General features: G+C 51.6%; 2 protein-coding genes across 2 annotated transcripts; both read left to right on the top strand.

Annotated features, from left to right (window-relative positions):
• Window positions 1–18,265: 18,265 nt before the first annotated feature.
• Window positions 18,266–55,696, top strand: IGSF21 (immunoglobin superfamily member 21; the record flags this gene model as incomplete). The annotated part of the gene is made up of 10 exons (XM_084300403.1): window positions 18,266–18,369; window positions 41,061–41,173; window positions 48,591–48,712; window positions 52,331–52,449; window positions 53,041–53,156; window positions 53,371–53,821; window positions 54,933–55,018; window positions 55,181–55,373; window positions 55,462–55,500; window positions 55,623–55,696. Exons 1-10 carry the CDS (start codon window positions 18,306–18,308, stop codon window positions 55,694–55,696), a joined length of 1,377 nt encoding a protein of 458 aa, XP_084156529.1. The 5' UTR covers window positions 18,266–18,305.
• Window positions 55,697–60,615: 4,919 nt separating this feature from the next.
• KLHDC7A (kelch domain containing 7A) lies at window positions 60,616–62,910 on the top strand (the record flags this gene model as incomplete). The annotated part of the gene is made up of 1 exon (XM_084300141.1): window positions 60,616–62,910. One exon carries the CDS (start codon window positions 60,616–60,618, stop codon window positions 62,908–62,910), a length of 2,295 nt encoding a protein of 764 aa, XP_084156267.1.
• Between the last annotated feature and the right edge of the window lie 7,682 nt (window positions 62,911–70,592).

Here is a 70,592-nt window from a genome sequence, read left to right on the forward strand (position 1 = left end):
AAGCAGTGTCCAAATCAGAGGTGTTCTTAATTGCAAGAGGAGAAGCGATGGTGTTGCCTCAGGAGGGAGGTGCTGGTGCTCCACAGCAGGGCATTTCTCTTCGTTTTACTTTATTTTATTGTGACGCTGCAATCGAGCCCATCCACCAGCTGTTTGCAGATGTGGCCACCTCATCTGTGTGGAGATATGGCCGCAGCCTCCAGCTTCAGCCTGAATTGTCATCAAGCACGAAAATCTTGCTTTAGGTGAGGCTTAATGCATGCGAATCCTATAGGAGCACAAAACAGCTTTATTGCTGCTCCTTTCCCTGCTCCCCCACTGTTATTTCCCCTCCCAAACACTGAAATCAATTACGGAGCTAAAAAAAAAATATGCATTGAGTAGGTGTAGCCTGTCTTCAGCTTAACTACACGGATCTCTTGCTTGAGTCTGTGTGGTATTTCTAAGGCCACCTTGCTGTAGTTCTCCTCGAGGCTTTTCATTGATTTCTGTTACCGCAACATGGAGCGTCACGGCTGGGTGAGCTGGAGAAATGCAAAGTGCATGCAGTGCTTGCAGAAACACAAATTGCATGTGGTGTTTATGGGGCTGGGTGTTGCAATGCCTGTGATACATGGCTCACCCAAAGCTATTAAAAATGCTCTGGATCCATTTTGGGGTAAAACTGATGTGGAGAACTTTGGTTTTCTCCATGCTGGGGCATCATCCAACCCTTCTTTGCTTCAGCTTCTGCTTGCTTGCCATCCCCACCCGGCAGCTGGGTGCTCGGTCACCCATCACTTATCATCAACATCATCATCTTATCATTGTTACCATCACAATGTTATTGCCATCGCATCATCATCACGGAACAGGCTGCCCAGGGAGGTGCTGGAGTCACCGTCCCTGGGGGTGTTCAAGGAAAGGTTGGACGTGGTGCTTAGGGACATGGTTCACAGGGTGACATTGGTGGTAGGGTGATCTTGGAGGGCTTTTCCAACCTTAATGATTCCATGGCCAAACCCTGGTGCCATGCCAGCATGAGCCAAGAAGGCATTTTCTCCTTGTCCCAAACAATTTTAATCTTAGTGCCACTGCGCTGGGCTTTGGAGAGATCAGGACAGAAGGCAAAAGAGGGGAAGTTTCTGCTGGATGTTTTATTTTTGTTGGCAGGTCCTCCTGGCAAGGCAATCACCCAGCCCTGCCCTCTCCCCGGGGAGGAGGGAAGCAGCTCTGCAACAACGAGGAAAACAGTCTGCTTTTGTGCCCAGCCCTTTCTCTTCCTTGGCTGCCGAAGGATTTACCAATTAAACGGTTGTTTCGGGTTCTAAAACCACTAATCAGATCTGCCAAAAGCCTTAATGAGAGCTTTTCACTTCCCTTCCTCTTTGTTTTATTTTTTTTTAAAGGTTCATTAAAGATCCACAAAGGATGGAAACGAGTTTCTCAAGCCACGCTCCTTGCCCCAAAATAATTGCCCGGGCGGCTCTCGCCCAGCCTTTGCCGCCGCTCACTAACCTGCCGAGCTGGTGGGAACTGGCGAGCAGACACTTTTCCCTGGGAATTGTTCTGCTCTTCTTTTCCCTTCCTCCCTCCCCCCTTTTTTTGGTGCATTTTGGGCCTTTTTCCTCATTTTTTCTTCGTTTTTCCTATTGTGCATGCAAAGGGAAAGAGCCCTTGGACAGAGGAAGGTTGGAGCACGTTGGGTTTGACTCCATCCTTGACCTCCAAAATTCTCCGGGACATTTAGCTGCTCTTGTTATGGTTTCTCTTGCTGTTTCCAGCCTCAGAAACAAACCTCTCCCCAAAGAGCAGAGCCCTTCAAGGGTAGCAGATGGCTGATGAGGAGGAAAGTCGTGGGCAGAAGGATGCAAATGATCTTGGATGTCTTTGCAATATTCATCTCATCAAGGCCGTGCAGCTGGGGAAATGCATCATCCAACTTGGCTTGTTGCAGGCTCTTCCTCCAAGATCACCCAGGTTTTGGGTGTTTAATGAGGGTTTCACCCTATTTTAACACCATGTGGTCACTATCACACATGCTAACAAAGCACTAAAGCTCCACAAGAAGTGTTTTGTAACACAAGTGAGACTTTTCTGGAGATGCTGCTCCAAAATTGAAATTGCACCGTGTCCATGGGCAGTTCTGCAATATCATCTCCTCCAGCAGCTGGAACAAACCCGCAAATTTCAGGATGTCAGGATCGCTCCTGGAACTGAAATTCCATGTTTTGACCAACACTAATTACGGGGTGTCACTGTGTGCTGCTTGTGTGATCCGCACATGTAGGTGCTTCTAAGATCTCCAGAAAACAACAATTTCTACAGTTTAGCTTTCAAAAGTTGGGCTTACTGCAGCAAGAGGATCTGCCCACATCTTCCTAAAAGAGCGTCTTGCTCCTGGACCTGCTAGCAGCTGTTCTAAGTAGGCAAGGATGGCACGGTGCTGAGCAGATATATTTTAATATTAAAGGAAAAACCGTAATAACATATGCAGAAATGACAAGGAGTTCCTCAAAGCTACTTATCAGCTGCAAAACTTCCCCAGACCTCTTCAAAACTGCAAAACTCTGCTCTCAGATGAGCATATTGCACATTTAATTCTCTCTGCACAGATTTCCTCTGCATTGCTAGGCGGCTTAAGATACTTTAATGTGTGCAGCAAAGGCTTGTGGTGACACATGTAATTAAGTCTTGCAGAACATCCTTCAACAGTAGAGATCAAAGCAATTTGCAAAATAAATGTGTGTCATTATCTCAACTTTACAGGGAAACTGAGGCTTAGAGAGGGGAAATCTCCCAGCAGACAAAGGCTGGAGGCAGGGAAGAAAAGCAGGATTCCCAAATCCCCGTTTTGCTGACGAGGCGAAACTGTAGAGCGCTGAAATTTGTGAGGAATGTGTTTGGTACACTGCAGTGAAGGCTCCAAAGCAGGGTGTATTTCAGCTAGAAAGAAGCAACAGACTGAGATGCAGACAGATTCTCCCCTCAAAATGACGTCTTGAAAGAGAGACTTGACTTGCTGCATAGGAAGCTATTTTAAGGAGAAAAGACAGCATTTGACTGTGTTGATGCAAGGAGCCCCATCTAGCATGAACGAACTCCTTCTGTCTCCAGTTCTCATGCTATGAATTGGGGTTACCCAACCTGTTTGCAACCCGTGGCAGCTTCCCCAAAAACTTCTGCTTGCTGCCATGCTATGGCACCTCCAGAGACCACATCTCCAGGGTGACAAGGAAATGTAGGCTGCACCTACGTGCTGCCATGCTCAAGGCTCTCCATGGCCACGTTGGCCAAGTAGGAGTGGAACACACCCGAGTGGTCCCTCAGGTCCCCATTTCGTGACCCTTCATGGTGGTGATGGGCTGCAGACAAAACTTCTTGCTCTTGCTCCTCCTTGAGCTGGATCTACCACTTGCCCACCCAACGATTTGTTTCCAACAGCCCTCAGTATAGCACCCCTGTGCTTTCTTTGCCGTAATTAAATTTTGCTTTGCAATCACACACACACAAAAAAAGCCTCCTGACAACCAGTGAAAAATAATTAGCGGCACATTGTGTCATTAAACACTAGACTTTAATTAAATTGCATAGAGATAACTGCCTCTAACGACTGGAAGTCTGGAGCCTCAAGACAGCTGAGTACTCAGCAGAATGGAGTAAAACACCTCATAAAATAGACGAAAGTCGGGTCCTTTCCTCTGGTTGATAAAGCACCTGCCAAAACAGGGCATCACATTGCAACTTCCACCTGAAAATAGCTTATCATCCCTTTTCCTTCCCTGCTTTTTATCTCTGTGGAGCTAAAGGGCATTTGTCAGGGTGAGTATCACCCTGGGAGGAGGAGCTGCTCTTCTCAAGTTGGCTTCTCTGTGTTTGGCAACTTTTTTAAGCCCCCTGCCTTGGGAAAAGAGGTTTCCCCCTGGCCATGGGGTGGTTGGACCTGGACTAACCATGACAGCAGCTCTGTGGAGGTGACCCATGAAATCTGTCAGCGTCATGTGTTGGTGGAGGCTCATACTAGTGGTGGGTTGGCTTCTTGGAGCGTCTAGGGCACCATGTCTTGTTGCTTGCCCACGTCCTTAATGGCCTTGAGCTTCTCTACTTGAGATTTCCAACTGCTCCTGATCCATTTTCAAGGTCGTCTGGGGTCCCCTCACATCTCTGACCCCTTTTCTGGCCATGCACCAGCTTTGCTGCCCACCTGCAAGTCTCCCTGCTCGGGGACTGTTGGGGTGAGATGGTGCCGCTCCTCCTGCTTGCAAACTTGGCGGGGTGTCTGTGTATGTTTAGTGGGAAAAAAGGGGACAGTTGGATAACGTGGGGTGCAGAAAGTGCTCCCAGGCTTGCACTTGCTTTTTGAGCCAGAAAACATTACGTTTTTCTAGGATTTTTGCCTTGCCCTAAATACAATTGAGATCCCCCCCATTGTTGGCCCACCCTGATGTTTTATGCTGACTTCTCCAAATGCGGGCACAAAGCACAAGCCTTCTTCCGCCGTGAAAATTTAATTACTGCTTTCTCGCATGTTTCTGCCAGACCTATAAAAAGAGGCTTATCAGAAGTGATAAGCCCGGCGTCCTCGGGAACCGCACCGTAACTCAAGCACAGAGCAGAAATGCAAAGGGGCAGCTCCTTTTGTGGCCTTTTTCCAACCACCTTTTGCTGGCAGTGTTACAGCGAGGCACTTTGACAAGATGCAAATGCCCAAGATTTCCTTTTTCCCCTTTTAAATAAAGTAAATATCATTAAAATTCAACTGCTTCTCCATGGCTTTTTGCTCTATCTTCCATCCTCACCTCTTCCAGCTGGAGTAACGTATTTTCCCCCTACTCCTTTAGTTGTCAATCAAAACTTCTGTTGAGAGGTTTATTTTTAAGCGGTCCCATTGCTGGTGCAAAGGAGCTGAAAGGATCTGTGTTGGGCACTGCTGGTGGCTCTTTACTTGCTATCACGTTGTCCCTGAAAGCTGCCCCTTGCCTTCACCAGCGAGCAGATGTCTAACAAAATCTCCAAGGAGAGCAAAAATTGAATAGAGAAAGCAATAGGAAAGAGAGAGACCTCCGAGAGTGCATTTTCTGCAGATTCCTCAAGGTGTTTTTCCTCCTCGTAAAACTGCGGTTATGGACCAAGGTTGTGTCTCCGAAGCAAACAGCCGTGTGCCGGGCAGGGGTTGAGGATGTGCCCGGAATGGGGATGTCTGATAGCAGAGCGCAGCATTGGCTGTGAAACAGCTTGAAGAGGGCAAGGTCTCCTCTAAAAGGCTTGAAAACCCATCGAAAAGCAGAAATCTCTCTTGGCTATCACTTCATGCTTGAGGCAAGAGGTCGCACAGAGCAGTTCACTCCCAGCCCCTCTTGGCTTCCTCCCCGCGCTAGCTGGATCACGCTCTTTCCCTTTTGTCTCCTCCTTGTTTCATGGCAGGTTTCGGAGGCTCACTTTGATTTATTATTGCTGTTTTTTTTTCTCTCAAATGTGCCAGAAACGTGGTGCTCCTGCTCCCCACTCCTGTTTCACCGGGGCCAGCAGCAGGGTGTGAGCTCACAGCAGCACAGAATTTACTATTTATTGTTTTCCGTTTGAAACACTCCTTATGAAAAACACTTTTTTTCTTTGGCTCTGCAAAAAATACATATATGCATATATATGTATATACTGCTTGTTCCTCTGTTTGAAGCAGAGATGTGCATGTGTTGGGGTACAAGGTGGGCTCAGCAGGACCTGGCTATTCTCCTGCATCGTTTAAGGCCAGCTCTGTATGTTTTTCCTTGAAGAACTTGGCTGCTGGCGCCACAGCTTGTGCTGAAGCCGAATTGTGCATCCAGTCAGCCAAACCCCTACTGTCTTGACAGTGCAGTTGTTTCCCTCTTGTAAAATCTGTCTCTTTTTCAAGGTCATTTTTAGGCTTCTCAAAGCAACGCTTGGCTGCACAACCTTTACCCGTGAGGCTTCTCCCAAACTGCTGCAAACCAAGCAGGGTGGCTCCGATGTGCGGCTGAGTTTCTGTGCTGGTGCAAAACGGTGCTGCCTCTGCACTTTTGCTAGAAGGTGTTTTTGGAGGGATTTGCTCCTGTAGGAGCGATCTGGCATGAACGGGGCCTTGTGGATGTCCTCGAGCTCCGGCTGGGACGGGCAGCGATGAGCCATCTGGCAGGCTTTGCATGCAGGCAGGTAGCTGGCAAGGGCAGCACATGGTGCTTTCAAAGGAAGGGGAATAAAAAGGCACTTGGATCAGCCTTGCAAAGTTTGTGTTGTGTACTAGAAAGTCTTTTTTTTCTTATGCAGGGTTGGTGCAAATGCTTTCTTGCAACCCTTGCCCTGCAATCTACTGCTGCGGAGGGCAGGAGTGCCAAATGCAGGGGCTGCTTTCAGCATTGCACAGGGATAACCCCTTGAACTGGGGGTCTGGCTTTAAATCTGAGCTGCCCACCTATTTCTACCCTCTGTACCGACCTCATCGGGGAAGAGTTTTCTTTGGTTTGAGGAGATTGGGATGAAAATAGGGGAAAACTAGTGTGCTTCTGACCAGGGAGTAATAAGACAGTACACGCATTTGCCTGCCTGTGCCCATATCTATGTTTGCTCGGTGTTTTATTTACTTCATCTCACCCAAGAGGGGAAAGGTGATTTGTTCCTTGGGGGAAGCATTTATAAAGTCTTGCCTGCCTTGGAAAAACTCGTCTCTGAAGAGTGATTGCCAGGATTGGACTTATTTATCCAAGAGGAGAGCCTGGTAGAAAGGATATTATGGGTCTGTGAAATACAAAGTAGAGGAAAGATGAAAAATCAGGTGCCAGCAGTCCTGTAAGAGGAGAGGAGTGGGTGACTGAGGAACATTACAAAAACCCTCCAGGGAAAAACCTGAATTGATAAAAGAAACATTTCGTGCATCTGGTCCGTAATGAGACCACGTGCTGCCCCACTCCAGTTGTCGATGCTTCCTCTTCCAGCTCCCTTAAATCCAGGCCAGTGGGTGCTACAGTACAGCCTTGATTACAAAACCCAGAAAAGTCTATTATTGGGGAAAAAAGAAGGTGATGCAAGCCTGCTTTTAGTTGCTGCTCACTGTGAAGCAGCAAACTGCTTTGATTTGTGCCAATTTCCCCCGTTTCTGATGCTGAACCGTGTAGTAGCATCTCATATCAGATTTGGGAGCGGGTGAGGGGGCTGCCCCCTGTTTTACAATGAGAAAAGCATCCCCGCTCCCTCCCTGATGCCTCCAAATGCATTTTGTTATGCTGTTTCCATGCAAACTTCAGCGCAAGTTTATTCTGCTCTTCTCCAGGTACTTGGCAGTGAATGGATTTAATACTTAACCACAGCCTATTCGCACACCTCACCTGCCTGAGGAGACACAGGGAGCGATTTGCATATTTATTAAATATCTTTTTGCAGGATACACAAACCGCAATATTATGTCTTGCTCGCGGTGCTGGCAGGTGCAGGCTGGGGGGAGAAATGCACTGTAAAAACTATGCAGGAAGCCTTGAAGGCAAAACAGGCAGCGGTGCCCGAGCAGCCAGGGTCTTGCTTTTGCTCCCTTCTGCGCTGTGCTCAGCATCTGCCATGGGCAAGGGTTGTGGGCAGAGATGCAATTATTTTTCCTAAATTTGGCCACAATTCTCACATTCTGGTGTAGTAGTGACAAAATGTGGAATCCTCTTGGTCTTCACCAAAAAAAAAAGCTCTTTTTTTTTTTTTTTCGTGCAAAAAGCAACAAGCTGACCCGTTAGGTGTTTAGCAGATCCAGAGCAGCGTTGTTGGGTAGCTTGTTTTAAGCCGATTCTCCTGAGGAAACCCCTCTTCTGTGATTGCTGCTTGTCCCTCCTCTTGCCCCAAACCTGAAATTTGGGACCAGGCTGGTTGGTTGTCCCAAAGACCCCACTCTGAGTTTTTTTTTCAAAAAAGCATCCTTTCCCCTACCCTCACCCATCCCTTGCCACTCGGGAGGCTTGTGCTAAGGAGATGCTACAAACCCCATGTGTGGGCTCATGTTGCTCACCTGGATGTTAAGCAATCAACCTACACGTCCTCAATCCAGGCTAAAAACACACTTTTTTTGCCCTCCTGCTTGCAGGAGCACTCACGAACCCGGCTGCTGGGAGAGCTTGCATAATTCACCTTTCTTCCAAGGCACACCAAGCAGAAAGCAAATAAGTTGCTGCTGGGGTTGGGGGAAGCAAGCACACAAACAAGCAAATCCCATTTGCACCTTAGGGAAGGAGCCTCGGATGTGTGGAAATAAATGGAAAATGTGGTTGCAAACTTTACCCGAGCCTGAATTTCACCTGTTTGTGTCAGCACGCGTTGCCTGTTATCTGTATTTCTTGCAGGGTGATGGACAGGGCTTGAAGTCAGCATCTAGAGCAGAAAACAAATGCTCTCTTCCGAGATGGATGTATGCTCCCCGCTCCACAAAACATATTATGTGCCCAAGGTGATACAGACATTGTAAGAGCTCCCCTGACAATATGTAAAAATTTATAGTTGCTTCAAACCTGTTCTCTGTGCACTGCAGATTTATGGGCTGGGGAGGTAAGGCTGCATGAAAGTAAAGTGGGGAAGGGGCTGCACGAAGAGGGTGAGAAGGAGAAACATTTGGGTTTTGTAGATGGCGCAACTCTGTCCCAGTAGCGATGGTGGCTTGGCGCAGATGTGCGTATGAATTGCAGCAAAAAGAGAATTTATTTTTTTTAAAGCTATTTTTCCCATGGTGAAGGTTAGGGGCAGTTCTTTCAGGCTGTGGATTATGCGTATTGAGCTGTAGAGGGAAGCAAACTTTGTAGAATGGGATGTGGAGAGAGCTGAAGCGGCATGGATGGGACGTGAAACGCAAAGACGGAGGAGAGAGGCCTGGGCAGCACTGTTTTTGCAGGGTTGTTAACACCCAGGCCTGCACCCACTGGCATCTCTGTTGGAACAGAGCACAGCAGCTGTTTGCTCCTGTGCTGGGAAGTGCCTTGAGCTCTCCCCAAAAAGCCGCTTGCTCCGATGCAGCCCAGGCTTGTCCCAGTGACGGGAACCCCTCTGTGCCCTTTGGTGGGGATGTGCTTGCAAATACCCCTCTTAACAGCCCATGCAACCTGTGCTGTGTAAGCCCTGGCTCAGCCTCCCCAGAAATGCAAGCAAGCACCCAAAGCTTGGGCACAGCGGAGCAGGATGCTGGATGCAAAAACGACCTGACAGCCTTTTCACTTTGTGCAGCGCAGGCGAGCAACAGCAATGAGCATCGGTAAATAAATAACAGAGATCTCCGCGCCGCGGACGGCAGTGGGGCTGGATTCTGCTGACCCTGGTATTGTTGCTACCTGAAGGGAAAAGGGCTCTATAAAATATTGAAAAAAGGTAATAGAAAGCCAGACAGCATGACTAATGGCATGGAGAGGGAGGTGGCTGGGTGCTCCAAGCACGCCCAACATCGCTGCTTGCTGCATTTTGCAAAGCTCGTAAGTGTGGCTGTGCAAGGAAAAGTGCAGCAGGGGACACACTCCCAAAATATGTTGGCAGCCCAACTGCCGGTGGTTTGCAGCCATCTGCAGCTGCCCCTGAAGCGGGTGGAAGCCATGCTCAAGCTTTTAATTTTAAATTTTTATGTTTTATTTTTTGCTTCTGTGCTGCGATGTAGATAAGGCCATTAAAATGTTTCAGGAAACAAAGTGTAACAAGATGCACATTCAGGGGGGGGGAGGACTAAACAGGGAACCATGTATGGATTCGAGGCAGCTTAAAGCCCTCTAAGAAGTCCCAGAGGAAGTGGCTTTTGTTCTGTCCGCGTGTCCGTCTGTCCTGTGCTGTTGCTTGAGGTTGGAAACACATTGCACAGGCTGGGCTTGGGGTGGTGAGATGCCTGCAGGGATTTTCCCCATTGCATCGGGCAGCAGCTGGGGTCTTAGTGCAAAACTCAGAGCTTTGCACTAAAAGTTTTCTTTGTGCACGTGGCCCTGACCGCAGAGATGGGAGTTTTATTGATTTTTAACAGCTGCCAAGTTCCAGCTCTGCAGAATAGGGCTCAGGCTTTTCAACTGCAGTGCTTCAGGCTTGCTCCAGTGGCACGGACAATACCCCTCCTCTCTCCTTACACAGGTCCTGCTAATCACAGCAAATATTTTTTACCCCTTTCTTTGTGCTTTTCTGGGCACCTCCAAGATCCTTGAATGGTGGTGGTCCCCAGGGGCTCACAACTTACCCAAAAAGACCTGGGAGGCTGCAGGTTGCCTTGACTGAATGCTGGCTCCCTCCTTTACCCTCTCAATTACATGATAATGTGTATTAAAATTACAAATGTATTTATAGTCTCTATTTTCTCCCCCAACTCCACGATTTTTCTTACAGCTCATCCACTGTAACAAATTCGACTTCATAAAGTGAAGGCATGGGTTGTTATTACCTTACAGAAATAAACGGGAACCGCCGATCTTTATTCCCAGGCCTGGCATTTGTCTCCTTGAATGCTTAATGTGGTTTTGGTTGACACTTCGGATTTGTTCCAGTCACTAAAGACAGCCACAAGCTCAGCTCAGGGGGCTCAGGTTGTATTTTCTCCCTCTCCTCACTCCTTGCAATGGATATCGCTTGCAAACCCCATGTTATTTACTCTCTGGAGGGATGCCCCATTGCAAACCCAGCATTCTTTGTTCACCTCATAGATGCTCCATTGCAAAACCCAGATTGCTTGCTGGAGGGATGCTCCATTGCAAACCCCACACTATTTTCTTGCTGGAGGGATTCTTGGTGGAGGAGATGGGGATGTAAGCCCTTTTTTGCAGACCTCTGCACTCCTGGGGGGTTATTTTGCAACCCTTGAAGGAGCAGAGGATGCTGCTCTGGTTTTGGTTGGTGCAAGGGCAAGGCAGCTGGCAAGGTATGAGCTGGGAGAGGGCTCGCCACAAATTTTCAAGGGTTGAAAGGGGTAAAAGCCAACAGGACAGACCCAGTGGGGGCTGAAGGGCATGGTAGGGTTGGGATACCCAAAGTCAGCAGGACCTGGGGCACTGTCCCATGAGATGGGATGGGACAAGCTGCAATTCTACTGCCCATGAGCCCATTTCCACTTCCAACCCAACCACAGCTGCCCCCATCACAGCCAAACACCCCCTCACGCTCACCACCCCAGCACCAAACCCAAATCTGTCTTTTTTTGACACCGGTTGCAAAGCTGCTGTTGCTACAACCCGACACCACCATGCCCCTCCGTGTGCTGGATCCGTCCCCTCTCTTCCCAGGCTGCTGTGTCAGCCCTGGCCTCTCCTTTTGGAAACAGCCCAAATGGGCATGCAGGGGCTCCAGCACCCTGGAGCAGCCATTTGGGTGGGAAAATGCAAAATCCACTGTTGGCAGAGCATCCTTTTTTCATCCCGCATTATCACAAGGTGCTCCATGAAGTCTTTGCTGTAACTACTTTATTTTAATTTTTGTGCAGCAAACGTGGAGGTATGATGGGGGAACAGGCAATGGCTGTTTTCTGCTCTTGTTTCAGCGCTTGTTCATTTTGATAATGATTTTCTTGTTTTCTACTCATATGTGGGGGAAAAAAGCTGAACCAAGCATTCAGTGTGGCTGCCAGCATTGGCAAGATCAGAAAAAGATCCTAAAGTTATTGCTTCATTTTTTTAACCCATTTTCAAGGCTGAGGAATATATGAGAGACCCTGATTTGGCACTACTGTTGTTTTTTTTTTTTTTCCTTCTTTTTTTTTGAACGGGAAGTATTGGAGGAAAAGGGAAAAATGCAGCATTTTTGCCTGCATCTAGCATCGATTGGTAGCAATTAGTTTTGTGAGCCAAAGACTTGGAAAATGAGTTTAAAATTAAAATGCATGTCATCCTGCATACTGGGATGGAGGAGGGAAACAAGCCAGGGAAAGGGTGCCTGCAACTTTTAATCTTATTTATATCCACCCCTTGGCTGTCATCAGCCTATTTATGCAGCTGTGAAGACGTCCTCTCAAACGTCTTCCATGTATATATATCTGTACATGTGCACTTGTATATTTATATAGCTCCTGGGAGGATTCGTTTTGCAAAGTGATGGGGGATGTTTCACCAGCTGAGGCTGGGCTCCTTCCACCTCCGCTGCATGCAAACTGCTTCTCCCTTCTGGGTGCTTTTCTGGTTTTGAGGCTGCCCAACGTGTATTTGGAGAGTTTTTAGCATTGTGGGCTGGTTGAGGTGTGCTCGGGACGCACATCCCATTAGGGTTTCCAAAAGGTTCAGAGATCAGTTTACGTTAAATTGGTTCATGTTTTCCATTTCCAAGCTGGAAGCCTGTTTTTCCCGTGAGCCTGGTGTAAATCCCATGGGATAGATGCTCCCGGGGTGATGGGCACACTGGGAAGAGCACAGCCCCCACAGGCAGTGCAATTTTAGGGCTGGCAGCACATATGGGGGAGAACAGTTGTTCTGGGACGGACAGAAAATGTGAAGGGTTCCTGGCACAGCCCAGGTGTGGGTGAAAAATCCAAGCAGCTTCAGATATTTCATCTCAGAGGCAGCTGAAATGTTTCAATTTTTTGTTTTTTTTTTTTTTTTTGTTTTTTTTTTTTAATCCCCCCCCTCCTTTTTTTTTTAAGGCAGAAGCGAGGGATTTCTGAAACAAAATGTTCTTTCCAGCTGAAAAACTGAAACCTTCCATTTGCAGGGAGGGAGAGAAAGGCCAAGCTAATCCTTTCAAAATACTCACAATTTTTCTAAAAAACATGACATTCAAGCCCAGAAAACCTCCCCGAGTGACTTACAGTTGTGAAATACTGCAGTGTTTTGAAAACCAGGGGTTTTTTTTTGCACTCCCCCAGGTCTTTATTTTGGTGGAAAACAGAAAATTCAGCCTTAATATTGACTCATGGGCTTGGGGGAAGGGATGGGGCTGAATAGATGGGGACGTGCATGCTGGATTTTGCCTGCATAGCCTGGACATTTCTCCCTCTCCTGTAAGCACATCATGAGCTATAGGATCCCCTTTTGGTGCATGGATATTTATATATTCTGGTGAGGCTGCACCTCGAGTACTGTGTTCAGTTTTGGGCCCCTCGCTACAAGAAGGACATGGAGGTGTTCGAGAGAGTCCAGAGAAGGGCAACGAAGCTGGTGAGAAGTGAGGGAAGTGGTGGAGTCGCCATCCCTGGAGGTCTTTAAAAGACGTTTAGATGTAGAGCTCGGTGATATGGGTTAGTGGAGGACTGGTTAGTGTTAGGTCAGAGGTTGGACTGGGGGATCTGGGAGGTCTCTTCCAACCTAGATGGTTCTGTGATTATGTGAAGAAATCACAGTGCTGCAGCAGCCGATATCTCACACTGGTCTGTACTGGTGTGAACTGGGAGGGACTTCTCCGAACTGGTGGCTGCGGTGGGTTTTTAGTCCTTTAACTCAGAGCAGGATCAGCCTCATTGAGCCATGCATGCTGGGTGGAAAGCTCTGCCTGAACACAGCCCTATTGCCCTCTTTATTTTTATTTTTTAATATATTTTTTGCATGCAATGTGTGTTCAAAATGCATAGAGCCAAAAAGCACGCTGGGGAGAGAGTCGTATATCAGAGCATTACCGAGAGCGATAATTTAATGAAAGCAAATACCTGGACTCGTGATTACACCGGAGTGGGGAAATAAGGACTTCTTAAAAGCATTAGCCACTGGCACAGATTTATATGAATAATTATGGCCCAAATATCAACCTAGGGAATTATCCATGGTGGAACCAAGGCAAGGAGCTGGCCTAAATAAAACCCAAGTATTTTGGGGTGTATAATATTGCAGTATCTTGAGGTATATAATACAGTAATTTTGGGGGGAATAATACCTTAATATTTTGGGGTATAAATTATATATCCTCTTAAAGACTCGGGGATAAAAGCACTTCTGTGTAGTGGCTCTGGTGCACGCAAGCACAGCTGCAGGTTAGGGTGCTCTGTGGTTTGCTTCTGCCCTTCTGCGTTGCTGCTGGAGCATGTTAATTATAGCATATTAATTATATGTATTAATTAAAACCTGGATGCGGTGAACAGCCTGTTGCTTGCATGACATGGCCCTTTTGCTCCTCGGGCCTTCCGACTGCTTGACCTGCCGAGGGAGGAGGAAGGCATCGAGGAAACAGCTTCGGTTCCCTGCCGGGGTCAGCACGGCCTGGCCGGAGTGGGATCAGCCGAGGGCACCCAGTGCTCGGTCAGCTGCCAAAAATGAGTGCAGCAGGACGGCAGGGCTCCTCGCGACCGAGACAAGCTCGAGCTGAGCCCAGAGAGGCTTTGAACCAAGGAAATGATGCGCTGGCTCTGGCTCTGAGGAGAACTTCAGGCAGAAATAGCGGACAAGCTGCGTTTTGGGAACACTGCTGTTTCATTTTACAATGGCTTTTTATTGTTAAAAAGGGATGAAAATAGCTAGAACTTTTGCTACGGCAGCAAAGCAAAGCATTTGGGGTTAAACACAGTGTGTTGGGTTAGCCTACAGTGATGCTTTTTTGCTTTCTGACTGCTTGCGGTTCTATTTTTGATGGAATGATGCTAGCAAGGGTCAGAGGCGAACCGGCAGTCAGGGCTGGGAAAAGCAGGGGAAGATTCTCCTTTTCTATTGGGAATCAGGTAGGGGTCCATAAATTAAGACCAATCTTCTTTTCTGTAGAGAAAATCGGGCTGTTTGAAGACGGGCAGAGTCTGAGGATTGGCCTTTCTGCTGCATCCACGTCGGCTGATGCTTTAAATCCCGCCCGATGTGCTTCTTCCCCGTGGCAGCACAAAACGTCCCGGTTCCTCCTCTCCAGCCAAGATTCCGCCAGAACTCTCTCTTTCCCATTACATCCAAAAAAAACCCAACAAAACAAAAAAAGCCACAGGGATGGAACAGGTGTGCAAGGGATCCGATTTATTTTTGCACCAGGTGTCAAACCAAAGGCAAAGGGAAAATGAGCTGTGTGGGAGCAGTGGCATGGGGTGCATTTTTGCAGCACAAAATGGGGTAATTAACCAAGGAGAAATCCCCATTAATGTTAACGGGAATTATCCGCAGCTAATTACCCCTCTGTGCTGTATCTATGGTTGTGTGAAGCGACTTCATTGCAAGGGCAGGTGCAGGAGGTGGTCACCGGGGATCTGCTGAGATTGTGAAAGCATTTCCTTGAGTTTTTTCAACTTACAGGGAAAACTTGGTTCCTTCCCAGACCTGGCGAGGACTTTTTTCTGCCTAGGAAGACCTCAAAAATGCCCATTTTAGGGTTACTTGACTCCCCGCAAAGGGCAGGGGGGGACGGGCAGCACAGGCAGACGAAGCCGTGTGCTGCTCTTTGCCGATTTCCTCATTAATCTTGATTACGGAGCCCTCGCGCTGAAGTTAATTTTCTTGTAGATGCATATCAGTCATGTAGCTGGGAATCTCTCACACGCTAATGAGGAATCTCAGCCTCGACACGTTATTACTCTGCTAATTAGTACACAGGCTTCTTCTGGAAAGGTCAGGAGAGAGGAGCTGAAAAACTTCTCTTTTCACAGCCTTTTTTGTGTCAAATTGGGGTCACCGTCTACAGACGGAGGAGACGCCTGCAATTCTCTGCCCTGGATTTAAGACGCTCCCAAAGGGCACCAGAAACACTGCTTTGGACCTCGTTTTTTGGGCCAGATCCATCCACCAAGGACAGGAAGGGCATCGGCTGCTGGATGAGGCTGGAAGACAGCGACTCCATCCCCAAACAGGGATTTTCTGTGATGCTGGCCTGTTGCGACGGGAGCAGGCTGTGGGAAAGCCCTTGTTCTGAAAACCAAGCCAAACGCAACCAAACCAGCTCCTTCTGCTCCTTTCCAGGGGCTGTCAGCTGAGTGCCTTCACCAGCCGCTGAATTCACACAAAATTAAAACCCAGGCAAAACCCAATGAAGCCAGACACCCAATACAAACGGCAATATTTTTTTTCCAACAATTTACATCACTTACTGTCTCCTCTAATGTCCTGGGATCCGGCTGACGGCCCGCACGCTCCTCGCTGTGTTTTCTTGTGCTTCAGTACTAAATCTGGAGGCTGTCAAAGACGTTTTGCCTGGGGAAGATGGCTCCTTCTCTAAACGTTTTGGGATGCTCGGTTCACGCCTCTCCTGGCTCACTGCTCCTGCTCGGGGGGGTCAGAGCTTTTGCACCCAGAAAGCAGCTGCAGAGCTGCGAGGGGATAAAATTGGGGTCAAGAAGGATTTGCGAGGAGCAGATATCTCACACCTGCCCCCAAACTTCCCCTCTTCACTGCTTTTGTCTGGGTGGCCCTTCTGCACTTTGAGCCTCATCTCTGCCTCTTGATGCATTTCGCCTATGGGCTACAGCATCCAAAGCTGGAAAAAAAAACGCTCCATGCCCCTCCTGAGCATGGAAAAGAGAGGGGCACAGAAAAGGGGATGCTGAGGGATGGAGGCTCAGCACAGGAAAGCAAGAGGAGAATAAAGTCTTGACGGAGGCATCTGGGAGCTGCAGCTTGTCCAGGAGCTGACAGCACCCGTTGGGTCAAGCATGGGTGGCTGTGCAGCTCAACTCAGCTTCACCCTGGGGCTGGCTGTTTAGGGAGGTGTCCTCGGGGTTCCCACGTTGGACAGCCCTGTGAGCATTGTTTCTTCCTCCTCTTGTCAACGATAGTCCTGTGAGACTAAAGAAAATGTGATGACTTTGAGAGGGGGCTATCAAATCTGCCATCAGATAAAGCGAGATTTGATTTCCAGGCATCCCCACACAAAAGCACGCCCAGCTTTTCCTGGTGAATGAAAGGCTATGGGAGAGAAAATCCAGCCCATGCAAAGGAATTTCACCAATTAATTTATTTGATTTAATTTGTTTTGATTTGATTTTGCACTGACCTATGCAGGGCCTGATTTCTTTTACGGCGGTTGGTTATTTTAAGAAAGAAGCCATAACCCAGTGGATTTTGTCCGACTGGTGCTGCTGGTTGTGCTGGTCTCAGTGCAGAGGCTGGTTTTTGCAGCTGGGACCCCTACGGAGGACGTTGGGGGGTGTTTGCATGAGGCTCGGTGCTGCTGGAAATGAGGGGAGTTCCTGGGATTTTGAGAAATGTCAGGGTGAAGCTGGGGTTGGGGGCTGTGGGAAAAGGTGTCGGGGACACAGGGCAACCCCATGGGACTGGGCAAGTCAAAGACAATTGCAAAAGATAATTTTGCAATGAAAACGTCCAGGAACTAATTAAATGTGGAGAGCTGGATGAAAGCAAGGTCATCTGCCATGGAGGGCCACGGAGGGATGCACATCCAGGCCAGCGCATAATTGGGGGGGGGGGGGGGGGGGGAACAGCCCCAGGGCCGGATCCTGCTCCTGGGGGCTGCGGGGAGAGGGGAGGCGCTGAATGAAGCCGGAGCGAGCCCCCTGCGCTAGGGGGATGGCTGCAAACCGCTGCTCTCCAGCTCCCTCTGGCTACCCCAGCCTGCTCCCCCCAGCCCCTGCCTGCCTCCAGCATCCCCTTCTGCACCCCACAACCCCCCCCCGAGGTACAGCCCCTCCCGTTTTCGCAGCCATGCACCCCCAGCCACCTCAGCCCCCTTCCTGCAGCCCCCATACAAGGCACAGCCCTCCCCCCATATACCACGCACCCCATACACCTCGCGCTCTCTCCTACGCCCTCTATCCAAGGCACAGCCTCCCCTGCATCCACCCCTATACCATGCACCCCCATACACCGCCCCCTGCCCCCCCCCACACCGAGCACCCCCTCCTGCACCCCCTTATAAAGCACAGCCCTTTCTGAACCCCCATCCACCACCGTCTGCACCCCATACAAAGCACAGCCCCCCCCCCCCGCACCCCTATATTCCGCTCCCCCCTGCATCCCCATCCAAATCACAGCACCCCCAACCCCCGCATCCACCGCCCCCCCCCCCCCAGCCTCCATACAAAGCACGGCCCTTCCTGCACCCCTATACAACGCGTAGCCCCCCCCCCCCCCCCCCACCCCCATATAACGCGCAGCCCCTCCAGCCCCCCCCATCCACCGCCCCCCCATCCAAATCACGGCCCTCCCTGTCCCCCCCCCATCTTAACCACAGCCCCCCCGCCCTCCCCATCCTTTGCCCACCCCCCCCCTCCATCCAAGCCACGGCCCCCCCCCCGCCCCCAGCCCCTCCCCGGGGCCGGACCGGGGCGGGCTCAGCCTGGGGGTGGGGGGGGGGGGCCGGCAGCGAGCCGGGCTCGGGCTGCGAGCACTCGGCTCGGCTCGGCGGGACCGAGGAGCGGGGGGGGCACCGAGCCCAGCCCCCGGCCCCGCCGCCATGCCCCACGGACCCCCCCCGGGTCCTTCGTCCGCCACCACCACCGGGCCGGGGCAGCGGTGAGCCCCCATGGGGCGCCCCCCCCCGCGGGCACCATGCGGACCGTGAGCCCCCTGCCCCTCTGCCTGCTGCTTTGGGATCTCCTCGACCTGGCGCTGGGTGAGTGCTCCCCCCCCAAAAAATAAAAAACGGGACTGCTTCTAACCCCCCCCCCCCCCAGCCCCGGGATAACGGGGGGAGCCGCTCCGCAGAAAGCGTGCGGTGGCTCCGGGCTCCGCATCTCCCCCCCCCGGGGGCTTGGGGGAGGTGTTGGGGGGTGATATGGGGGGGTAGGGGGGACAGGCACCCGGGTCGGACCCGGTAATAGGGCAGCCGGTAATAGGGTACCAGATTTGGAGCCGGTAGTAGTAGGGCAGCCAAAAATAGGACACCGGGTTTGGACCCCGTAACAGGGTACCCAGTGCGGACTTGGTAATAGGGGAACCCGCTGATATGCAGCCAGTTTGGATCTATCAATGGGGTGCCAGGTTTGGACTGAGTATTAAGGTACCCATTAATAGGATGCTGGTTTTGGACCCCTTAGTAGGGGGTTCGTTAATGGGATATTAGGTTTGGACCCATTAATAGGACATTTGTAAATAGATCACCTGTTTTGGACCTGATAATATGGGAACCCACTAATACAGCGACCTGTTCAGACATATTAATAGGGTACCAGATTTTGACCTAGTAAAGGGCACCCAGTAAGAGGATACTGGGTTTGGACCCGTTACTAGGTCACTTGCAAATAGAGCACCCAGGAATAGGGCACCCCCACTGGCCCCATTAGTAGGGTACCTGGCTTGGATCCAGTAATAGGGTACCTGCTGATAGGACACTGTTTTTGGAGCCGGTAGCAGGGTATTAGATTTGGACCCGTTAATAGGGCACTTGCAAATAGAGCACCCAGTTTGGACCCATTAATAGGGCACTCCCAAACAAGGCATTGGTTTTGGACCCATTAACTGGTACGAGCACTGGAGCCGTTAACAGGGCACCCATTAATAGGGTACCTGCTAAGAGGACATGTGGGGGCACCCCAAACCCTGCAGGCAAGAGGGAGGGGGTACCCAGCAGGGAGAAGACCCCCCCCCATCCAGCCGGGCTCCCAGAAACCCATTGCAACGCCTGCTTTGCAGAGGTTTAATCCACCCCCCCTCCTCGCGTCCCCTCCCCAAAAGTGGGGTTCCCAGGAGGCAGAAATGCACAGGGCAGGAAACTTTCCCCTCCCTGCGCTTGGAGGCTGCGGGGCAGCTGCTTGCTTCCATTTCTGGGGGTGTTCAGAGGCACCGGGTTCACGGCCCCCCTGCGCCCACCCAAGCCACCCGCTGTGGGGTCTCGGCAGCCGCTGTCCATGGGAGGAGCGCGGCAAAGCCCCGGCTGCTTTGCAAAGCTCCGGGAGACAGAATCGGGTGGCAGAGCTCATTCGGCACTGCTTGGGTTTGTTTTTTAATTTCTAGCACACTTTTTCCTCTACGGAAAGCCGCCGTCAGCTGCTGCAGGGAGCGGGGAGGGGGAGCAGCGGCCGTGCTCTGCGGGCTTGACACAAAGGAGCTGATTCTTCTCTGGTTTGGGATGCCGGGGCCCCTGTGGCTTGTGGATTGCACAAAATCATCCTTTGGGGATTGCACCCAGTGTGGCCGTGGCCATATCCCAAGCCGCGGGTGGGGATGCGTCGCGCAGCTCTGTGCCCCGTGTCCCTCTTTGCTCATCCCCGTTTTGGGGAGCAGGTGGAGGATTTTCAAGGAACAATGCGTCCGCAAGCTGTCCGTCACCACTGCACGGAGCCGTTTTCCTCTGTTTCGCCTCTTTTTTTTTTTTCACAATTGCTCTTCCGCTGCCGATCTGGGAGAATGAGTGAGTGGATATGGGTAAACCAGTGCTTGTGACATGGATTTGGGGGAAAAAAGGAGGCAAAAGTTGTTTTCCCATGGGTGCGGAGGCAGCCCCTGGCAGGGGTTGTGCGTTGGGAAGTGATGCGAGAGGAGGATCCTAGCATGGCTCCTAAGCTGGCAGTGTCTCATGGACCCAGACTCATACTTCCATGAACCTGTTGTTGGCTCTTAAAATCCCACTGGGACTTCACTGTTTCCCCATATCCCGAGGTTGAGCTGCTCAAAGCATCTCCTCGCAGGCCCTTGGTGGAGAAATGCTGTCCCAAAACCCAGTGCTTCCTCTCTGCTTTTAAAGCAATAATAATAATAAAGATAATAATTATTGCCATGCATGCCCGTCACAATGCTCCGGCAAGCGACGGAGAGCTGCTCCCGAAATTCAGTGGGCAGATGGCTTTTCCTTGGCTGACAGCATCCTTGGCTGGAGCTGCTGCCGACCTCCGCGCGTGGCGAGGGAGGACGTGCCCAGGGAGGTCCTGCCCCTCGCTTGCCAGGGATGCAGCAGGATCTGGCTGCAGCCCCCAGGAAGGGGACGCAAGCTCCCGCTGCTCTCTCCCACAAGCGCACGTGCCCTCGTGCTCAGCATCTGCAACGTTCCTCCAAAGCGACGCTGGCAAATCTTGTCTTTTTTTTTTTTTTTTTTTTTTTTTTTTTTTTTCTGTAGTGCCATCTCTCTGTATTGCATGGTGCGTGCTCCAGAGCCACTCACGTGCATTCTCTCCCCGTGCTTTGCCCCGTTGCTGCCCCGTCCCAGGGCACACGAGGTGTGCTGCTGCATCCTCTGGCGGAGCAGAGTGCCGGGGCCCATCAGCAGCCCTTCCACTCCGGCACAGCATCTGCGAGGTGGGAGCCTTTGGGGCTTTTCCATCCATTGCCTTTTCATAAAAAAAGCCCTTTTGTTTGCCCAAACGAAGCTGCCTGCTTGCTTGATGCGCGTTAGGTCAGCTGGATCCTTCCCAAAGCGTTATGCATCCCTCCGGGAAGCTTCACCCACCCACAGCACAGCTTTTTTCCTTTAAAACAACCTCGAGCTCTCCCTTTGGCCAGGAAAAGCTGCCTGGGCAGGGCTAAGTGGGTTAAGGAGCCGTCAAGATGAGAAAATGAGGGCGGATGCGGGAGGTGAGCGGTGGGACAGTGGCTGACGATGGAGCCGTAGCCTCGGGGCCCCTGGTTTTGGAAAGGCAGAAAGCCCCATCTGCAGGCAGGGCGATGGCTTCTTGGCATTGCTGAAACCCGGGCTGGCTTATTAGCTGGCGCTCAGCTTGTCGCCTGAAATATGTTCCCATAAAATGTTCATCAGCAGCGGTCGGGTTTGTTTTACAGCCGTGTAAAATCAGAGCTGTGTTTTGCAAACATGAAAGGAGGGCTAAATATGTCAAGTTTTGATCTCAGCGAGATATTTATATATAGCCCTCGTCTTAGCTTTTTACTTCGGCTTCCGGATTCAACCTCTGGTGATGGGGAAAAAAGGGGAAAATTCAAGTGTGGCCTCTTGTTTGAGGCTGCTCAGGAAATTGCTGGGCTTTGCCCCAAAAGGGCAGGTTTACTGGGGCAGCTCATGTTGCGTGCCTGGGACTGGGCTTTGCAGGTTCCTGCCCTTGGGGCTATGCCTGTGCTGCTTCTCCGAGCCCAAATTGCAAAGAAAAGCAGCTTGGAAAAATTCCTTTGCAGTTGTTGTTTTGTTGGGGAGCGGATACTGGAGAAATGCTTCATTTTTCTCCTTTCTGAAGGAAAATCACAGCATGCCACGTTTGCTGGGGTGATGGGAGACACCTGCACGAGTCTCTTGCTTAAAGACAAGAGGTGTACGGTGGGAGGTTGCACAGTGAGGGAGAGGAGGAGCATCCCCTGCACCACGTGGAAGCAAAACCTGCTCTAATTCACCTGCAAATGCATGGCACTGACCTGGAAAACCGTAGTGTGTTCCCACCAGCCTTTCTGCTCCTGCCTTTCCCTGGCAAATCTTGCATTCAGCTCAGGGTCACCTCATTTTTATCCTTTCCTACCAATTTCTGTAAATTCTGCTTATTGCAAAGCCTCTCGCCGTCCGGGTAAATCTGTGTTGTGGAAGCAGACGTAGCACCTTCCAAAAACCCTCCTAACCATGCTAATTGCCCTTCTCCTCTCCCAACTAGGCCAATTTTGATATTCCCTTCTCTCTCCCCACCAGCTGCATTTTGTAGCAGTTTATAGCTGCCAGCTTGAATCCAGAGCACTTTCAAAAAGCTGTAAAGCAGGCAAGGATCTTCCCCTCGCCTTGTACCTTTCCCAGCTAACAAGCAATTTGGGGTACAGGGATACTCTGTACTTCATTTTTCTCTTACACTCTCATGCATTGAACCCCATTTCTGAGGGTTTCATTCATTGAGCCCCATTTCCACCTGGCTGGTGGAGCTTAGTTTTGGGGCAAACCCCCCAAATTCCCCTTTCCTTGCTGCAACAGGGAAGCCTGTGGAGTTAACTGGCACCTCCAAAAAACCTAGAGGTGCTTCAGGGTTTGGCTTTAGGCCTGGCTGATTTTCTCTTTCTGGAGTTTGCTTTTTTTTTTTTTTTTTTTTTTACCAGATTTTGGTTTCTTTGGACTCACGTGGGTCACAGAGTCTGGGAGAAATGTTACCGCCTTCTCTGGTGTTCCAGACTTGTGTTACACGTCCTGGTTTTTCTTCCAAGAGCTAAGCAGCCCCTGCTATATGCAAGCTGCTATATGCAGCCTGCCAAACGCTGTATGCATTGTGCAACACGCCGAATGCTGTATGCAACATGCTAAGCAATACACATGCAATGTGCTAGATTGTATATGCAGTGTGTACAGTGCTGTATGCTGTACACATTGCAGCCCTCCTGCGTGCACTCTGACTTATGGTGCCTTCAAGTACTTCCAGGCAAGGTCTTCCCTTCCCTTGGGTTGCATCCAGGCTTCAGCAACATGCAAATGCAATTGAGCTCCTGCATCGCCGTGTTAGTTTTTATGGAGCATCCACGCATGACCCTCATTATGCTCTTGTGAGCCTCTCCTTCCCATGGAGACGTTTTACGGCTTCAGACGCCCCACCTGCTTTTTTTTTCTTTCTTTTTTTTTTTTTTCCTATTGTCATTGCAGAAGTGGTCTTTTCTGACAGAAAATCCTGGACTGGGAACGCTTGACCGGCTCTTGCCTTGCTCCTTCTGCAGATGGAAAGCTCTCCACCTGTTGGGATAAGAGCAGGTTTTACCTAATCCCCATGCGCTAATGGCTTGTGAATCGGGATGGAGCCGGGGTAAGGACTCTGCTAAGGCTCCTGCAGGCCTCCCGGGGAGGTGGGGAAGGAGCTGAGACCTCTTCCCTGGTGAGGATGGCGATGGCTGGGAGCTGCCTGCAACCACGCACAGGAAGGATGAAGCATCGCTTGGGACCCACCACTGATTTGCTCATGGCTTTGTTTTTTTTCCCCCTATTTGCTTGATTTCAGTGACTCCAAGTCAGGCTCTTTGCCCACACACTGGGGAAGAGGAAAGCTCAAGGGAAGGAGCCCCCAGGTCCCTGGTGTTTAGAGGCAGGAGGCTCAGCTCCTGCCTTGCAAACTTCCCGGCTCATAAATCAGCCTGCAAAGAGCCGAGCCGGGAGGATGCAGCTGATGCGCCCGGGTTTGTTCCGTGCCAAACTGCTCTCTTTGCCCTTTTGTTTGCTAGCTGCCGAGGCACTTGGCGTACTGATGGGCTTGTTTTTAACTAATGACTGGCACTCACATTATCTCCCCGGCATTATCTCCTTCCCACTTTTCCCCTCTCCTTCCTAAAATAAACCGTCAATCACGGGCTTGTTTTCAGCACTGGGCTCCTGCTGCCTTTGGGATGGGATTCATCGCCCAAGTGCCAAGGGCAGGCGGGCTCTTAGAAAAGTGCAGGACAATAACCCGCCGCAGTGCTTCCCGCTGTGCAGTTATTGTCACTGCCAGCCCTATATTTTCTGCACGTGGTGGCTGGGAGCGGGCACAAAGCCCATAATAAACAGGTGATTGGGTACCGACCGGCACCAAATGTCAGCGGAAAGAAAGGCAGCAATGCTAAAGAAGGGGTAAATGGAGCCATTCGTATTTTTTTTTCACACTATTTTTATTTATTGATTTATTTTTTTAAGAGTGTGGAGCCATTTGGCACCGGGAAGGTTTGCGTCTGACTTGTTTCCGCTCTCAGATGGAATGGGTTTCATCCCCCCGAAGGGCTGCACCAGGGCCATCCCAATGCTCTTATCCTTTTGGGGTGACCGTCACCTCTCCTGCCCTTTCCGAGGCCACCCAGAGAGTGGCATCGCATCCCTGCTTTGGCATCTGCGATGCTGATGAGTGAACACCTGGGCGGCGGGTGCTTGGAGCAGAAGCCAGTGCTGGAGCCAGTCCTTTGAAATGTAATTAGTGCTGTATTAGCTAGAAGCAAAACTATCATTAATAGGGTCCTGACAGCCCGGGAGAGGGAGGTTTTGAGCAGGGAAGGAGGCTTTCCAGCGCTTGGCTGGCTCCACAGCAAAGCCCTGCCTGCTGGAGATCGCCCGGGGGGCTTTTTGGCTGCCAGCATCACAGGGCTTTACCCCATGGCTCCACAGAGGTTTGGGGAACGTCAGGATAAAGACACATTTCCCGTTGGAGGGATGCTGAAACGGAGCCCTTCCCAGCCTGCAGACCACACATTTTGTCTCTTCAGCTGCCGGGAGCAAATCTCCATCTGCAAAACCCTTCTTGGCTGAAAGACTCAGTGTCCCGGAGGGCCAGAGAACGGAGCAGGGATTTCACTCCTCTCCTACCCAAACCTCTGTATAATTTCCCATTTATATAATGCCTTCAACAATATACTTTGGAAGGGAGGGCAGAGGGGATTAGCGGCGGTTATTCCAGCCCTGCTCCGCCTCCCTGGGCTTGCAGATAAATCCTGCTGCTGCATCCTATCAGCCCAGGCTGGGGAAATGGGAGCTGCGGCTTCCTCTGCTTTGCATGCACTTTTGTACCCGTTTGTTTCTTTGCAAAGTGATTTGGGCAACTTCGGTGCAGGGATGGGAAGGAGCAATCTGGAGGTGCCCCTCAGTGGGGCTTTGCTTTTCCCTGTAGGACCGAAGTGATGGGAGGGATGTGGGGTGATGGGGGGACGGGGCGGTGGCACTCAGGTGTGCTGCCGTCTGTGGAGATGCTTTTTTGGGGAGTTGCTTGGATAACACTGGCTGTGCTGGTAGCATCGCTGCTTTTGGTGGTGGGAGTGCTGGGAAAGGCTGCTCCCCAGGGGGTGTTTTGCCCTTGGTGCTGCTTGAAAGGAGGAAAATGATGTGAAAGGGGTGATTTCTGCTGGCGGTTGTGGTCATCATGGGAGGCAAGCGATGGCTCTGGGAGCCACTGGCTCCTCACAGGGGGCCAAGATGGGTCTTAAATGTGGGAGAGGGGCGAAAAGGCTCTGGCTTCGCAAAAGCACCGGGATCACCCCAGTTTTGAGGTGAGGCAGGGGTGTGGGTGATCTGTGCTCCCCAGCGAGCCTTCTTGTGGGTGTTTTCTTTTGAAAAACGAAAACAAACAAACCAACAAAAAGCCTGCTTTTGTCGGAAGCGGCTTTTTTCTGGAGGAGGATTGCAATGGCCAAGTGATTTCGGCTTCTAGCAGCAGCAGGAACATCCCAAGAGCCAGCAGCTGAATTTGGCTGTTTTTCTCGCTTTTCTCCCCACGTTGCATCGCAGAAGGATGCAGTGGCTCAGAGAGGGGCTGGAAGATTTGGGCAACACCACTGCGGCCAACACCTCAAAATGCATATGTGGAGGTGTTGGAGAGGGGGGTTTGCTCCATGATGGATGAACAATGCCAGCTGGACCTGATGGAGAGTCACCGTGGAACGGGGAAATACTGCTCCAAAAAGGATGCGGAAGATACATCTCCAGCAGGAGCAAGGCACTTCCACTGCCGGTTGGGATTCCAGACAGGCAATCGTTTGTGGAGAGAAAACTCCAGCTCTTCAGCTCCATGCAGGCTGCTGTCATCTTACAACTTGCTTATGTGCATGTAGAGATGAAATATTTTCCACAAGTGCTGGCAGAGGTGGCTCTTTTCAAACTATATCTGCGTCTTACTGCATTATTATGGCTGGGATTGGTGCTTTTTTTTCTTTTTTTTTTTTTTTTTCTTTTTTCTTCTGTTTAAGGAAGTATTTGGAAAGACTTATGTATGCAAACTGGCTGGAGATGGCTGGGTTTCCTTCTGACGGAGAGAGAATTTACTCCGCTGTAATTATAGCGGTGGCGTGGGAACGAAGCCGTGCTCAAGGAAGCCTGGTTTCCAAATTAAACCCCTCTGCTCGCAGAAATACATCTTTTTTTTTTTTTTTTTTTTTTTTTTTCAGCAGGAAAACACATCTGGGTGACTTTGGGATGGGGAATGGTTTTGCTGGGGCAGGATCTGGACATCAGGATGCGAGGGCTGCCCATGCCTCTGGGTTTTCCCAGTGCACCACGGCTGCTTTGTACCGTTTGTTTGCACAGACCCCCCCCTGCCTCCCACCCCCTGATCTGCTAAAAGCTTCCTGCTGTGAGAAAACAACCCAACTCTTTAAAATTTAAAAGGCTTATTTAAACAATGTTATCTCTCTTGGAAGGGAGAGAGCATATTGAATGGTTATATTTAGTGGTCGGTGTAGGACAAAGCAGATGCGGAGAGATTTTTAACACGGGGATGTTAATCACTTATGCCACACTGCCTGGGAGCTGTGGGTATATGCATTGGTGTATAAATATATGCAGCACACCCGTGAGGATGAGGATGGGAGAAGCAGGGGGTGCACGCTGGCTGGGCATGACTTGAACATCCTTCCTTGATCGTCTTTTCACCTTTTTCCACCCCAAAAGGCAGCTGGACGAAGCAGTGTGTCTCCATCTCCATCCCCAAAATGCGCAGCAGGATGGGGATGCTCTGGGTAGGCGGGGGGGTGACGGCAGGATGCACAACCCCAGCCTTTCTGCCCCCAGATGGGACTGGGATGGGAAGCAGAGCATTTTACAGGCTTGCAAATGGGCTGTTTAACAAATCCTGCTGTCCTCTCCCTGCCAGCGAGCTGCGAGGAAAGCCTACCGCATTACCGAGCCTCTATTACCCACCCTCGTGGGAGCACTGAATTAAAGGAAATATTTTATGATCCTACGCTTCGTTATGTTTTATTAAAAGCAGAGCATCGGCCTCCCCTGCCACATTCATCAGATCAGAGGCTCTGTTGTTTTTTTTCCTCCTCCCAAGCTTTCGCTGCTCTTGCTGCTGTTTCCGAAGTAGCCAGTTTGCTCTCGTGGCGGAGCAGGGAAGTCTGAACTAGGGGAAGATGGGGCAGTTGGGGTTATCTGTGGAGGCCCCATTTCCAAATTGCTTGGGGATGTGGAGTTGTGATGCAGAATTAAGGGATGGAGGTGGGAAAAGTGGAGACAAATGCAGGTTGCAGGGAGGTGTGGAGGTGTTTGAGGTATAGCTGGGGACCGGCACGGCCCTGTGAGCCCTCAGGATACCCCATGGAAAAGGTGCTTGGAAAAGCCTCTCCACATACAACACCTTTCCTCCATCTCAGGGCAACCAATCCCACGCTGGGAGGACTGATGGTCTGTTGCAGATTTTGGGGGAAAGACCCCAAAAACGCGAACACTCGCCTTGCAGAGCTGAAGTATCCCTAGCAAGCAGGGCTGGGAGTTTGCCTTATCAGTCCTGTAGATCGGCAGTGAAAAGCCAGCCAAATAATGATGGTCAAGCATATCTGGAAGCAGTCAGGAGACAGAAAGGTATTAATTAGCAGTTATTTCTCAACGGAGCGGAGATGGATAGGGATTAAGGTAACAGCCATGTGCATCCTTTCCGTAGCGGCGGCGAAGTGCCGGTAAATCAGCGTTATGAATCGGTACTGTAAGAGGGAGATATGTTTTAATCTTATTAGCGGCGCGGCATTACTGGGAGAGCAAAGGGATTATTAATCACGGAGCGCAAATCGGGGAGAAGAGGGTGGCTTCAAATTAGCAATCCAGCTTTGTGCAGAGAGTGCCGAGAGGGGTGTCGGAGATGGAGAAGAACAGGCATCAGATAGGGGCTGAGGGGATGGGAGGATGCCAAGGAAAAGGACAAAAAGCCCCCAGCAAGAGATGAGGGTGATGCTGGGGCTGTCCCCTGGGGTGATTCAGTGTTTTTTTGCAGGGAAAAAGCAGCCCAGCTTGGGGGAGAAGGAGCCTCAGTTCAGAGCTGTTGGAAGAACAGGACCATTGCTGCTCTTCCTGCTGGTTTGGGGTCTGGCTGCCATCCCCCTCCGGGAAATTGGGGCCAACCTCTTAGTGGGAAGGTGGCAGAGGGCAGGGGGAGCTTGGCTGTGTGTATGGGGCTGGGTGAGGGATGGAGGATGGACCCTGCACTGGGACTGTGCCAGGACCTGTGAGGGTACCAACACTGGAGATCCCTGGGGATCACGCCTAGGATAACGCAGGACCTACAGGCATCCGTCCCATCCTGCCACCCCTCATCCAGCCTTTGGGGGTCCAGGCTTTGGGGGTTTGGAAGCACTTTGCACTACTGCCCAGCACCAGGCTTTATTTTCCCCTTTTCTATGCCTGAGGTTATGCCCTTGGTGCATAAGTTCAGAAGACGGGAAAAAAAAAAGTTGTATTTTTTTATTATTTGATAATAATAATAATAAAAACAACCCTTCCCAGTTAGAGCGTGCAGGAATTGATGGCGTGGGCAGAGCTTACAGACGGCAGGCAGCAGGGAGCAGGGAGTGGACAGCTCCCTCATTTGTCACCAATCACAAGTCCGGGATAATTGGATTGCCTGCAAATAGAGAAAGAAAGAAGAAAATTCATCATCTTGCTCCCAGTTACCTCCTTCTCCTCGGCCGGCTTGGTGCTGGCACAGCAAAAACCCTTGTTGGGACTCATAATGTGGTGGGAAACCTGACAGCAGCATCCAGACCTAAATCCTCATCCCTGCTCTTCAGGAAAATATATTTTTCCCCCTTCTGCCCGTCCCAAACCTCTATTTTTCCCACTGAAGTTGGACAAGGAGAAGGTTTAGGGAAGATTTTGGTGTTTCAGATGTCAAATTTCAAAATTGCACTATTCTGAGAAATAGAGCTTGTTTCTAGTAATTCCCTTTTGGTACTCACATTTTTCTCTCTCTTTTTTTTTTTTTTTTCTCTTTTCTTTTCTTGATCTCAGATGGTTTTGTAAAGCAGTGGATCTTGCCCTCCCTCCGTCAAGTGGGGAAACTGAGGCACAGGTGGGACTTGCTTCAAAAGGCAGGCTTTGAACTGCTTCCAGCTCTGCTAATTAGCTCGGGCTGGGATTATGCTTGAGCCTAGATTAACAAAGTGAGCTATGGTTTCAAATAATTAGCTCCTGGTGTCATAATCCTCACCCTGATGCAGGGCAAAGCAGCAAAGTGACCTGCTGCTCCAGCAGACTCTCCCCACTTCACACACACAAAAAAAAAAAAAGAGGATTGGGCTCTACTGGAGACTTGGGAACATTTTCCCTAGGTTTCAGCATCTTTAACACATCATGCTTTGTTTGGAGCTTTAACAAACTGGGTTGGATACAAATAATTTTATTTTTTTCCTGTTGTGCTGGTGGTGTTTCCCAATGAGTTGAGTCTACCGGGAGGTTTTGGCTCAGTGGTTTTTTGGTGCTGAATGGAGACAAGACCCTGAGCCTGGTCCAGCCCTGGGGGATGCTCAGGGACAGCAACCGCACCCAGGAATTGCATCTCCCTGATGCAAAACCAGGGAGAGACCAGAGGTGCGAGAAGGGGGCGACCAATGAGATGAAAAGCATAGGAAAAGGGGGGAAAAAAGCATATCCAATTCTTTGCAGAGCAGGCTGGGATTATGATCTGCATTCTCCTTCTCTTACCACTCAATTCTGGATTAAACCCTGCATCTGCGCCAGGGGTCAGGGAGGGGAAGATTTGCTGTGCAGTGAGTGGAGATCAGATCTGCCAGCCTCGCCGTGGTGCTGCTAGGTTAAAACTAACTAAAAAGCAAAGGGGTTGTGAGATTTTAGCATGCACAAACCTGGAGGAGGCAGCTAAGGCTGCAGGGCAGCCAGGTGTCCTGGTCCCGAGCATCAGCCTGCATCATGCCCAGGCGTCAGGGAGGCTCCATGCGCTATTGCGAAGGGTTTTGGGGTGGTTTTGGGGTGTTCTCAGTCTGTGGTGCTCCATCACCGGTTGGGCAAGGTGCCATCCTGCTCTCTCACAAAAGGCTCGACTGGAAATACAATGTGAAAATGCCATGGAAATAAGTGCAAAGTACTGCATTGCAAGGGAGGAAAGGTCCTCACTGCATGCTGCAGCATGTGGGAGAGCTGGTAAAGTACTAATGGGGTAAAATAAAAACGGATCTTTTTTTTTTTTTCTTTTTTTTAGCAAATCTAGAGGTTAATTAGGATCTGCAATGAGGTGCTATTACAAAAAGGAAAAAGCCAATCTCTTCTGGGAGTTATTAGCAGAAGTGGTGCACAGGAGGGAATTATCCCTCTGCAATCGAGGCCAGCGGGGTGGCAGCACTTTGGGGCACGATGCTTTAAGGAAAAGAGAGCTGACAGGGAGGCGAGCCACAGGGAAGCGAGAAATCCTGCAGAAGCTGGGTTTGCCTGACTAGGGATGGGGAAAATTGGGGCAGGAGGGGAGGGACAGGCATTTACAACCAGTGCAGTTTGCCTGGAAAGAGTGTCCTTGCCAAGACAGGTGGAATTTCTCACCCGTTGCACCTAGCCTGATTTTGCCAAAATCTGGCATCTTTAGGTCATGGGGTGGAAATAAAGTTGGCGTGCAAGCAAACTCATTTTGTTTCAGAAGAATCTGCCTTAAATTGCTTGTGTGTGGTTTCTCAAACAGCACGAATAGCAATCAGCCCCGATTTGCATATATGCATACATGCAAACGAAGAGCACGATCTCCATTTTAAAAATGGGGCATCTGGGGCCCTGGCTGACCTAGGCACACTTTGGGTTTTGGTTTTGGCACTGGCAGCTGCTTGCTGGCAAGAGGCTGAGAGGTGCAGGCAGAGCTGTTCCTCCAAATCACTGGCACCGATGGGTTTGGGGGAATTTTGGCTCTGCCAGGCTCCATTTCCCTCCCCTCCTGGACCAAGATGTCACTGAGGACTCTGAAAACTCAGAAAAGCAGTCATGATCTCCAAATCCCCTGTAAATGGGGATAAAGGAACAAGAGCAACAAGCAACATCCAACCCTTCCAAAATCCCATACCTAACAACCCATCGCAGGTCGTGGCCACCAATTTCAGCATCACGCCAACAGCAATAAACCACTTCAGCACGGCACTAAAACACTGTATTTTAATGGCAAAACCAGGAGTGTGAAGATGCAGCAGTAAAGCACGCCCCTGCTACCCCAGCACCATTACGAGATGAGGCGTGCGTCGTACGCCGATGGCTTTAGGGCGATGTGCTGAGCACGCTGGTGGCGGGGGAAGAAATGATAAATAAAACTTTACTGCGCTAGAGTAAATGCTGCTAAACATACTTCACGTCTGCACGGTGGCAAGAGATAAATATTCAATCTATAATTTATTTACGTGGCTTCTCAGCCTGCGCAGTAGGGTCTGGTAGCGGCTAATAAAATAGAATATATCAAGAAGACTTATCAATGCAGCAAACACGACCCTGCTGATAATTCTCATGGGGTGATGAGACTCATCTTCTCCACATTGGCTGCTCTCCTTTGGGTTTGATTTACGGGTTTTGGGGCTCAGCAGGTGTTTACAAGTGGTTTTGGTTGGGTTTCTGGTCGTTATGGGTGTGCACATGAAAAAACGCTCATTGAAGAGTAATATCAGCATGCAACCCATGGGGATGTTGAAATATTTCCCAAATGGATGATATTTCCCATTCATGCCAGTAAGATAACCCCAAAACCCTGCGGCTCTTGGTTGTCCTCTGCCTATTGCTCTACTCCGAGCCTCACTTTTCTTGTGTTATCTTCCAAAATTGGCACTTTTCCACCATTTGGAGCCTCTCTCATTTTGTGATGGGTGCGTTTGGCTTTGCGGTGGCTCAGCTCTCCCCAGGGCTGCTGCAGGTCGGGGTGGGCAGGATGCTGCTCTTGGCTTTCTGCCTGCAGGATTTCCACCATCAGCATTGCACCTCGGAGTTTCTCTCTGGCAAATTGCCTGATTTTGCATAGGGATCTATCTGTCGGGCGTCCAAATGGAGCATCCAAGGTCACCCTGGGTGTCGTAGCAGCGCATGGGCTTGCTCTGGCCGATCACCTGTCTGTTTTGCCAAACTTCCTCAAAACTTCCCATTTTTTCCTCTTTGTTTTGTGGCTTGCCACACGCTGGGTTGCATTGCACAAGACAGCCGTACGTCCTGCTGTCTCCGGAGCAAAAACCCATAACCCGCCCGTGGGAATGACCGATTTCCCGGGGCTTTTACACAAACATCTCGCTTGACGGAGATGTAGTACAAGTGCTAACTCAGTGCCGCGAGTGAAAGAGCCAAGCGAGAAATGGGCTTTCTCATACTGTGCTCCGGTGAGCTGGAACAGCCTTGCTGATGAGCCTTGGCTGGAGAGGCGCGATGAAGACGTTAAGGCAGGTTTTGTTTCTGTCCGCGCACAAGGCGTGTAGCTGCTGGGGATGGCTCTATCTGACGTGGATTTGTTTGTGGGGAGGCACACGCCGGAGGTGACAACAGGCTTGTAAAAAGCAGTTGCTTGCATCCATTTTATTAGCTGGCACCTGGTGAAGGATGGAGCTGGTGTTTGAATAGTCGGTAGTAGGGGAACAGGAGAGGCAGAGGTGGAAATGCTGGGAGGAGGTGGAGAAGGGGCAGAAAATGGACACTGGGGAGGGAGAAGACCCTGCAGCTTCCCAAGTTTCCCGAGTCCCAAATGACCCATTGCATTTGCATGCCCAAAGTGGCCCAAACCCCCTTTTCTGTGGTCAAGCTCATTTACTGCCAGAAGACACAGCCTGAAGGATAGGGAAGTGCTGAAGCAGATGGAAGGATGCCGAGTCCTTGAACCTCATTTATAACTTCACTCTGGGCACGACGGAGGGGGCTGGCACTGCCTGGTGCCTCAGCCGAGCTGGTTTGGGGGCAATAAGGCTGCGTTGCAGAGACTGCTCCCTGTCTGCACCGTGAAGAGCACCTCTTGCTCGGTCCAGGGCTGTCTCCAGAAATTCAGGCCTTGAGACACGAATGACTTTTTCTTCAGACCCTTTCTCGCACATCCTTGCCCATGCTGAGGTTGTGCTGATATGGATAAAAATCTACCCAAAGTGTTCACAGTAGTTTTTTTTGCCCAGCATAACCTATTTTAAGCCTTGCTTTTAATTTCTCTACAGCCTGTGCTGGTGCTGTGCCGTCCCAGGGCTTGGCTATGGGCACTGGTATGCTAGATCCAGTCTGTACCCATAAGAATGTAAAAAGGGCTGCAGTGTTCATAATGAGGACAAAACTGGTCTAAAATTCTTAAGGTGTGTTGGTGTAACGTTTTAGGAAGCCCTGGTGTGGTTGTGCAGTGTTGGAGATGTTCTCTGTGATGCTAGGACTGGCTGCACTCCGGTGGTGTTTGGGGTTTGGATACCATGGCACAGCACGACATAAAGCTTTACTTGTTGGTTTGGGGGTTTGGGTGGGTTTTATTTTTTGTCTAGGATTTTTATTTTATTTTTTTTTTTCTGGAAGAAATGCAAGATTTAAAGAAAAAATTAAAAAGAAAGAAAGAAAGCTGTGAGCAGTATGCAAAAGTCCCGTCTCAGTTGACTTTTGGAAACAGCGTTGGAAATAGTTGTAAGCTTTGTGTTTTTTTTTTGCATTATACACTATTCGGAGTGTGATACGGTGATAAAAATCTGACTGGCAGAGCTTAAAAAGAAAACATTGGTTTCTAGAGTTTGCAAAGATTTTAATCATGAAATCCTAATTGAAGCAGACCCCTTAGGGTCTGTCTGTCCCCAGCAACCCTAATGAAGGGTCCCTCTATAACTGATGACGCCAGTGCCCTGCCTTTAGTGGTTTTCTCAGTTAATCTTGATTTAAAAGGGGTTGAAAGGCCAAACCAGCCACGCTCAATCAATGTATCGATTAAAATTATTGATTAAAATTACAAAGAGCTAACAAGACACGAGATACATCCGTAGGATGGAGGCAGCTTGGTGTAGAGTTCAATGTGCCTACTGCATCCTACTTCATCAGAGAAAAATACTCTGTGTTTGCTCTATATACATTCTCCCTGGCTCTACCATAGATAAGGATTTAGGTTCTGGTGTGGTCCAGCAACCCCCATAAAGAATAATTAGTGGTGCAGCTGCAAAGTGCTTCCTCCTGCTTATGCAAATGGGTGAGGTAAGAGGCATCTAATTAAATGTTTGTACTTTAATACACTGCGGTGTGAAGGAAGATGAATTTTAATTACCGGCTCTTTAATTGTTTGGTCGGCCTGTTAATATCCTATTTACACAGCATTAATACAATTTGCTCTCTGCCAGCAGGGCTCTTCCTTGCGGCAGGAGTGAGGTTTTTCCTCGTGCTCTGGGTGGCCTGGTGACGACAGCTCTCGTGGTTTTATTGCGTGAATAAAGAAAATAAATATAGCACAAATAAAGAAAAAATAGATTTTGCAAAATGCAGCACATTATTTGGGTGGGCAGCAGTGGGTTTTAGGGATGCTAAGCCCTGTTGGTATTTGTCTTTTGTTTTTTTTTTGTAAGGGAAACCTGGAAATTTAAGTAAAACTCATGCACAGCAGCCAGATCACCCCTTTAGGAACGTGAACAGGCTCCCCCCAGCCTCCTTTTTCCTTAGCAAAAGGACCGTCTCCTTTGGATGCATGACACTGCCTCCATCTGTCACATCCAATTTCGCTCGCTGATGTTAAACCTGTGTTAAAATACTTTTTCCTCCATTTCAGTGGAAAAAAAAAAGAGAAAAAAAAAAGAAAAAAAAAAAAAAAAGGAAATCAGTGCAGCAGCTTGCCAGGAGAAAAAGCTCAAGATTCAGTAAAATTTGGCTACTCTGTACTGGGACAGATGCAGGTCCTTCACCAATTCTTGCCCCTCGCAGCCCTCCTGGGTTGGCAGGGAGAGGCAGCAACACATTATAATTGTAAATTGCCTGGGAAGATCATAAATAAGGCATCACTGGAGCTGGAGCCGGGGAGAGAGGGAGAAAGTATTTTGCTGTGCTCACAGGAACGGGAGCAACTGCTGGCATTTAATCTTTAATGAACAAGATGTTGCGAAGTGCTGCAAGTAAAAGCACGTTTGCTTAATGCTCCTCAGCGCTGGCCCTGGCACCGTGTGACATCCACATCCCGGGGCTTTGTGCGTGGCCATGGAGCCTTCGGCCTCACCTCGTGCGCCAGCATCCTCCCCTTGTGCCAGCCGTCATCTTCCTCTGCTTGAGAGTGGGGAGCAGGATTGCCCCCTGCTTGTTTGGGGGCATTGCGAGCCTTTAGCATCCTAGGTGGCTCTTTTGCAAGGGGCAAGGCGCCTCCTCCTCCGGCAGCCACTGCCTTAAATCCTCTAAAACCCTCTGCAAACCGGGGCTGTGCACCTGGCGGATTTCCTTGCGCTCACTGCTGGGTGCCAGCGTGCTGCTGAAGAAACCCAGGAGGGCAAAATTGCAGAGAATAACAAAAAGGCCAAGGAGAGAAAGAGCAGGGGCCGGGCAGGCATCACTTTAAAAGCCAGTGAGAGGAAAGGTGAGGACCAGAGACAAAAGGCTGGAGGAAATGAGAAAGGCCAAAGCTCAAATCGAAGCAGGGAGATGCCAGAGTCAAAGGAAGAGAAAGGAACAGCAGGAAGCAGAGGGAGCAAAAGGAGGAAAAATGATGCAGAGGAGCCCTGCATGGGCTGGGGGTCAGGGGGCTGGTCACTTTTTCCCCTTCCTCCCTGCATTTGCACCCCAAAATATCCTCCCAGCCCCGGTTTGAAGGTGCAAGTGGCAGAAGCTGGTGGAGGGCTCGGTGTGAATTATGCATGAGCCCCGCTAATCACGCACTGATTAAAACGGGGATGTGTTAATAATACCTCGGCCTGCTGCCTCAGCGCAGGGGGACGTGTTGGCACCCGAGGGGTGAGGGAGACATGGCGGGGACAGACGAAGGGACAAAACCCATTGCTGGTTTGGCGTTCACTTTTGGGGGACACGCCACCAGGTGAGAAACGGGTAAACGGGCAGCGCACGGGAGCACCGAGCGGTGGTCATAGACTCACAATTGCTTGAGATGTGGCGTAAAACCAGCTGGTGAGGACGTGGAGGGCTGGCAGCGCTGCAGGACCTGCTGAAATCTCCATCGCCCCAAGACTTCGGAGCACATCGGCGCTGGCGGCCGCCCACACCCTGCGTTCGCACGGCCGGGGTGAAACCTGCCTCCTCCCTTGCAGCCATTCAGTAATTGAAAGCTCTGAGCATGTTACAATGTGCTGCTTTTATTAATGTGTCACTCCTGATTTAAAAGGACATTTCACTTATCTCTCCCTTCCCCCTCCCTTTTTTTTTTTTTTTTTTTAACTGGATGTCGCAAGAATTCCCACTGCTCGCTATCAAAAATACTCTTTTTTTTTTTTTTTTTTTCCTCAGGGATGCGATCTAATCAGAGGGCTGCATCTCCATAGGTCAGAATCTAATCAGAGGGTGGCATGGCACATCGTTGGCTCTGAAATATGTCTTATTTTAAAAGAGCAAAGGGGAAGGAGAGGAGCTTCGGGATCGGGAGCTGCTCGCAGGTGGTGGCAGACGCCGATAGCGCGGCAGCCGGTGGAGTTCTAGGGCCGGGCTCCTGTCCATGCACAAACGGGGTGCTCAGCCCTGCTGACAGCGGTCTCATATTCAGCAGTGCCCAACACTGCTCTTCTTCCATGCCAATAAAAAAAAATCCCAAATAGGGACCAATGTGGGGCTTCTGCACTGTTTCCACATGGGGTGGGTTCAGCCCCCGCTGCTGGGGAGGGAATGGAGAGGCACTGGTGGGGTTTTGCATTGAAGCCTGGCAACATCAAGGGTATGGATAGCGTGCAGTCCTTCCGTTTTCAGGAACAAAAAGGGAAATTTTGGACCAGAAAGGAAGAGTAGACCAATGGCTTTAGCCTATTTGTCTTTTTCCGTGTTCTCCTCCTCCCCCTGCTCTTCCAGCTGAAGAACAAACTTCCCAAATAGGAAGAGCATCTTGCACAGCTCAATTTTAGTCTGAAATCGGGTGGTGTTAGGCTGCGGGAACCCCTCTGAACCAAGGTGGCTGCTGCCTCGGGACCCTCCTGTGCCCTCAGTACTGCGACTCTCCCAGCAGAGACCTGGAAGAGGAAGGGCCAATTTTCTTTGCTTAAAGTTGCACTTGAGCAGGTGATGGGGGGAAATCCCGCAGCTGGAGCTGGGATGGTGCCTGCTGTCTTTGCAGCCTGATGAGAGCATCTCCTGCCCTAAATGGCATTCTGGGGAGCAAAAAATCAGAGCAGAATCCATCCAGCTAATAGTTGGCCTGAGCATGGGAAAACAAGTGAAGAGATGGGCTTTAGACTGCAAAAAGCCTTTTTTCAGCATTTCTGTGCTCTAATGAAGTGTTGGCTGTGATGTCTTAGAAAGTTTGATTATCACCTAGGGAGAAAATTCTTGCTAGGGCATTGCTGGGGAGCACCATCCCCGAGATCCTGCAAGTGCCCGCTGTGAAGCACTTGGCTTTATTCTGTGTTTTTTTACCCCCACTTTTGGAAATTCCACAATTCTCAAGTCAAAAATGTGTTGGGAGGGTGCCAACAGTGCCACTCTGCAGTCCCCCACCCTTGGAAAGCAAGGGGAAGGGGAGACGAGCACCAAGATTCACAAGCATCACCGCCGATGACAAGTACCCTTTTAAGAAACCCAATTAGCAGCAAACTGCAATATGCCAGGATGGCAAAGACCCATCTTGGTATCTTTTTTTCCTGCCAGCAAAAGGTACGGGGAGAGGGGTGGTGAGCAAGCCGAAATCAAAGCTGGCATCAGCATCACAGCTCCGGTGTCTTGCCAAGAAGGGGCCGGGACATTACATAGGAGATTTCTGTGGGGACACACATCAAATGCATCAAACCAGCAGGTTTTGGATGGGTCCATCTGTATTTCTGCTTTTTTCTTTTTTTTTTTCTTCAGTGCCTGGCTTTATTTTCCCTGCTCTTTCCCTCTACACATGTACTTAGCATCTGGGGGGCAGACTCCTCTAGGGACTGAACATCTGCTTCTCCTTGCTCGCCTCCCTCACACTTGTGCTCTTCCCTTCCTTCTTTTCACCATCTTCCTTCTGGTGGGCTTTCACTCTGAATTCGGCATCTGCTGCTTTTTAAGCATTCAGGGTCCCGGCCCCCACAACACCAGTGCAAGAAATCAGGAGGCTGCAAAGAAACCAGAGCTTTGGTGTTGCAAAGTGCAAACGAATCCCACGGCGATGCGCTGTTATTTTTGAGGTGCAGATATCCTCCCAGCAGTGCCAAGCCTGAATTACCTGTGCTGATGCTTGCACGTTGGGCACTTTTTTGGATGCTGTTGGTCCAACCCTGAAGGAGCAACCCTGTGATGGCTGCGTTTGGATTTGGGGTTTGGAAATCGGTTTTGAGCAAGGGGAGAGGTGAGAGCTGAGTGGCTGTAGCCTGGCTGACCTCTCCAAGCAGCGCTTCGGCAGCACATGGAGGGTGACAACAAAAAAAATAGAAACCAATTCAGACTTTTGGAGCCGTTTGGGGGTGTGTCTGCAGGGGGAGCAGACCCCAATGCAGGGATTTGGGTGGGGATGCTCTGGCTTTGCAGCACCATGCACAGGAGCAGGGCTGCAGGCGATGCAAAGCAGCAGCTTTTGGCTCTGCCGCTCTGCAGTGCATTTTCTCCCCTGTGCCTCAGTTTACCCCCTGAAAAAACAGGCAGAGCAAGGCCACGGGGATCGCCTTCAAGCACCAGAGCCAAGCTGGGATTTCTGCGTTTTTATGACATGCAGGCACTGGGCAAAATGAAGCCTTAACTCTGTCTTTGTCACCTGTCACTTAACTCCACTGCCGCCAGCTTGATTTGATGGCCCAGTTGATCCACACAGGGGGGCAGGAGGGAGCCACAATCCAGCCCAGAGGCTCCCCACATTTGTTGACACTCAGGCAGAGCTTTTCCAGGCATGGAGCATAGCCAAGGCGTGGGTCCGTCCCTGATTTCATTTTGGAGCTGCACGGGGAGGATGCGCCCTGCTTTGTCCCAATCCCCCCGCTGCTTTTGTGCCTGTTGCTCTTTTTGCAAATATCAAAAGTGAAGCGTGGAAGGCAGGGATGCGCCTGCAGAGACCTTGTGTGACCCTTCCACATCCCTCCTCCTCTTCCCTCTCCTCCTCCTCTCCCGTCTCTGCCATCCACGGCTGTCTCTTGCAATGGATGTGGTGCATGTAATTCAGCAGGAGCGTGTGCTGTGCTGGCAGCCACGGCAGCAGAAAGGAATTAATCCCTGCTTTTGCTTGCTAAAATAAACCCCGGCCAGGCGAAGAGCCGGTCTGGATCATCGTGAGAGCTGGTTCTGAATGACTGTGGCTTTCTGCGGTGGTTTGGGTTATGTCCAGCAAAGGGGGGGAGGCTTCAGGTGGTGGTTGCAAAAGTGCAGATTCAAAACAAGCCTTGCTTTTGGTGGTGGGAGGCAGCTCGCCACCCGCAGAGCCCAAATCATCCATCGATGGCCAAGAGCATCTGATGGGATGCTTCTCCTCCCTGATTCATGCGAAATTACAGAAGCAGGCCTTGCTCTGCACTATTTCAGGGCTGGAAACAGCCCCTGATGCAGCCATCATCTCCTGTGCACACACTGCGCGTGCTCAAAGCAATCCCCACCACCACCAGAAAGCCCCCATTTCTCCCAAATTTCCACGCAACCGCCTGGTTGCAGCAGCCAGGCTCCAGCACTGCTTTTGCATGTCGGGGGCTGGAAAAGCAATGCAAAGAGGGCTTTGGTTTTGTGTTGTTTTTTTTTTTTTTTGGTTGTGCCAGGCCATATCACAGGCAGGTGTGTGTGCCGTGTAAAACCTCCAGTAAGTTGTTTTACAAATGGCACAAGCCTCCAGGTGCTGGCCGGTGCAGTGAGGTGATAAAATCGCTGGTCCCTGTTTCAGGCATCCTCTGCCAAGGAGTTTCGGTTCCTGCACCACATCCTGCACCGCTCATGGTGATTTCCAAACCTGCTCCTTGTTTTCCCACCTGATACGAGCAGCTGTTCGAAAAAATAAAATTAAATAAAAGGATTTTTGCAGTGGATTAGAGGCAGTTTCAGGATGCCCTGGTTGGAGACTATGTCAAATGATGCTAAATGAAGGCTCGGATCCACAGGGCTGTCAATCTGGCGTTTTCCAGCGGCTGGAGGAAGTACAGGACAATAAAAATTAAATGTAGTCGCCTGCCCTCCTGACCCCGGCTGCTTCACACTCCTGCAATAGGTTTGCAGCAAATGGAGGGGAAGAAGCAAGATGGGGAAAGGGAATGGGGAGAAACCTGGCAGATGGAGCCATCTGTGCCAGCAAGCCATTCTCAGGGCTTGCACGGGGTCAGAGCTTTGTGCACGGGTCAGTGCCAGCCTCCAGGTCCGGGCTGGCTTCAGGCACGTGTGGGCAGGTTGGGCTGTGGTGCAGAGCCGGGGAGAAAAGTGGCAAAAGGGTAGTCCCTTGTGTTTTGGTGCCATAAGCTGGTAAATAAGGTCGGGAAGGTTTTTTTTTCCAGCTGGTACCTGTTTTGGTGCATTGGGAGCAGCCAAAATGCCTCGCTGCAAGGGGCAAGGTGCCACGCAGGCAGGCTCACACACGAGGATGGAAGCAACGTCTGCTCCTCATCGCAGAGCTGTTCCTGCCCCAATACCACTTGAGCAAAGCTCTTTAACCCTTTGCTGTGTCCTTTCCCAGCAGCTCACGTCCTTTTTTTCTCCCTTTTAATCTCTTCCAGCCTACCTGACGGTCAGCATTGAGCCTCTGCCACCCGTGGTGGTGGGAGACGCCGTGACGCTGAAATGCAACTTCAAGACGGACGGGAAGATGCGGGAGATCGTCTGGTACCGGGTAAGCGGCGCCTGTCCCCTGCCCTTGGGGACAGGGACATGAAGCCAGCCGGCTGCTTCCCTCCTGCGTGACATAAGGTCAAGGCTGGATGACGGAGAGAAACCCAGCCAGCGTCTCTCTCGATGATGGGAATATCGATTCTGCTGCCGCCCCGCTGTCCTTGCACAAAAGCCAACGAGGCGGGCGGCTGGGCTCTGAAAAGCCAGGAGGGGAGGTGGAAAATGGCTTTGCAATCATCCCGAGGCTTTTTGGTGTGTTTCCTGGGTGGGCTCGGTGCTTGCTGGCTCAGTTCGGTGCCTGGGGTTGCTGCAGAGGGGCCGTGGTTGGGTTTCAGAGCTGGGGCTCGGATCAGCTCCACCGAGCAAAAAGGATTTTCAAGCTGAGGTGAAAATTCTGCACAATCAGGGGCGGTTTTCACACTGGGTGGGAAATGGTGCAAAATTGAGGGCGTTTGGTGCTCAGGGAATAGTCCTGGGCTTTTCCGTGCTGAGCCTCTCCATAAAGCTTTTCCCTTTCCTATCTCTGCCTGCTGTCCCTAAAACACCCACCCAGGGAGGATGCTGGTCTGTGGGTCTGTAGCATCAGCTTTTATATGGGGAGGGGGAATTTGGGCGCTGTAGTTTCCCCCTGCATCAGCATTACCCCATCTGCACCAAGCCTGCAGAAGCCTCCAATACAAAGGTCCAGGGCAATATTTTTGGCTTCCTCCGAGAGAATTGCAGGATACCAACCAACAGCAAGGAAAAAAAAAAAAATAAAGTGGGTTGAGCAGAGAAAAGTTAGAAGTTTTGCAGGAGATGAAGACTCAGCTCTTTGGTTTGCTCACAGAGGAGGCAAAGAAGCAGCTAATGGGGCTGGTGGTTTCGGATGAAAGGGCCGTCCTTCACTGCAGGATGTTTTTTCTTGTTCCTACCGTGTTGTTTCTGCTCCCCAAATGATGAGTTTCTGTGCCTTAAAGCTCTTCTTCACAGCCAGCGAGGTTTATAAATAGGGAATGTTGCCTCTGTACTGATGTATATTCAGTTGCCTGCGCACGGTGTGCGTGTTTCCATTGAGTCCTGGCTGCTGTTTGCTATAAATACATGTGTTTAGGAGTGTAGGGTGCATAATTGGAAAAAATATTGAATTACAAAGCAAAAACCGTCCCATCCCCCAAAATGCAACTTTCATCTCCCCCTCGTTTTGGGGAGGAAGAGGCTTTTTTGCATAGTGCCATCTCCACCAGGTTTTTGCTTCCCTTTTCCACTCGGTAATATTGGATTAACCCACTTTCTCGCGAGCTGGGGCTGGATTTGCCTAATCCCCCTGCGCGGAGGCACGCTCGAGCCCTCAGCGAGGGGATGACGTGCTGGAGCAGCCAAGCAAACTGTGCTTGGGGAAGCCACGGAGAGAGTGGGAGGGAAAAAAATAACCCAGCTTTTATTTTTATCTCTGCAAATCCCCCTTTCTTCCAGGTTTTTTGCCTTCCTTGCCTATTTTCCCTCATTTCCCAGGGCGCTTGCTGCATTCAGAAAGTTGTGTTTTGTGTTTGTTTTTTTTTTTACAGGAACATCTTCGAATTTACCAAATTTCTGTTTCTTGTACTAAAGGGCATGACACCAGGGCACATCACTTCTCCCTGTCCTGTAGCCAGAGCCTCAATGGGCATCACAATATGGGGGTAACAGCCCTGGACCCCCCGGCTGTTTTGGGGACACTGGGCATCGTGGCTGCCTGCTGCACCACCACTGCTTTGCAGCAGCAGCTCACCCCCCTCCTGATTTTGATGCTTTTTCCCCTTTCTCCCCTGTTTTGTCTCACAGACGTCTGCAGCTGCCCTAATCCCCATCCCTAATCTCCCTGTGCAGGAAGGTGACGGATGGTGATGGGCAAGCTGGGCTGGAGGTGCTGGGGCTGTGGAGTTATATTTACACCATTTGTAAATCATCCTGACAGTGCTTTTGTGCGTGGCACCGGAGCAGTCATGCAGGGCAGCGCCGAGACTCGTGGGGGCTCTGGTTTGCCTCGTTTTATTTTAAAGGAAGCAGAAAGAGCTCGTCGACTTTAAGATGCACAGCTTCTCCAGAGGTGTACGTGGCATGCATGGGGGGTGAGGCAAAAGCGGGGAGTGCAGTGGCAAACTCAGTGGCAGCACTGGGGTGTGTGCATAGCCCTTGGGGGGGCATGCAGAAGGGGGTTTGTCCCTCACCACAAGCTGCTACTCTGGGTTGATTGAAATGCAGAAGGCTGGAGGAGAACATATGGACTGTGGCACCTGGGATGAGCAAAGGACACAGCATGCAGGGGAAGGAGCATGGACCCAGGCAGCTTCTCTATGGAAAAACAGGAACATGTGCTGTCTGCAGAGGTGTTAATTAATATCCAAACTCCCCCCCTGTGTCCTCCACGGTGAATTTATCTCCAGAGGATGTGATTTGCCTGAGGACATGTGCAAACATGGGTTTGAACTCCTGGCTGTAGTCTTGCACGTTAGGCGAGTGCCCAAAACCTTCGCAGGAGCCGAGGGTAGTGGCATCCTTGCAAACGAGCTTGTAATGAGTGCGGGAAGACACAGAGCTGTCAAGCTGTTAGCTGGCTCCAATCGCAGCTGTCTCGGGGGTCGCTCTCAAGACCTGATTAGTATGGTCACTGCCACGCTGCAGCAAGTGATGGGGAGGGAGAAAATTACTTTTTGCAGCAGTGCAGAGCTCTTAAAAAAAAATACACACAAAAAGGAGAGGGAGGGAAGTCCTCCGGGTCTGTGCTGGCTCTGCATGGGCATCTGTCAGCGCTGGGAAGCTGCTGAGCCTGTGCACACAGCTCGGGGCTTGGAGGAGAAGGTGGCAATTGCAGAAAGGGCTTGGGCAGGTTTTTGGTGGCCCGGGCTGTGGACACAGTTTTTTTTTCTGGGAACATGCAGCATCCAACACGGGGGCAGCGGGGAGCCCTCAGGTCCAGTGCCAGTGGCTCTCCCTCACATCATTAGTTTGGTGCTCAGGCTAATTAGCAAGAAGGAGAATAACAGGGAGCCAGGGACCGGCTTTGTGGTGCCCCTGCGCAGGCTTTGATCTCCAGAGCACCCATGGTGCACAGCTGTAGCACCCGTCGTGCACAGGCATTGTTCCTCATGGCACACATCACAGACAGGCATTGCTCTCCGTAGCACCCACGGTGCACAGGTACTGCTCTCCTGGTGCACCCATGGTGTATGGGCATTGCTGCCTGTAGCACCTGTGGTGCACAGACATTAATCCCCATAGCACCCCTGGTGCACAAGCCTTGCTCCCCGCAGCACCCATGCACAGATATTTATATCCATAGCACCCACCAGCAGGTGAAGGGGCTGTGCGCTGTGACCCCATATCCCCCATCCCACCCTCGGGCCATTCTCCCCACCCTTAGGGACACCACCTCTTGCTTGTATCCCTTGCAGGGATTGCAAAGTGTTTTCCTCCACTGAGGGGCTCGTTGGGCTGGCCCTTACACCTCAAATGCTGTGCAGCTGCAACTGGCAAACCCCAGGTGCGAGGCAGGTGGTGGCCGATGCCTTCCAGATGTTGGCGGTGCTGCCTGATCGATGGTGACAACACGTGGTCCCCGCAGGGGCTTCCGCTGCCACTGCCCATTAGGAGCAGTGACATGTTGCAGCCCTGCGCCGGCGTCTCCTGGTGGCAGCGTTAAAGTCACAAAAGGCTCCAGGGGAGGGTGACGGCAGGGTGAGGGATGCTGCGGGGAAAGCCTGCAGCAAAAAGACTGCAAATCTGGGGGTGCTGTGCCCAAAGGAGCCGGGCTGGGGACACAAACCATCCACCAGCACCTCTTGCTCCTGCGAAGCATCTCCAACTTCTTGCTGGCCAAAATGAAGCACAGTTTCCAAATTTTCCAGACGAACTGAGTTCCTGGCAGGTTGCATCTCCGATTTATAAGCCCGCTCCCATTTCAGGGTGAGCCGCTGGTTTTACAGCTGCAGAGAAATGCTCTGAAATACAAGCATGGCACTGATGTAGAGATCTTGGGGCAGTAACTGAGCGAGGGCTGACTCGTGCCATTCATCTCCATGCTGGCTGGGTCGTCTCCGCTGCCCGGAGATGATCATTTAAATGTCAGCATGGGTAACTATTTTAATTCCTCAAGCTCAGGCAAAGAGAGAAGGTCGCACGCAGCAGCATGGTGTATTGAGAGCCACGTCTGCGCTCTCAGTTATCACTCTGGCTTCGGGGAGCACCCCCACGCCTCCCAGAATTGCACGCACTCCTTCCACAGCTGGGGCCATGCACATCCAAGTGCACGTGTGGTTGAGCGGTGCTGGAGAGGCTACCAGCACCCGTGCTCCCTTTTGGATGCATGGGAGAGGGGCAGTGGAGGTGAGTCGCAGTGCTCATTGTGGGATCAAACTGTCCAGGTTTGGGCAAAAAAAACTCAGCCACTCGGCTTTTTTGCCCCTGGTGGTGCTCTAAGCAAAAAAGCAAGGTGGAACTGAGGGGTGAGAGCTTGCCATGCTTGAGTGGTGCCCTGGGTACAAGCAGCACCTCCTATCCTTTTGCAACCCATCTTGTCCTCCAGAAGAGCTGCCTCCGTCCCCTCGGTCCCCCATCCATCACTCCCGCGTGCTTATCTAGCACCCCGACGAGCGGCTCCGGCAATATTAATGGTGCAAGTGTGTTTTGGGGGCAGCAAACAGCTGGGTCACCGGAGAGGTGAGAGCAAAAGGGGGAGAAGCAGGAGGGCCTGCATCCGCACCAGCGGGAAGGAGCAGGAGGTTAATGTCTCCCTGCACAGTGGCAATCGCTGGGTTTTTGTCAGGAATAAGATTTTTGCTGGGGTTTATAAATAATGCAGCAGGCAGCCTGCAGCATCAGGCTGAGCTCGGCTCCAGTGCCATAAATGCACCTTTTCCTCTCCCTTCACCCCTTTTCCTTCTGCAGTGATGCTTGCAGGGGGCACTTGGTGTTGGGGCATGCAATCTGGGGCAATCACCATCCAAAGCTGCCAAGTTACCATCCTTTTTCTCCCCAGCGAGAAGCCGGGTTGCTGCCGAACCCCCGGTAAATTCACCATCAACTTTCTGTGTAGCTCCTCTCTCAAAAAAACCCTGACCCTGGGGCGCAGATAAAAGGCTGTAAGTAGGTCTAATCCCTGGAGAGAGACTGTTTTGTGTGCGCCTTTTCAGAGGAGCCTGTTAGCTGCCTGTAATCCCTTGGGACCTGCCGGGCTGCAGCGCCTTCCCTCACTGGGCATCCTCAAGGGACCGGGTGGGGGAGGCATGGGGAGTGCCTCCAGCCACGCTCCTCTGGCCCCCTCCTTGGGTCTCTCTGGGTGCTTTCATGCAGCGCTTTGGCTCCTCTGCCTTTGCCCACGTCTGGCCAGCTGTTCTGCTGGGAGGAGGAATGCACGCCTCTTGCAAAGCCTGGGATTGCAAACTTCTCCGCAGCACACAGGTACCGCCACTGCCACAGCGGGCTTTGCAAAGAGATTTTTGCAAAACCAGGAGCTGAAACCAAACCCTGGCACTCAGCGTCCCTCCTAGGGCAGTAACTGCACTTGAAAGCAGCACAAAGGGAGAAAAATGCAATTTAAACACATGGAGTGTGGCATCCCGGCTGGTCCTGTGCCGTGCCACTATTGCATCTTACAGAAATAACCCCAGAAAACCCTCCCAGGTCTCACACCAAGAGCTATGGCACTTCTAGATGCAGCAGCAACAACATGTTTTCTCCTCCTTTGCCTGAACCTCCCCAAACCCAGCCCAGGGCGTATATAAAAGTCGGGGGGAATAGGATCTGTCCTTGAAAACTTCCCCTCATCTCCCAACGGACAGAGATTTACGGCTCTGATAATTCTTCGCACGGCTCTTTATCCCATGTCCGTGCGAGTGTGTATTTTCTTTGTAATAAAAGCCTCAGTCTTGGCAAATAAATCTTAGGAGACAGTTTTACTGACAGCTTTTTTTCCCTCCTCTGTGCAATAAAAAAAGGGGAAGAAAAGATAAAATCTGGAGTGAAAGTTGAGTTTCTCCAAGCAGGGAGGAAAGTGCTGGGCAGGAGAGCCAAAAAATGCTCCTCTGCGGCTCTGTCACTCACTTCCCTTCTTCTGGGCCCAACACCAGTTTTGCTTCAAAAAGGACAATTTTTATCACCCTCCAATGTACTGATCTGAGCTGTTTCAGCTCCCCAAATCACCATCACCAATCTGCGTTGCTTTCTCCTGCTTTTTTCCTCTTTTCTCTTTTCTTTTTCCTCTTTTCTCACAGTGGCCGGGGAGGCAAGGGGTGGGGAGGAATAAGTCAGAAGGCATTTCAGGGCTCGTGGAAGAGATGAATCCGCTCCAGTCCCCAAGAAAAGCCTTTTTCCAGTTAGAAATGTCAACCTGCAGTGGGTTTACTTGACAAGGTTTTGGTAGCAGTGGGCCATAGGGGTAAGAAGAATCCAGAAGCTGCCCCATGTAGGTAAGGGGCCTGCTGCTGGCCAGGTCTAAGCCAATAAGTGATGTTGTTTGTGCCTCTGTGAGAGCAGATTTAAGGAAGGGGAAAAAAAAAAAACTGCTGGAACAGCAGCTGGGAGAGAGGGAGGAGTGAGAAACATCCTTGCAGCCACCAAGGTTGGTGAAGAAGGAGGGCAGGAGAGATGCTCCAGGCTCTGGAGCTGAAGTTCCCCAGCGGCCCGTGGAGAGGCCCCTGGTGGAGCAGGCTGTCCCCCTGCACCCATGGGTCCCCCGTGGAGCAGATCTCCACACTGCAGCCCCCCTGTGGGTGGAGGAGCCCCCGGTGGAGCAGGTGGCTGTGGCCTGGAGGAGGCCGCGGCCTGTGGAGAGCCCCGCAGGAGCAGGCCCCGGGCTGGAGCTGCAGCCATGGAGAGGAGCCCACGGGGAGCAGGGGGTGTAGGGGGAGCTGCTGCCTGTGGGCAGCCTACGCAGGATCAGTTTGGGAAGGACGGCATCCCGTGGGAGGGACCCCACAAGGAGCAGGGCAGAGAGGGACCATGGAGGAGCAGCAGGTGATGAAGTGTTCTGCACTGACTGCAGCACACATTCCCCCATTCCCCTGCGCTGCTCAAGAGGAGGAGATGGAAGAGGGTGGATGGGGAGAAGGTGTTTCTGGTTTCTTTCCTTCATTTCTCACTTCTCTAGCTTGCTAGTAATAGGCAATAAATTTTACTAATCTCCCTACTCTGAGTCTGTTTTGCCTGTTACAATAATTGTTGAGCGATATTCCTGTCCTTATCTCAACCCTTGAGCTCTTTGCATTGTATTTTCTCCCCCTTCCCTTTGAGGAGGAGGAGTGAAAGAGCGACTGAGGTGGAGCTCAGCTGAGTAAAACCACCACCACACAACCCCAGGGAATGGCTGGAGCTGGTGATCCGATATCTGCCCCTGGTGCAGCAATAACCAGGCAGAAACGCAAGGTTTTTGCTTTCTCTCACAGTTGGATTTTTATTTGCAGGTCACCGATGGCGGCACCATCAAGCAGAAGATCTTCACCTTCGATGCCATGTTTTCCACCAATTTCTCGCACATGGAGAATTACAGGAAGAGAGAGGATCTGGTCTACCAGTCCACGGTGCGGTAAGTTGTCCTGATGCTGATGCCCTGCTCTAATGTCACCTCCTTCAATGTGCCAGCTGCTTTTTAAAGCCTTTCCTTTTTTTTTTTTTTTTTTTTAGAAATTTTACCACAGTTTGGGGTGGTTGAGGGTATTAAATCAATACTCATCCTCTTTGGCCTTCCATGGGGATTTGTTGGCCTTGGTTGCTGTAATCAAGGGGTTTTGCTAATGAGAATAATTGCATGCACTGAGAAATCACCTCTATTTTTGCTGTGTTTGCTGCATTGCAATTGCTACAAATAAATTATCATATTTTAATGCACTGTCACCAAATATCCAGGGTCTGTCCCCACAGTCTGCCTGTCCCTGGGGGAAAAAGACAACATTGGTGGAGAGTTCCAGAGGTGGAAATGAGCAGAGAAAATCTGGGCTGGAAAAAAAAACAATATATATATATAGCAGGCAGCATGAAAGCTCGTCTGCATTTCTTCCAAGTATGAAATCACTTGCAGGAGTGTCAGCTTTATTACTAATTACACACTTGCTTTATTGCTGGTGTTATAAAAACAAAACTGGAGCTTGAAAAAAGTGTCAGGGGGAGACTTAATTTAAGCCAAAAAGGCTGGGGCGAAGTATTTATTTTCACATTTTTTTGTTTTTGTTTCCTTTTTAAATTAGAATTTGCTAATCGTATTTCAATGCTCGTTTTTCCCAGCGCCGGGTAATAAAGTTCCTGTGTATGATGGGGAAAATACAGTTGTTTCCTCGAGGCAACACAGTGGTTCGTGCCTGCAAACGTCCACAATATGGTTTGGAAAGGGCTTGACATGGTTCATCCCTTGGATGAGCATGCATGCCCAGCTGTGTGCAAGAATTATATTGGTTTTGATTTTTTCAATTTGAATTTTTTTCCTGATTTTTTTTTTTTTTTTCTGTTACATTTGGAACTGTGTTTTGTCATAAGTAGGAGTAAGTGCACTAGATGGCTGCATGGGAATAAATGTGAATGTAGAGTGGAAAGTAAGCAGGAAAGAAGGGCTGGAGATGAGGTGCTCAGAGGAGGCTCAGGAGATACTCAGAGGATGCTCAGGAGCTGCTCAAAGGATGCTCAGGAGATGCACAGGAGTTGCTCGGAGGGATGCTGAGGAAATGCTCAGAGGATGCTCAGGAGGTTCAGAGGATGATGCTCTGAGGTTGCTCGGGGGGATGTTCAAGGTGCTAAAGATGCAAGGAGGTTGCTCAGGGGATGTGGAGGAGATGCTCAGGGATGCTCAACAGGCTCGGAGGATGCTTAGAGGATGTCCAGGAGATGCTCAGAGCATGCTCAGGGGATGCTCCACTCCTCAAGTTTTGCTTCCCCACGTAGCATGGGCTGTGCTGAGCCGCTCAGTTGGTTGTTGTGCAAATTTCTGACATGACTAATTACTGTTGGAGGATGTTTCAGAGGCTTCGCTAATGGATTACATATTCCCAAATTTGACAACCTTGTTTTCCTGCTGTAAAACCAGCATTTCTGCCCAGCTCTGGATTTAACCACTGCTGTCCTGCAGGGCAGGGAGTTAAACCAGAGCAAAACATCCGCACACACAGAGCAAGACCCCGACCATGTGCATCCCATGAGCTGTCCCACGGGGGTGAGGATGTGCTGAAGTCACCTGCTTCTGGCCACATCGCACCTAACAGCCTGCTGTCTTTTTGGCTCAGAAACCTCCTTTTTTTTTCTTTTTTTTTTTTTTTTTCCCTCTCTCTCTCTCCACATACTGTAGAACTAATAGAATTTCTGAGCAGAAAATTTTGCTGCCCTAGGACCGAGCACTTAAAAGCATCGGTAATTGTTGGTGCAGCGCTTGCGAATTGTCCGAATTACCGTGCAGCCCAGGATGTTTGCACTGAAAGTATTTGCACTTGGTTGCCTTTTTCAGAGGAAAACAGCAACATGGCTCATGCCCAGGGGGAAAGGAGCTGTTCCTCAGAGGGTATGAAAAGAGCCCATTTTCTGAATCATTGGCTTGATGCTTTTCGGGAGGGTCAATCCCTGCCTCTTTCTGCTTTAGTGGCTGCTTCAGCAGCCTGTGAAGTTGATTTTTGAGTGTGTTTAGTGGCATTTCAGTGGTTTTTGGTAGCCTCCATATGACTCCCTTTGCAGAGGGGTTGGTACCATGCAGGGGTGAGAGCTGGGGGGGATTTGCAGGGCCTTATTGGAAATTAAGAGGAAATCTCCCTGGGGGATAAACAAGCCTCCTATTTGGGGTCTCCCTGCTGATGGGGAAAGCAGGGACTCAGTGATGTTTCCCAGGAGCAAATGGCAAAAAAGACATATGTAAAAACCCCAAAAAATCAGTTCAGGATTGAGAGAGGACATGTGTCTTAAGGCTGTGGCTCTGCCACCAGCGTGGCATCCCTGCTTACCTACCAGCAGGCATCTGCACGGCTTCCCAGCCTGGCTGCACGATGCAATGGGGCAGCCCTGGAGCTTTGTAGGGCTGGAGCCCTTCTCTCTTGGACCACAGCTGCAGAAACCTCACCGTGACCCAATCAGGACCGTTTTGCACCCAAATCCCCTTGCAACCTTGAAGGGCTCATCCACTGCAGCGAGAAGCAGACGCTGTGACGGGGCAGCCCAGCTGCAGCCTCTCCATCTCAGCAGAGCCCAAAATCACCCCGACCGCTTCTCCCTTTCCTCTTCCCCGCTAACAAAGCGCGCGTGCGTGGGTAATTAGAGGCTGCAACAGATGGCGGAGGCTTAGTTGAGAGCGACGCGTCCATTAAAAGGCGCTGCCAAGCGACTGCTCGCGTCGGCGGGGCTTGTTTGCGCTAGCAGGGCTTTCGCACGGCGAGGAGGCGTGGGAAGCCAGCCAGGGGCTTTCGGCAAGGAGCCACCGAATTTTGCTTGCCGCCGTGTTTCCCCCTTAGCTGGGGAAGCCCCGCAAGGTGCACACCTGAGTGCTGAGGGAAATCCTTTTTTAGGGATAGAAAATATTTTTTTATTTTTTCCTTTTTTTTTTTTTTTTTTGGAAAGCTGGGGGCAGCCAGATGATGTTTTGGCATGGCTATGACTCTGGGAGGATGCTTGGTGGCTATATCCTAATTTCCGTGGCTGGGCAGCTCCTTTGCAGTCGGCTGGAGCATTTCCACCTCAACTGCATTCCCACATCTCTTCCTCTCCTGTGTTTTTCTTTAAATACGTATAAAAATCTAGATACCATATAGATCAAAGCATGCCCTGCACAGGAACACGTTTGCTCAGAGTTTGTGCTTTTGATACTTTTTATTCGCCGTTCTTTTCTACAGCTGGAAGGGGGGTCCGTAGGATCCGAGCCTTTAACGTCGGCGTTTCACGGGCGTTTAATGTCCGCAGTTCGCAGGTTTTTGCTCTCAGCGGTGCCTTTACCTCCTGTGTGCTTCTCCTTTCACGAATGCCATTACTTACCCTCCTGAGGAGCTGTCAGTGCCGGTAAACTCCAGCTGCTAAACCGCATTACACAGCTCGCTCCTGAAGCCTTTGCAGTTATTAATAGTTTATTGATCCGCGGCTCATTGCTGCTGAAAAGCAACACCCTTAGCGGGATGCTCCCTCCTGCCATGGACGGGGTCAGCCGGGGTGGAGGCTGGCAGTGAGTCCCCTCTCTCCTCCCCAGCCTGCCCGAGGTTCGCATTTCGGACAACGGCCCCTACGAGTGTCACGTGGGGATTTATGACCGAGCCACGCGGGAGAAAGTGGTCCTGGCATCTGGTAACATATTCCTCAACGTGATGGGTGAGTGCAGCTCTGCTGCTGCTGCTGCTGCTGCGAGGGTGGTGGTGATGTGATGATGATGGCGAGGATCATAGAAACACAGAATCATTAAGGTTGGAAGCCACCTCCAAGATCACCTGGTCCAACCATCCCCCTACCACTGTATCACCCACTAAATCATGTCCCTAAACACCACATCCAACCTTTCCTTGAACACCCCCAGAAACGGTGACTCCACCACCTCCCTGGGCAGCCCATTCCATGATGATGCTGTGATGGCGATGACGGTGTGGTGGTGATGACGATGTGATAGTGGAGACCATGTGTCCATGATGGCAATGTGATGGTGATGATGATAAGTGATGATGATGATGATAAGTATGTGGGCGAGTGAGCACCCAGCTGCCAACAGGAGGATGGAGGGGAACCATTGCAAGGTCTATGACCGATCCTGAAACCATCACCAAGGCATTTTAGTGATGGAGCAAGGGGCGACCTCCAGCTGACAGCTTCCCAGTTTACAACCCCAGGGATTTTCGGGGGGCTGGGGGGTGATGTTGGGGCTGGGGGGGGGCACTGTGCTCACGCCCCAGCTCTGCATCCCTGACGCAGCTCCGCCGACGTCCATCTCGGTGATCGCCGCCGACACGCCAGCGCCCTTCAGCCGCTACCAGGCGCAGAACTTCACCTTGGTGTGCGTGGTGTCCGGCGGCAAGCCCGCCCCGCTGGTGAGCCCATCATCTTTATTTTAAATATATATCTTTTACATATATATATAACAGATGTAATAGATCTGGAGGCAAAGCAGGGCACCTACCTGCCTGTTCGCCCCATTGCATCCTTCTGCAGAGCCCTGGGTTCCAACCCCATGCGCTGCTGCCCAAGGGACAAGGGGCTGGCGGTGTCCCCGTGCGCTCACCATCCCTTTTGTCCCCTCCTCAGGTGTACTTCAAGCGCGATGGGGAGCCCATCGAGGCCACCCCGCTGCCAGAGCCGCCGGCCGCAGCGGGGAGCTGGGCACCACGCAACCTCCTGCATCGTGACCTGGATGACACCAAGGTGCCCAAATCGCTGGCAGCGGCCGACGGGGATGCGGGGGGTGGGCAGCCCCCCAACACCGCCGAGCCCCCCCGGGGGCTGGCAGCTGAGCGGGGCCCCGCCACTGAAGCCATCCCCGAAACCGTGGTGAGCCGGGAGTTCCCGCGCTGGGTGCACGTGGCGGAGCCCATCTACTATTTCCGCCACACTCATGCGCCCGTGAGCGACGGCACGGTGGAGGCACGGGCCACCCTCACCTGGACCCTCAACCCCCAAATCGACAACGAGGCGCTCTTCAGCTGCGAGGTGAAGCACCCGGCGCTCTCCATGCCCATGCAGTCAGAGGTGACGCTCGGTAAGGGCAGTGGCCGTGTTTGGAGGGGGGTCTCTTGGCTTTTTTTTGGGGGGCAGGCAGGGTGATTTATTGCAATTTTGCTTTTTTTTCTCTTTTTTAATTTTTTTTTTTTCGTTTACAGCCTTTTTTTTTGCATTGGGCATTTTTGCTTTTTGCATTTATTGCTTTCCTCCACTTAGTCAGTTTTGCATTTCTTGCATTTTATATTTGTGTGTGTTTTTTTTGGACTTTTTGCTTTTTTTACATTTCTTGCTCGCTAACTGGGAGCCCTCCCACCACCTCCTCACCTTCATTAATGACCCCAGACTGCATGTAACCATTCAGAAATATATTAAAACTCCTGCACTGGGCATCATCCTGCCCTGCACACAAGTCCAGGACTGGCTTCAGCCCCTGCAGCTCCAATACCTGTAATGGCAAAGCTCACCCCACACTGGTCAGGATCAGTTCCTCACCCCTTAAGATGCCTCCAGCCTGTGTGTCCCATCACCTCCATCAATGCAGAGGTTTTGGGACTGACACAGCAGGTCTCCCATTAACCCCTTCATCATATATAAATAGTATGGTAAATATATATGTATGTGTATATCCCTAATATGAGCTGGCCACCCAAAAAAGGCAATATGGAGGTGATGCTGTGCAATACAGAGGGTGGGGACTGGCGGACTGGTCTCTGCCCAACACCGAAGTCATCAAGGTGAGCCCTGGATTTAGGCACAGGTACAGCCATGAGCCCCTTCCCCAGCCCCAAGGCTGGCATGGGGAGAGGAGGGGGTTCCCCTCTTTGTAGGGCTGTGCTTGGCATTTCATGCCCTTGGAGCTTTGTGACTGTCTCCCCAAAACTACCTCATCCTGGGGGCACTTCCCTGAGGTGCCCACCTCTAGACCCCTTGCATCAAACCAGCCCACCCCTGTTTTGGCTGGGAAGTACATCCTTGGCCATCAATGCAGCCATCTATCAAGCCTGCTGGCCCGGTCATTTGGCCAGCCTGCAGTCTGTCCATCCAGCATCCAGCCTTCAGCCTCCTCGCACCCCCTGCCATTCAGCAAACCCTCGTTAACCCCAGCCGAGGGCTGACGCCCCTTTTCTCCCTGTCCCTTTTTGTTGCAGTCGCTCCCAAGGGCCCGAAGATCACCATGACCCCAACGAGAGCCCGCGTTGGAGACACCGTTCGCATCTTGGTGCAGGGCTTCCAGGTCAGTGTCCCCACGCAGTGATGCCGTCCCCCATCCCCATGGGGTCACGGGGTCCCTGCATCCACACCAGCGCTTCAAGGGTGCGCTATGGCCACCAAGCTGGGACAGGGGTGGCCTTGGCTCAAGGGTCACGGTCCCCACGCTGGTGTCCCCTGCGTGTAGAACGAAGTCTTCCCCGAGCCCCTCTTCACGTGGACCCGTGTGGGGAGCCGACTCCTGGACGGCAGCGCCGAACACGCCGGGAAGGAGCTGGTGCTGGAGCGGGTACCGGCCGAGCTCAACGGCTCCATGTACCGCTGCACCGCGCAGAACCCCCTGGGCTCCACCGACACCCACACCCGCCTCATCGTCTTCGGTATGGCACCACTGCATCAACCCCTCCCTGCATGCCCACACCCTCCCAGTCCCTCCTAACACACCTCTCTGCTGCTTCTCTCCATTAGAAAACCCAAATATCCCCCGTGGAACAGAGGACTCCAACGGTGAGTGGTGGCCAGAGGAGGTGGAACCCAAAACCAAGAGGTGCTGGCCCTGTCCCACTTAGAAGCCGAATATCAATTTGTGGCTCTGTAAACTCTCTTTCCCTTTTTCTCCCCCTGCCTAGGTTCAGTTACCGGCCACCGCAGCTTCAGACTAGTTTTGGCGCTCACCCTAACAGTGATCCTGGAGCTAACGTGAAGCTTCACTCGCCTCTTCCTCCTCCTCTTCCTCTGTACGGCTCCACCCGGCATTTACACCTCTGTCAATCGGTTATCTCTCTCTCTCCTATGTTATTTACAGTCTCGGTCTCTTTCTGTCTGTGTCTTGGCTTTCTCAGACAATTTAATTAAAAGGAAAAAAAAATCTGCCCTGGTAGAAGGCTGCGCTGAATGTTTTGCCTCCTGTAGGGTAGAGGCTGGGAACTTGGCGAGCGTCCAGGGACTGCCTGGGGTACCCAGAACCTTACCTTGGGGCACCCAGGACCTCACCTTGGGGTGCCCAGGACCATCTTGGGGCTCCCAGGACCTTTTCTTGGGGCTCCCAGGACCTTGCATTGGGGTACCCAGGACCACCTTGGGGTACCCAGGGACTGTGCAAGGTCTGATCGGTGGGGGGGAACACGCAAAGCTTTCTGGTGCAACAAATGCAAGGGCCCAGTTTCCCTTGGAAAAGCAGCAGGGAACATCTCTCTCCCACATTTACACCATCCCCAGTGCACAGCCTGGCTGGCAGAAAGGAGGGTCCTGAGCCTACCGCATTACTGACGCACTGAGCTGCTCCAGGTCTCAGCTCCAGGGTGAGTCCCAAAAAGCCAGCCCCGTGCTCCACACCACCCTCCCAACACCAAACCAGCACCACGCAGGCGTTCGCTGCCCTGCGTTTTCCTCCGGGAACCATTAATCCTAGAGGATTAGCCAGCAGCCATGCGGTGCTTCAGCTTTCCAAAGCCCTGTACTAGTGCTAAGCATTATTACTATTATTACTATTATGATTAATTATTATTAAGCAGATTCACTTCCTACCACTCACTGTTGCCAGCGATTTCCAAACCTCCAAGGAGCTGAATAAACACACAGTGGCTCAGGAGTTTCTTCTGATGCGCAAAATCACCCAGCATTGTAATTTGGGCTGGAAGCAACACAGGGACAGGCTCGCTCCAGAGCCCCCGGCTGGCTGGGATTTAGAAGGATTAGTGACTCCACTTCCATCCTGAAGCAAGGGAATCTGAGCATCCGAATCCTTTCGGGTGAGGAGGGGTGCCGGCTGCCTTGATCCCCAGCCCTCCAAAACAGCTGTCCCACTGCGACACGGGACACAGCCCCAAAGGCTTTTGCTGCTCTAAACATGTCCTCTCCCTAGGTGAGATGGGAGCCTTTATATTTTTGGAAAATCTTCGTTATTATTTGCTTTTACTCCCTCACGGTGGACCAGGCAGCAGAGCCCCAGCAGAGCGGATGTTCCTCACCAGGCCGGAGATGCACCAACCCCATTTGTGCTCCAGGGCCCGCATCCAAAAGTGATTAAACACCCATTATGCCTGCTCTCTATGAAAACGGGGATTTACAGACACCCAAACCTCTGTTTAAATGCAAATGTGGCATTTTAGCTTGGAACCATGGACATGATGAGCATTAGGGAGGCATCACGCCCTCCACAGCACCATCTCAGGAGTAATGTGACCTCTGGGAAAGGACCGATGAACTGGGGGGCTCGGCATCCCGCATCCCAAATCCACCCCTCCATCTGGGACTCTGCTCTTCCCCTGGTGATGCTGACACAACTGTGGCAGAATATCTAGCACCATGCAGAAAAGGATGGAGGTTTGGACCCTCTCATCACCAGGACAGCCCAAGCGATGACGGGGGATACACATGAGCCTCTCATTTGGGGCAGAGGTGCCGCCTGCTTTCACGATACCCCACCGAGCACAGGAGCAGCTCTCTCTTGGTCCAGACTCAACAGCTAGATGAGCAGAGACGATGGACACAGAGTGGTGTCACCCCACCAGAGAACCCCCCCGTGCCATGTGGACACACAGCCTGGACCCTGCTGTCACCTCCTGCCCCCTCTGATCCTTCACCTGCTGCCTTCCTGCGGGGAATTACGGAGACAATCAATTAAATCCCTGTCCCGTCCCACCCCCCTCGCCCCCCACCACACCCCCAGTTCTTTGAGGACCTGGCAGTGAATAATGCAGGAGGCTGCAGGGATATGGAGCTGCTCTGCTTGGTTCATTATTGATGAGAGATGACAGATCCTCCGCTGACAATCTGCCTAAGAGATATGATTAGCTTGTAAAAAATTAATCGCACTTCTTAGGGATGACGCGAGCTGAAAACCCCAAGGAACGGCGTTATCGATGTTCCCTAATTTCAGGGGACTTTGAAAAGGTTTTAGCAAAATTTGGAGGCAGCAATTACATTCAATTAGAATCACAAGTGCCAAGACATCACCGCCGCTCGCAATGACCGTGTCCCCTGCTCCAGTGCAATCCCTGCACAGTGCTCGGCCTTTCCAAGCCCCATAAAAACCCGCTGGCGATCAGAAAAAAAATCCACAGCCTTCCCAACACCCCTCCATGCCCAAGGCTGGGCTTTTGGCAGTGCAGTCCTACATCTCAGGGGTGTGCATCCAATTCTGGGAAGCCCCCAGCCTTTGGGGATATTGGATGGGGACACAAGGGCAGGGATACACAGACTCACCAGGGACTGGAAATACTGGAGGGAGCGGCAGCGGGTTTTGCTTGGTGCTTCCCCTGCCTCCATCCCATCGTTACCAGGCCCCGTTACTTGCCTAGGTTCACAGGGCTGCTGACAAACTCATGCATAATTCATACAGCCCCGCACAAGAAGCCCTCTATGCAGAGCTCGGTGCTGATTAAAAACCACGGCAGCAAAAGATGAAAAGCCCCCAGGGACACGGAGCATACAGGTGGCCAGACCCTGCACAGTGCATGCTGCCAATTAGCCGAGCCCCCAGAGGTCTGCCCAGCCTCACGCCACACACCACCCTGACCCCAGCAGCTTTAGATTTTGGGGCCCTGGAGCAATTTGGCACAAGATGGAGTGGGGCCATTGGGTGTTTTTTGACAGGTCTTGCTTTGGCCCTGGGCTAGAGCTTGAGGTGCAAGTGGGATGCATCAATGCTAGCACCCGCTCTGCACCAAGGTGTGGCTCTTTATCCAAATATCCTCCTTCCCCTGACCTTGTCTTTGCTGCCTTTCCCAGCACAAGGTGATACCTTCCCAAATGCACCCCCACCCCAAAAAGGGGTGCCAACGTCTGGGATGCACACAGGGGTCCCCACCAGCCAAGCCAGCAGCCAGCACCCCTTCCTGGGATCTGGTCCAGCAGCACCTCTCTGGTTTGCTTCCACCCTCTTCCTATAACTATTGTGCTGTTTGTCATGGGGTCCTCCACTGGCTGCACACAAAGACACAACAGCCCCCAAACCAAAGCCCCGCACAAAGGCGAGCAGTGCTGCAAACCGCTGTCAGCTTCTGAGCAAAGAAACCCAGGTGCCAGCAAGCAAAAGATCCCAGCAGAGCCTGTTTCCCACTTTCTCACGTGAGAGACTGACACCATTATACCCTGTGCCCACACCTCACATGGGAAGTTGTTTTAGCATCACCAGGGCTCGTTTCTCCAGCAAATCCCATCGGGTCAAGACCAAGCCAGCAGGGAGTGAAGCCCTGCATACAAGCAGAAGAACAGCAGCAGCCACATTTTGGCTGTTTGGTGGGTTTTGTTTGGTTGGTTGTTGATTGTTTTCATTTTTTTTTTCTTTTGGGGGGGGGGTTGTTTGTTGTTTGTTTTGCATTCAGAAGATCTCGTGGTCTCCTCTCCCTCTCATTCCCCAGCTCAGCCTCTGGGCTGCGCAGCCCTCGCAGGGCCTTGTTCCTTTGCACATCTCTCAGCATGCAGAACCGCTCCCCTGGGGGAAAGGAAATTAATTTTTTCCCTTTGAATTCAGCCTGCTCAGCAGAGGCTGCTGTAGGATGCCATTCCCAGGACGGCCCCAAGCCCCCTCCTTTTCTCCCCTTCCCTCCACCCCCGCCATGGTACAGGCGTGGGCACCTGGGGACGTCAAGCAAGCGTAATTCCCCAAAATCTTCAGAATTCAGATGGAAACTGGTCACATTCCTGATTTCCTGTCAGGGGGAGAAGGAAGCAGACCTGACATTGGCTGGCATCCTCCGTACCTCAGTTTCCACCACCACCACTGCCATCCCCACGTGCATCGCGAGGAGCCCCAACACGGTGATGCCTCACTTCAAAGTGATGGCTCCCACCTCTCCAATTCCTTCCCCTCCTGATTTTTTTCCCTCATTCCAATGATTTTGTTTGTTTTCCGGGGTTCATCCTCCTTCCCCACCCCCACCCCCCAGCCTGCAGTTTCACTCCTGCCTCCACTGTAGCTTCACTTGCAGGAGTTTTCCCTTCCCCAAGCCCGCAGCTCCTCTCCTGATGGCTCCGCATTCACCCGCTGCTTCCAGGCTCACCACCAACAGAGCTCGGTGCCTTTAGGGACACTTCCCATCACCCTTCGTTAGCGAGCATGCTGCACGCAAAGCCTGCCAAATTAGTCACTCAGTGGCGCAAAGCAGCTGCTCGGTGTCAGACCAAAGGTCTGCCTGGCACCAGGCTACCTTCTCCCTCCCTTCCCTGTGCTCAGGTTCCTCCTGGTTTCACCCATCCAGGGGGGAAAGCCGGGAAGAAGGACCTTCCCTGGACCAAGCAAGGTGTTCTCCCCTTCCAGTGCCTGGCAGGTATTAAATAGCAAAAACCAACAGAGCAGGGTGGTGTCCCCGGGCTGCTCAGAGGAGTTACCTTCCCTCTTGTCGCCTTTGTGCTTCCGCAAGCTTCTCTCTGAGCCCCTCTGTTTGCCAGGCTAATAAAGCCAGCTCTGTGTCACCAGCTCCCTGCTGGCTGCGCTCGAGCCCAGCCCAGCCCACCTTACTCAAACATATAAAGCTTACATGCCAGCTCCTGCCAGCCAGCCCGCTCAAAGTCACCTTGCCCCAAACTCCCGGCTGAGCGTGTTCCTGCTCTGCTGGGGGCTCGGCAATCATTAATCGGATTCTCTGCATTCCCCAGCGCCTGCCCTGGTATGGAAAAATGAGCCAGCGGGTAACCGTGCCCTGGCAGTCCGACATGCAGCTGGCCGGCAAGCTGGTCCTCTCCGCCGCCGCACTGCTCCTGCTGACTTTGGCGTACAGGTTTTACAAATCCCGCTCGGCCCCCAGCAGCCCCGGAGGCAGCACCTTGGCAGCCGACGCTTGCGGAGAGACGGAGAGAAGGGAAAACACTGCCCAAGATGGGGAGGTGGTGGCAAGTCTGCGGCGCAGGCAGGTTTTTGGTGGTGGGGCTTGGCAAGGTGGTGGCGATGCCCAAGTGAGTGCCTTGGAGCCGCGGCAAGTGCTGGCCCGAAGAGATCGATGTCTGCCAGTGGGCAAGGAGGAGGAAAGAGGGGAGCCGGGAGGCAGTGGGGACCTGGCTGAATTGCTGAGTGGGGAGGAGGGCAGCGGGCATGGACACGGCGTGATCAGCCCATGCACTGGGCTTTCCACCCAGATGGGGGATGGTGGAGGTGCCCAAAGCACCGAGCAGGATTTGGCCATCGGGGGCATGAGCCAGGAGGGGAGCAGGGGAGTGATCCAGACCCACAGTGTCACCTCAGACCTTGGGCTAATGATAACAGCGAGCAACAAGAGGTCGGACACCTCCTACTCTTTCTCCTCATTTGCGAAGATCCAGGTGGAAGAGAACTACATCACCGAGAGGAATGCGAAGGATGGGACCAGACAGCTGGCCCCTGGCCTCAAAGGCAAAGTGTATGACTACTACATCCAGTCCATCTCCCAGACGGTGTCAAAGAAAAGGTCTCTTCCCTATACCCCTCTGGGAGAAGCCCTGAGCTGCAACTCAGAGTATGTCAATGAAGAGCTGCAGAACTTGGAGCAGGCCAACAAGGAGCTGCAGAGCTTGGAGAGGGTCAACGAGGAGCTGCAGAGCTTGGAGCACATCAGTGAGGAACTGCAGAGCCCTGTCACCCCAGAACCTGAGACCAAGAGCCAGCAACCAACCGTGGCAATGCAGGACCCCATCACTTCTCCCATAGTCCCATCACCTGTGGGGAGCTTGGAGATTGCCACCAAGCCCCCAGCTCCCACTCGCAGCTTCAGCCGCAAGAACAGCGTCATCCAGATTGCTGAGAACCCCCAGCTCCAGCTTCCCATGGAGGGCTTTGGTGCACCACTGCCGGCCAACACACCACCAGCAAGCCCCCGGCTGGAGCTGGTGGCTGGCGCCAACTTCTTCCAAATGTCACCCCCTGCCCCGGACACCCTCCTGGATCTGGGGAACTGCTACGAGGTCCTCTGCATGGCCAAGGTGGAGAAGCTCAGCCACCTCCAGGAGGCTGCCTACAAGGTCATGAGCGACAACTACCTGCAGGTGCTGAGGACGCCCTCCATCTATGGCCGCCTCAACGCCAGGGAGCGGGAGCTCATCCTCCAGCGGAGGATGAAGGGGAAGATGTGTGTTGCCGTGGCAGACATCAGCACGCAGGACCCTGACCTCCACGCCAGCCGGCTCTGCTACTACGATGACGGAGGGGACCGCTGGTGTCACCTCTGCCACATGCCACCGGAGGCGGTCTCCCAAGGGTGTGCCATGTGTAGCATGTTCAACTACCTCTTCGTGGTGGCTGGCTGTGAGGGCTCGGGACGTGCACAGAGACCTTCCAACCGTGTCTTCTGCTACGACCCCTTGACCAACATCTGGAGGGAGATTTGCCCCTTGAACCAAGCGCGGCCGCACTGCAAGCTGGTGGCCCTGGACGGCTGTCTCTATGCCATCGGTGGAGAGTGCCTCTACACAGTGGAGCGATACGACCCCCGCCAGGACCGCTGGACCTTCACCGCCCCCCTGCCCCACGACACCTTCGCCGTGGCCCACACGGCCACGGTGTGCGACGGGGAGATCTACGTGACAGGGGGCACCTTGCGCTACGTGCTGCTGCGCTATGCTGCCCGCAGGGACAGCTGGATCGTCAGCCCGGCCGGCGGCAGCAAGGACAGGACAGCTGAGATGGTGAGCACCAACGGCTTCATCTACCGCTTCGACCTCAACCGCAGCATGGGCATCGGCGTCTACCGCTGCGGTGCCAAGGCCAAGCTGTGGTACGAGTGTGCCACCTACCCCATGCCCTACCCGTCCTGCTTCCAGTGCGCTGTGGTCGGCGGCTTGGTCCACTGCATCGGCCGGCGCTTCCATCTCCGATTCTTGGCCGACCACATCTCACCACGCTTCGGGACCAAGGAGCTGCAGCCCTTTCCCTCGCCCCGTGGCAGCCTCCTCCCTGCTGTCCTGGTGCTGCCACAGGGAGGGATGGAGCAGGTGCAGGTTTGAAGCATCCATGCTGAGGTCTCGAGCAGCTTGGACCTGATGGGATGGTGAAAGCCAGGTAGCAGAAGCCACCAGCAAACATTTACCTCCCAAGTGCTGTTGATGCTGTTGGACCAACGCTATCAGGGCAACGTCACCCGTAGCCACCATGACAGCATCCTGCCAATCCCTGTAAGTGGGAAGGGAGAAGACAGATTGCACTTAGACACGAGCAAACCCAGCCTTGAGGACACAAGGAAGAGCAAAGCCGGAGCTGGGTGGACTCATTTGTTTGCAGGTATTTAAACACAGGTGTGTTTCCTCAAATACAAACAAACCCGGGCTCACTGCAGGTTGTGTACTGCCCCGTAAGTAGCTGCTTTGCAGGCACCAGGTGTTTAACATTGACCTGGACACCGAATGCACAGTGGGGGTTTAGGGTGTAGAAGTACAACAGAGAGGTTTGGCCCCCATTGGCATCAAGCTGTCATTGATCCTCACCCCAGGGCAGGAGGCTGGGGACCAAAGCATCCCCAGAAGGTTATTTCCTACCCTTGCCTTGTTACCCATTACCTTATCCTCAGCCTGGAATAATATATAGATAGATATTTACATGCACACAATTTAAATAGACACTGTAGATTTATAGACAGCTGGTCTTAAATAAAATTAAAGCAAACATTTGGTAAAATTAACCACAGGCTACTGTTGTGCATTGTTTAGAACCTAATGGGAACAAAGAGGCCGGTGCATGTTTTACATTGCTAATTACTACACAAGCAACATCTCCAGGGAGGAACCCAAAAGCAAACCAGAGCCCTCGCTGCGAGCAGCCAGTTCAGCATCTGGGTCTCTCATCCTCTTTTCCTGGGGTTTTATCGACCTCTCTCCAATTACACCCCAGTGTCCTGCCAAAAGCCCACTTTGGGTAATTGCATTTTCTTCCCATAGCTGCTTGAGCCGTTAGAGAAATGGCTCATCATCCGTCACGTTCATCGCTCTGCACCACTGCTGCATGCTCTCAGGCCCAGACGGACAAAAGCTGCTTCCGGACAGACAAACCGCTCCCATCCCCACATCCTTGATCAAGCATGAATTCCGTAATGCATGTGAAGCACTTAAAGATGAGGGATGGTGCTGGGCTGGCCTACGGGGGCTGCTTTTTATGCCCTGCTGCTGATTGCAGCTTACGTTAATGTTCTTTCAGAGTGCATTTTCTGGGTGTGAACAAGGAAGCATTCTTAATTTGTTTGTTTTTTCTCCCAAGGATTGTTGCTGCCTCATTGCATTCCCTCCCTTTGCCATCGTGGTAATTAGGGCACAGGACTCGCCACGGTCATTCATGGGTTTTAAGGCCACGTATTCCGGAATAGTTTCAGACCTGGTACCAAAAGCCATTAATCCACAGCTCAAAGTCAACAACCCCACAGAATGTATTGCTTCTTTCCACACAGGCAAATGGCCTCAAAGGGCTTCCCACGATGGTCGGTGGCATCGATGGGGACCTTCTCACCCATGTTAGGAGACCTTGGGAGGAAGCAAAGCCATGCTAATTAACCCTACCTCTGCACTTTTTTCATTAGCCCACACCATATAGCACAATTTTCTGGTGGTGGAGGGTGATGATGCACCTCTCCCCTAAAATCTGTCATGGTCCTGGGGCCTATGGCACTTCCTCACCTCTGTTACCCTTGGGATCACTTCATATGCCCCATCAGTGATGTGCTGGAGCTGCAGCATCCAGCATCCCAGCACCTCTCTGCAGGAAGACTTGGGCTGGTAAGTTTGGGGAATGAAAAAACTCTTAGTTATTATTACTTAGCTCCTTGATATTTGGTTACCTCCATAGCCCACACTCAGAGCTGCAAGCCCAACACATGCACACGCATGCTGTAATACATTTCTCCTCCTTTCCCAGCAAAACCCAGGTACTGGCCACGTCACCAGAGCATCCTCTTTGCATCTCCTTTGCATCCCCATTTTCTGCACCACCATCCCCACTGCATCCCCAAGCCTGGCCTCAACCCCTTGGGCATCCCAGCAGCAGCAGGCTTGGCACTGGGAAGTGAGGGCTGGGAGGTTCAGTGGAATGGAGGCAGCAGGAGCTCTTCCAGCTGATGGCTTTTATTTCAGCTCCAAAAAGCTTTGCTGGGACCCTGCCCTTCTCACACGTCTCACCCATGATTTAACTCCTTATTTCCAGGCTGCACAGCCCTGCACAGGTGAGCGTGCACACAGTGAATAAACACAGAACAGCTTTTTCTCATTCCCCAGCACGCCTGTGAGAGATTAATAACTCTGACCGTGGGGGCCAGGCTCTCCCCCCACTCCTGCACTCTCCAATATTAACACAATTCGCCTGGGGAGGCATTTTGGAGATTGAAGGCACCGAGGACGTCCCGTACTGGAGCAGTGCTTGTTCTGCAGGGAAGGGCAAAGCTGGTTTTGGGCACAAAGCACGCAGCGATCCTGTGCTTGAGGGCAAAATGAATTTTGGCTGAGGTTAGGGGAAAACAGCACTGAAGAAAGGGATAAAGGACAAATGCAAGGCGATACTCAAACCCAGATGACTTTTTCTTTCATTGCAGCTTGCAACATCAAGATGTTATTTATTTTTGCTAATCAGATTGGCAAAGCACCTTTTTTTTTTTTTTGGTTCACCCTTTCACAGGCACCAGCACCCATTGCTGTCCTCATGTCCCCCAGACCAGCTCCCTTTATCTCCCAAAAGAAGAGCTGTTCCCTCCTAAGGCGGTGCAACTGCTGAAATGCACTGCTTTGCAACCAAATACAGCCCTTGCAATAAATTTGGTATTTTCTTCTAATCAGGAAGTTCCATTATCCACCCGCCGCATTTATTTAGGCAATTACATAGTTTAATGTACGTTGATTCAGATTCTTAATTTTTACATTTTTGATTATGGTAGAAAACAGTGAATGACGCATTTCTTATTTACCAGGAGCTCTTTTTCCCTTTGCAGTGTGTCGGGCTGCATTCAAATGGAAATTGGAAGTCAATTAAAGAAGTGCAAAACTAGCATTTTAAAATCTTTTTTATTAGTTAAACACAGCTACCTTCAACGTGTCAGCTACATCAGAGGGGAAAAAAAGCAAAAAGTGAAGAAGTGAGCTTATCCAGACATGTTTTGCATTTAAAACCAGTGTAATACATGAAGGAAATATTAAGCATAGCAAGCTGCCAAATTAAGCATCTTGTTCACGACAAGCAGGAGCAAGCATGTGTCGGTACCTGAGGTTGTTCAGAGGAGCCAAGTGGGATCTGAGGGCAGAGGAAGGGAAAGAGGCACCCTGGTGCCTGTGGCAAGGTGGCACCTCTCAACCCCCACCCATGGTTTCTCCTGCATGCTGGGGAGTTTCCTACATCATTTTGGGAGACCTGTGCTGCCATGGGGAGAGCCTCCATGAGCCATACAGAGCTGGGAGGGTCCTGTCCTCTCCCAGCTGTGTTGGCCATGTTGAACCTCATCCCATGGCCTCTGCCCATCGACCCATCCTGCCCAGGTCCCTCTGCAGGGCCTTCCTGCCCTCTGGCAGATCGACACGTCCCCCCCAGCTTGGTGTCATCTGCAGACTTACTGGGGGTGCACTCAATTCCCTCATCCAAGTCATCAGTAAAGATATTTAAGAGAATGAACCCTAATATCGACCCCTGGGGAACACCACTGGTGACCAGCTGGATTTCACTCCGTTCACCACCACTCTCTGGGCCCAGCTGCCCAGCCAGTTTGTAACCCAGCAGTGTGCCTGTCCCAGCCGTGGGCTGCCAGCTTCTCCAGGAGAATGCTGTGGGAAACCATGCCAAAGGCCTTGCTGAAGTCTAGACAGACTACATCAACAGCCTTTCCCTCATCCACCAGGGGGCTGAATACCCCAAGGATAAGCGGTCTGGCTAGTAAAGATAGATGCAAAGAAGGCGTTAAGAACCTCAACCTTTTCCTTATCCTCAGTAGTCATGTTCTGCATCCAGTAAAGGATGGAGATTCTCCTTGGCCCTCCTCTTGCCGTTAATATATTTATTAAAACATCTTTTGTTATCCTTGACCATAATAGTGACCAGGTTGAGCTTGAACTAGGCTTTAGCCTTCCTGATTTTTTCTCTGCATATGCTGGAAACTTCCTTGTACTCTTCCTGAGCTGCCTGCCCCTTCTTCCACTGGACATAAATTCTGTTTTTTTCCTGGACACTTAGCAAAAGTTCACAGTTCAGCCATACCAGTCTTCTTCCCTGCCGGCTCATCTTACAGCACATGGGGACAGCCTGCTCCTGTGCCTTGAAGACTTCTTGAGTGTCCAGCCTTCATGCACCCCTCTGTCCTTCAGGACTGACTTCTAAGGGACCCACCCTAACAGTGTTCTGAACAATTGAAAGCCAGCCCTCCTGAAGTCCAAGGTAGCAGTTTTACTGAGCCCCCTCCTGACTTCACTGAGAACACTACCATTTCATGGTCACTCTGCCCAAGACAACTCCCTACCACCACATCTCCCACCAGTCCTTTTCTGTTCATGACCTGGACCCATCCTGCTGCATGGCACCCAAGGGACACCCGATGGTCTCTTGCATGCCCCGCAAGGCTCACATGCTGAATCCAGCTCCCACAGGAAGGCAGAAAAAGCAGGGGAGAGCTCAGGGATTTGGGAGCTGCTCAGTGGGAGCAGCCACCCTCTCGCCACAGACCTCACCCCAAATTTACCCACCAAAGTTGCAAGATGGGAATAGAGCCTCGCGAGCAGAAGCGGAGCTCCCAGCACACTGGGAATGCCAGCCAGCTCCTCGCAAGTGCCGAGAGGTTGGCGGTAATGAAAGATGCTATCAGGGGAGCAGGCGGCCAGCCAGACAAACATAATTAGCGGCATTTGCGGACGACGAACCTCAGCGAGGACGTGGAGGGGACGGAGCTGGGCGAATGGAGCACATCCCCTTGCCATCATTTGGGAAAAAACACGGTCATTTGGAGGCTGGCCAAGCTGGAATAACAGCCTGGTGAACGAATATTTAATTAAAATCTGCACGGCGTTTGAAGGGAGAAGGGCTCGAAGTGAATAAGCGCGGTGATAAAATATGCATAGGCTCCAGCAGAAGTTCTCCCTCCCCAGCACAAGCCTTTGCTTAAAGCATTGATGGCTTTTTATTCACAAGCTGCAGCGAGGAGGGAATGTTTGCCAGCCACTATTTCAATCCTGCAGGGAGTTTTTTCCAGGGGTTATAGCCATGCTATAGTTTAGGATGTGTCAGTGCTGGCATCATAAACACAGATTAGAAATGCTATAAAAGGAAAAAAAATAAAATAAAATAAAACTTACACTCCTGGCTGGAGTTTACCATCCTGAAAGCTCAGGCCAAAGGCAAATTTTTTCTCCATTACTGAAACAAAATCAATAAGGCTGGTTTTTACTTACAGAAAACCCAAAGGGGAGGGGGGAGAAGGGAAAACCAAAGCTGCAGAAGGGGGAATGGGATGGTTATATAAGGCAAGAGAGGCAGGCAGGGGTAAGGGCTGTTGAAAGTAGCCCCGAGTCCCCTATGGAGGCCAACCATGGGGTCAAACCCCATACTCAGAGACAGTCTGGAGGGATACTCTCTCTCACAAGTCTGGTATCTAGGTAGACAACACGACATTTAGTGTTACCCCAGCTATTTTGGTTCACCACTCTCCTACAATGTCCTGGGCACAGGTGCTTTTGGGACAAAAACCTCCACGCCGGGTCACTGCCCCAAACATCTCAGTTCCCATCAAAACAAGTAACGTTTTCATTAGTCACTGTTTTTCTGATAGGAGGATTTTTGGTGACATCAAGTTGCTTTGAAACAGCGTCATTTGCTCAGCTGGCACCTTCCAAGTGCCACGATCAGCTTTTCCTTTTATTGCCCAGAAAATGCCTTTTTTTCCCTGAAAGCAGGGTTTGTGCCAGTGCCAGACTGGTGTGCCACCCTCAGAACTGATGAGGTTCAGATTTAGCAAGTGGGTTTTCAGCCCGAGACCCTGCTGCTGCCCGTCTTCTCACCAACCCTGCGCATTACAGGAGCTTTGGCTGCAAGAGCCCGTCTTACCTTAGGTGCCTCTCAGGCAGGACCCCTGTGTCCTCCCAGCTTTGTTGTTGTTGTTTTGTTTTCATTTAATCACAGTTTATTTTGTGATGTCCAACCAATGAAAAGCATCCCACTAAGCATCCTCCACATCAAGCCTCCTCTGCTTGTTAGAGCTAAGCATCCATCCCCTGAGTGCTCTGGGATGGCTTAAAGCTGGCTGGGAAGGATAAGCTGCAGCTCCTGGACCAGCCCTGGGCTATTAGTCCCCATTACAATCTCGTTTAATGCCACCACCAAAGAGTGGACACTGCAGGGCCAGCCCCAGGCTGGGCATCCACCTGAGCAGCAGACACCAATTGCTTTCCCCTTCACTGCACCCCCTCCCTTCAGCTTCTCCAACACCGTGAAGCACGGCAGCCATGCATGGATGGAGTGGACAAGAGGAGCCCAAGCAGGGGACTGACTCATGCTCTCCAAAAATGTTTGGAAAAGGCAGCTTAGTTAACACTCCAGGGATGCTGTGGCCCCATCCCCACCTCCCTTCACTTGCGGGGGTTGCTGGGGCTCCCCAGGGTTGTACAAAATCTAAAGGAGGTCAGCATGGAGCCGGTAGCAGAAACGCTCCCAGCCCTGCACTTACCCAGGGACCAGGGCTCACCATCTCCTGCCCCTCCAGCTCCTGTCCCTTTAACCCCCAGGCATTTTGTAGCCCCAAGGGGGGGGCTCTTTCAGGTCAGCTCTGGACCCAGGGGGATTTCTCACCCCCTCTGTCCTTCTCCCCTGCATTATCAGCTGGTGAGGCAGCGCAGCCGAGCTCCTACATGCCCAAACTGGCCACCACTGATAAAGGGCTTAGGGCCAGTGCCAAGAGCGAGAAAGGCTCCAAGAGGGGTCCTGGGGGGACCAAGTTGGCTCCAACCCAGAGCAATCCCTGTTTGTAACAATGAATTCAACAAATCCTGTAATAATTGGCACTGCAGGCAGCAGGTGAGCAGCCCCAGTACGCTGCTGGTGTGCTCTTGCATGCCACCAGCAAGGGCTGTGGGGAGAGAATGCAATTGTGTCCCCCCCCCCATCAATGTCTAGCTGCTCTGCAGGAAGCTGTTTGCTCCCTTGCAAAGCAGTTGAACCCCAGGAAGGTTTAGGCACAGTGCTTTTGCTCCCCAGTGCCACTCTGTCCCCATTCAGACTATCAGACAGGGGTCTCGGTGCTGGACCAGAGCATCTGCATCAGCCCCCCAAGGACTTTGCCCATCGCTACCCAGGCATCTTGCAGAAGCCACCCTGACAGAGCACGAAGAGCATTTTCCAACCCACCACTGTAAGTCCTACCTGATCCAAAACAACAGTGTTAGCAGAATGGCAGTTGTAATTAACTGGGAAATTTGTTGGGGACAGGAATGGTGGGATCGATAACCCATCATGTGGTAAGGGGTCCTGCCAGCCTGCAGGTTTTCCCAGGGGATTCCCCTCCCTTCCCAACAGTGGACATTTCAAGAGCGCTTCCTATTCGGGCAGAGGGAAGGAGAATGCTGGAGGATGTGGCAGGGGACTTGCATTTATCTCAGGGGGTCACCAGTCCCCACACCATGCCTATTGATACCAACAGTGGCTAAGAAAGCAGCTGGAGATCTTGGCGCTGAAACCAAAGGGGAAA

The sequence above is a fragment of the Netta rufina genome, assembly GCF_964035555.1.
Source record: "Netta rufina genome assembly, chromosome: 22".
NCBI lineage: Eukaryota > Metazoa > Chordata > Aves > Anseriformes > Anatidae > Netta > Netta rufina.